General features: G+C 48.3%; 2 protein-coding genes across 3 annotated transcripts in view; both read left to right on the forward strand.

Annotated features, from left to right (window-relative positions):
• The first annotated feature begins 4,428 nt into the window (after positions 1–4,428).
• On the forward strand, positions 4,429–48,129 carry myg1 (myg1 exonuclease). Of its 2 annotated transcripts, none has more exons than XM_046311648.1 (7): positions 4,429–4,731; positions 5,159–5,271; positions 14,493–14,652; positions 14,765–14,914; positions 28,749–28,856; positions 29,465–29,646; positions 47,741–48,129. In XM_046311648.1, exons 1-7 carry the CDS (start codon positions 4,495–4,497, stop codon positions 47,934–47,936), a joined length of 1,146 nt encoding a protein of 381 aa, XP_046167604.1. In that variant the 5' UTR covers positions 4,429–4,494; the 3' UTR covers positions 47,937–48,129. The 2 variants fall into 2 exon arrangements, with proteins under 2 accessions (XP_046167604.1, XP_046167603.1); XM_046311647.1 differs by having other exon boundaries at positions 4,432–4,731; positions 28,734–28,856.
• A 15,507-nt stretch (positions 48,130–63,636) lies between these two features.
• Positions 63,637–72,089, forward strand: part of LOC124004091 (leucine-rich repeat-containing protein 3-like) — a 26,118-nt gene continuing 17,665 nt past the window's right edge. Inside the window, exon 1 of the mRNA XM_046312871.1 lies at positions 63,637–63,848. The gene's annotated coding sequence lies outside the window, so the exon portion shown is untranslated. The remainder of the gene's footprint in view (positions 63,849–72,089) is intronic.

Raw genomic sequence — 72,089 nt, forward strand, 5'->3', positions numbered from 1 at the left:
GCCAATCCGCTGTACTCACGCTGATAATCTTTAATGTTGATTGTATAAATGTTGTTCTCTAGTCTGTGATAGTATAATCTCTCACTGCAGTAGAATTTGAATCTGACTTTTCGGCATAATTCCCCAATACCATTGTTTTACACCTCAAACATGCAGTGCAGTAAAGTTTTGCCAATGACCAGTGTACTATAACAAAACATTCTCTATCCATGGCCTTGAAACGTAAGATACAACGTTGAAGCTTCCAAAAAATGTTTTACATTTGGCCCAAATCAGTTAACTCAATAAATTGGATGAACATTTCCAATAAATTACAAATCAAAATCATTTCTTATCACTTTCATGTTCATAAAAATGGATAATTGTTTACAGTGCTTCAGGCAGCTAGTACAACAATACCGATCCCTTGTTGTAAAGGGCAAAGTGATTCAATATGCTACTTGCATTAAAAGAAAAATACTACCAAAAGCCAGGATGTCAAATTGATTACCATAAAACACGCTGATGGCAGCCAGGCAGGGTGTCTGTCCGCGGAGGGTTTTAAGGATTTGAAGGGCTAACGAGTGAAACTCTATAGTTTATAGCACTCAAGAAAATGGAACTCCCAATCAATAAATATCGAGTTCATTATCCTGAGAGGTGGAGAACCTTGTCTTGGCTTGCCAACATAACAGGTCCATCCCAAATGGCAGCTTTTCCTATATAGTGCATTACTTTTTGGCCATGACCTCTGGTTAAAAGTAATGCATTACATAGAGGATAGGGTGCCATTTGGGGGGAAAAATCATAACGTGGATGATATACGGCCGATGCAGTAGGGTTGGCTACATTGGCTATAGTGACGCTAGAACGCCCCCTAACCGTATAATGTGATACTGCAGAACAAAATGATCAGACTCGGCTCCTATCATGGGGATTAATGGTCAGAGAGATAGCCATCTCAGTGCATTGTCCTTTGTCCAGAATAAAAGTGGCAGGCAGAGAGTATTGAATTTCAACAATCCGCGTGTAGGCTACAAAAGGCACTAGGCTAGATACTGTGTTGTATGCTGTGACTGACTGACTCTAGTTTCAACCGTTGACAATTGGCATGTGAATACCTACTGCCACCCCAAACTGTCATGGTAAAATTACATTTAAAAAAAGCTTAGAATATAAACATTTCATTTTTAGTCAGATATGATTATTTTTTAAAGTGCCATTTCCATGTAAGGCACTGGCACAGGAGGGTGATCACGAGGGTCTTAGAACGATGCTAAATTGGATCGACCCGTGTCGCTGCAATTCATGGTCCACTGAAATATCTAAATCAATAGTCTACAGAGTTCTGAGTGTGACACACAAACACAATAAACAACAACATACTGACAACCATCAGTAAATATCCTTCGCCTAAAATCACCCATGCAATAATAAACATATGGATCAAATAACTGTCATGAGGGCAAAGGTAGCACACAAGGAACAGACAGGTACATGGCACTTGACAGCGCCCTGATCATTTCCTGTGCAATCGTATAACGGATAAGGAAACCTACCGTCTGTCTGTGTTCTACGGCCCGGTAGCGAACTGCTTGGAGTGTTTATTACGAGTTCGTCAATGAAAGGACAGGGCAGGTCCTAAATCCTATTCTCCGTTTGAGACGCGTTTAAAGACGGGAGCATTGAGTGTAGCGTACCCACCCCCCCTCTTGGTGCGTTTTGGTTCTATCTCAGTCTCTGTGTACGAGCGAGGGGTCCCATCTGGCTAATTATGTTATCGCTGTAAACCTGAGAGCTCGTGAAAGAGAGCTGGGAGAGAGTGGGGGAGGGAGCTGTCCCCTCTTCCTGGTGCTGAAATAGGATACACATGCACACCAGATTGAGTGGTCTCTCCTGTATGTTCTCTCTCATTCATGTTTGTTTCCAACATCAACGTTGCTCGAATTAGGGATTTTTAAAAAATGTGTTGATATTCATTAATTAATTCCCCCAAAGACATGTATTTTGTATAGAGGTAGTTGTTTTTATTTTGACCTCACGTGAGCGAATCCGTAACTGCATCCTAAACCAATAGCACGACAGAACGCATTTCTGTGAATTGAAGTGACGCGATGACGTGCACGCTCCACTAGGTGTCGACATTTCACTAGTTTTACATACCTGTCAAACGATGACAAGAACATGCCAAATCATTGTTCATGATGAATTACAAACGTTCACAAATTCCCGCCTCTATAGTCCGAAACAACTGATGCTCATACGTTTTTTCTTTCTCCCTCTATCTTTCTCAAACAGTCCAAATGCTTTTATTTCCATAACTTCAATGACTCAGAGGGGATGAACCACCAATATCAGTTTTAATATTGCATCTTGGCTTGGGACTGCTCGTCCCCTAGATAGTAGCATAATACTGAGGCTGACACAGTGGTTGTGTCTGACCTGGTACCCTGTTCACCTAGATAGTGTACCACCTTTGACCTTTGACCAGGGCAGTGGTACATGGACACTTTTCTACCCTACACTGTAATCTCAGTCTCTGCATCCACAGCAACATGTTGCCATACAACTCATATAGACTGATGGTTATAAACATGTTGACATACAACTCATATAGGCTAATGATGGTTATAAACATGTTGACATACAACTCATATAGACTGATGGTTATAAACATGTTGACATACAACTCATATAGACTGATGGTTATAAACATGTTGACATACAACTCATATAGACTGATGGTTATAAACATGTTGACATACAACTCATATAGGCTATTGATGGTTATAAACATGTTGACATACAACTCATATAGACTGATGGTTATAAACATGTTGACATACAACTCATATAGACTGATGGTTATAAACATGTTGACATACAACTCATATAGGCTATTGATGGTTATAAACATGTTGACATACAACTCATATAGGCTAGTGATGGTTATAAACATGTTGACATACAACTCATATAGACTGATGGTTATAAACATGTTGACATACAACTCATATAGACTGATGGTTATAAACATGTTGACATACAACTCATATAGACTGATGGTTATAAACATGTTGACATACAACTCATATAGGCTATTGATGGTTATAAACATGTTGACATACAACTCATATAGACTGATGGTTATAAACATGTTGACATACAACTCATATAGGCTATTGATGGTTATAAACATGTTGACATACAACTCATATAGACTGATGGTTATAAACATGTTGACATACAACTCATATAGGCTATTGATGGTTATAAACATGTTGACATACAACTCATATAGGCTATTGATGGTTATAAACATGTTGACATACAACTCATATAGACTGATGGTTATTATCTGTACCAAAGGGAAGTCATCAGAGTAGCCAACGATAGATAAGAGGAAACATCCCATTCTGCCTTTTCCGAGCGCAGATGGAACAGCTCTGTCAAAGCTGAATGACTCCAGTTGGCTGAATAAAGTCCACAATAGACAACATAATAATTTCAGTGAATTTAATGCAACTTAAAAAAATATATATAATGTCAACATACTGTATGTATAAACTGTGATGTATGTCAGAAACAGGACAAAATCCACACTGGATGCTTAGATATATGATGTATGAAAGAAATGGGGGTAGCGTTGAGTGTGGAGGCGGAGCGATTGAAGGTGAATATTCCTGGCGTTTGTGACGCCCACCGTTCAGACACGGTGGTGAGCGTGGTGAAACAGAGGAGACACTGTCAGTCCTTTTTGTATTTTGAGTCAGAGACTCAACCAGACGAAGTCATGTTAGTATATCAGTTTTCCTGCTAAAGCTTTTGTGCAGAATCAACCGTGCTGTTTCAGGTGCAACGTTGATGGTCATGTTGCAGTCGTGTGTAAGAGGGAGATTCCAAGATGTGGGGAGTGTGCAGGAGGGCATGGGACAGAGGATTGTGTAGTTTTGGTGGATACAGTTGTGTCTGTCTACTGTAGGGGTGCCCATGTTGCTGGGGATCAGAAATGTCCGGTGAGAGAGGGGCAGGTTCAGGTGTCTAGATTCAGAGTAGTGCAGAAGGTGTCGTATGCTGAGGCAGGGAAGATAGCAGAGGAGGATGGGTCAAGGATCCTGACAGGAGAACATCTGTGCCAGCACAGAGATATAGACCAACGAGTGATATATGCTTCAGTAAGGTTGGCTTCTTTAGCGTTCATAGCAATGGTTATCAACTGTACCACAGAAAAGGAATGTAAATGACAGCAAATAGATATTGTGGTGGCAGCTGCAGAGAAGTATTTGGGTATTTGGGTATACGATATTTGACTCTTTTGAATTCCCCTTTTGCATCACAAAGTACAATGGATTTATATTATAGTCCAGTTGGGGCCGATAGTGCAACATATTGGATGCCAACCGCCTTTAAACTCCAAAGAAGAAGAAGCTATACGCCATATCCGGCATATCGTGAGTCCGTCTGAAATTACAGTCCGCCTCATTATCTTCAGCAGCGTGTGTAGCAGCTAACTTCATGTTAGCACCGAACCTGTTGAAATTCACTTTCCGAACTTCAGTGTTTACTAGTGTTTATAGAAATATACCGGTCAGGGACAGTATACCAGTTGCAGAAAGAAGATACATGTCACACCAACCCAAGCGACTCTGCACAGAAAACATGTCTGGTAAAAGAATCGGAACCCATAACGGGACATTTCATTGTGATGAAGTGCTAGCCTGTTTCTTCCTTCACCAGCTCCCGGAGTACAAGGTGCATAACATGTATTTGTTCCTATTTTGCAGGAAACTATATGGTTAATATTAATGCACGATTCAACGTTTCTTCCACCCCGGCAAAGACAAGAGTTCGCCAGCTAGTTAACGTTAGTATATTCTAAAGCCAGCTAGCTACTGTACTTCTGGCATAAGCTCAGCCAGGTCAGCATTGCATAACTCCCCAAATGCATAACGTTGAAACAGATTGAATTTCATTAAAACACATGGTCCGCCCTCGCCACGATAAGACGCTGAATATTCGTGGGTGCATTCTTTTTAGCTCTCCGGTTCGGGGGATTTTTTCCCCAACTCCACCCAGCCGGTGCACCGTGCACGCTCAGATAGAACGATTGCACAGCACCTAATGTATTGGACATGAATAATATTTTAGAAATTTCTGCTGAATTTCATATTTTTTTCAGGATGCTGAGATCGTCAGAACTCGGGACCCTGCAGAGCTCGCCAAGTGTGACATCGTGGTGGATGTGGGAGGAGAGTTTGACCCCAAGAAGCATCTCTATGACCATCATCAGAGGTACAGTGGAACTAGCCCTTGGTCATGACTCTGTTCCCATTGCGTTACACACAAATCATTGGACGAAGGCGTCTTCTTTACAGGGGAGTTTAATTAAATGAATGTTTTATTTAATTAGACAAGTCAGTTAAGGACAAATTCTTATTTACAATGACGGCTTACCGGGGAACAGTGGGTTAACTGCCTTGTTCAGGGGCAGAACGACAGACTTTTACCTTGTCATCTCGGGAATTCAATCCAGCAACCTTTCGGTTACTGGCCCAACACTAACCACAAGGCTACCTGCCCCACTCCCGGCTACCTGCCCCAGCCCCGGCTACCCGCCCCAGCCCCGGCTACCCGCCCCGGCTACCCGCCCCGGCTACCCGCCCCAGGCTACCCGCCCCAGCCCCGGCTACCTGCCCCAGCCCCGGCTACCTTCCCCGGCTACCTGCCCCATCCCCGGCTACCTGCCCCAGTCCCGGCTACCAGCCCTGGCTACCTGCCCTGGCTACCAGCCCTGGCTACCTGCCCCAGCCCCGGCTACCTTCCCCGGCTACCTGCCCTAGTCCCGGCTACCTGCTCCAGTCCCAGCTACCTGCCCCAGTCCTGGCTACCTGCCCCAGCTACCTGCCCCAGTCCCGGCTACCTGCCCCAGCTACCTGCCCCAGTCCTGGCTACCTGCCCCAGCTACCTGCCCCAGTCCTGGCTACCTGCCCCAGCTACCTGCCCCAGCTACCTGCCCCAGTCCTGGCTACCTGCCCCAGCTACCTGCCCCAGCCCCGGCTACCTGCCCCGGCTACCTGCCCCAGCCCCGGCTACCTGCCCCAGCCCCGGCTACCTGCCCCAGCCCCGGCTACCCGCCCCAGCCCCGGCTACCTGCCCTAGTCCCGGCTACCTGCCCCAGCCCCGGCTACCTGCCCCAGTCCCGGCTACCAGCCCCGGCTACCTGCCCCAGCCCCGGCTACCAGCCCCGGCTACCTTCCCCAGCCCCGGCTACCTTCCCCGGTTACCTGCCCTAGTCCCGGCTACCTGCTCCAGTCCCAGCTACCTGCCCCAGTCCTGGCTACCTGCCCCAGCTACCTGCCCCAGCTACCTGCCCCAGTCCCGGCTACCTGCCCTAGTCCCGGCTACCTGCCCCAGCCCCGGCTACCTGCCCCAGTCCCAGCTACCTGCCCCAGCCCCGGCTACCTGCCCCAGTCCCGGCTACCAGCCCCGGCTACCTGCCCCAGCCCCGGCTACCAGCCCCGGCTACCCGCCCCAGCCCCGGCTACCTGCCCCAGCCCCGGCTACCTTCCCCGGCTACCTGCCCTAGTCCCGGCTACCTGCTCCAGTCCCAGCTACCTGCCCCAGTCCTGGCTACCTGCCCCAGCTACCTGCCCCAGTCCCGGCTACCTGCCCCAGCCCCGGCTACCTGCCCCAGTCCCGGCTACCAGCCCCGGCTACCTGCCCCAGCCCCGGCTACCAGCCCCGGCTACCCGCCCCAGCCCCGGCTACCTGCTACCTGCCCTAGTCCCGGCTACCTGCTCCAGTCCCAGCTACCTGCCCCAGTCCCGGCTACCTGCCCCAGCTACCTGCTCCAGTCCCGGCTACCTGCCCTAGTCCCGGCTACCTGCTCCAGTCCCAGCTACCTGCCCCAGTCCTGGCTACCTGCCCCAGCTACCTGCCCCAGTCCCGGCTACCTGCCCCAGCTACCTGCCCTAGTCCCGGCTACCTGCCCCAGCTACCTGCCCCAGCTACCTGCCCCAGTCCTGGCTACCTGCCCCAGTCCTGGCTACCTGCCCCAGTCCTGGCTACCTGCCCCAGCTACCTGCCCCAGTCCTGGCTACCTGCTCCAGCTACCTGCCCCAGCCCCGGCTACCTGCCCTGGCGCTTGTTTATGTCAGAAGAAGGCCACACCTTGTTTATGTCAGAAGAAGGCCACACCTTGTTTATGTCAGAAGAAGGCCACACCTTGTTTATGTCAGAAGAAGGCCACACCTTGTTTATGTCAGAAGAAGGTCACACCTTGTTTATGTCAGAAGAAGGCCACACCTTGTTTATGTCAGAAGAAGGCCACACCTTGTTTATGTCAGGAGAAGGCCACACCTTGTTTATGTCAGAAGAAGGCCACACCTTGTTTATGTCAGAAGAAGGCCACACCTTGTTTATGTCAGAAGAAGGCCACACCTTGTTTATGTCAGGAGAAGACCACACCTTGTTTATGTCAGGAGAAGGCCACACCTTGTTTATGTCAGGAGAAGGCCACACCTTGTTTATGTCAGGAGAAGGCCACACCTTGTTTATGTCAGGAGAAGGCCACACCTTGTTTATGTCAGGAGAAGGCCACACCTTGTTTATGTCAGGAGAAGGCCACACCTTGTTTATGTCAGGAGAAGGCCACACCTTGTTTATGTCAGGAGAAGGCCACACCTTGTTTATGTCAGGAGAAGGCCACACCTTGTTTATGTCAGGAGAAGGCCACACCTTGTTTATGTCAGGAGAAGGCCACACCTTGTTTATGTCAGGAGAAGGCCACACCTTGTTTATGTCAGGAGAAGGCCACACCTTGTTTATGTCAGGAGAAGGCCACACCTTGTTTATGTCAGGAGAAGGCCACACCTTGTTTATGTCAGGAGAAGGCCACACCTTGTTTAGGAGAAGGCCACACCTTGTTTATGTCAGGAGAAGGCCACACCTTGTTTATGTCAGGAGAAGGCCACACCTTGTTTATGTCAGGAGAAGGCCACACCTTGTTTATGTCAGGAGAAGGCCACACCTTGTTTATGTCAGGAGAAGGCCACACCTTGTTTATGTCAGGAGAAGGCCACACCTTGTTTATGTCAGGAGAAGGCCACACCTTGTTTATGTCAGGAGAAGGCCACACCTTGTTTATGTCAGGAGAAGGCCACACCTTGTTTATGTCAGGAGAAGGCCACACCTTGTTTATGTCAGGAGAAGGCCACACCTTGTTTATGTCAGGAGAAGGCCACACCTTGTTTATGTCAGGAGAAGGCCACACCTTGTTTATGTCAGGAGAAGGCCACCTTGTTTATGTCAGGAGAAGGCCACACCTTGTTTATGTCAGGAGAAGGCCACACCTTGTTTATGTCAGGAGAAGGCCACACCTTGTTTATGTCAGGAGAAGGCCACACCTTGTTTATGTCAGGAGAAGGCCACACCTTGTTTATGTCAGGAGAAGGCCACACCTTGTTTATGTCAGGAGAAGGCCACACCTTGTTTATGTCAGGAGAAGGCCACACCTTGTTTATGTCAGAAGAAGGCCACACCTTGTTTATGTCAGAAGAAGGCCACACCTTGTTTATGTCAGAAGAAGGCCACACCTTGTTTATGTCAGAAGAAGGCCACACCTTGTTTATGTCAGAAGAAGGCCACACCTTGTTTATCAGAAGAAGGCCACACCTTGTTTATGTCAGGAGAAGGCCACACCTTGTTTATGTCAGAAGAAGGCCACACCTTGTTTATGTCAGAAGAAGGCCACACCTTGTTTATGTCAGAAGAAGGCCACACCTTGTTTATGTCAGAAGAAGGCCACACCTTGTTTATGTCAGAAGAAGGCCACACCTTGTTTATGTCAGAAGAAGGCCACACCTTGTTTATGTCAGAAGAAGGCCACACCTTGTTTATGTCAGAAGAAGGCCACACCTTGTTTATGTCAGAAGAAGGCCACACCTTGTTTATGTCAGAAGAAGGCCACACCTTGTTTATGTCAGAAGAAGGCCACACCTTGTTTATGTCAGAAGAAGGCCACACCTTGTTTATGTCAGGAGAAGGCCACACCTTGTTTATGTCAGGAGAAGGCCACACCTTGTTTATGTCAGAAGAAGGCCACCTGTGTGTAACGGAAAACCGCCGTCAGAAAAGGATTGTCAGTGAAAAAATACTGTCGACTGCAACTGAGATAAAACCGGTTAAAACTGTACGTTTCTATTTTACGTTTGAAATGATTTTGATATGAAAGTAAAGAGCTTTTTGTTTCTAGAACCGTATCGCAATGGATTCACGTGTAGATGGAGTATTTGGATGTTTTGTCTGCCAGTGCCAGTCTACCTCTGAAAAGAACATCGTGTCCTTGGCCTTTGAGGAGTAACGGAAGGCTCCATACCGACATACCGACGGATACCAACCACAAGCTGTAGTTTTAGAGCAACATGATTGCAGAGATGTGGATTTATAGAAGGCACACTGACATCGCATATAAGAGAGAAATCATGTATTTTTTATGTGGCTAAATCTTGTCATCACATTAATGATTTATCAGTCAATTACCTGTCTGTCTACTGATTGGTGTGGAAATGCCAGAGGTTTCTCCCCCCAGCAGGTAGGAGAGAGAACTAAGCTTCTCCATCATTCTCCCTCCCCCTCCCTCCCTTCCCCCCCTCCCCCTCCCTCCCTCCCTTCCCTTCCATCCCTCCCCTGCCTCCCCCTCCCTCCCTCCCTTCCCCTTCCCTCCCTCCCCGCCTACTTCCCTCCCTCCCTTCCCTTCCCTGCCTCCCCTTCCCTGCCTCCCCCTCCTTCCCTTCCCTCCCTCCCCCTCCCCCCCTTCCCTCCCTCCCTTCCCTGCCTCCCCCCTCCCTCCTTCCCTCCTGATATTATCTCTAGCTGCTATCTCAGGTGGCGGTAGCTAACGTTGACTACCTAGCAAAAACAACTAGCTTTTAAAACAAAATAATTGATACATGGAGTCATATAATCAATATAATATCGTCAATAATATGGCGATACTCTACTGTATCGATTCTGCCCCATCCCGCATAGCAATACCCAGGCCCTCTGGCACCAAAAACATCTAAGTAAGCCTGTTTTAGGCAGAGGGCATAAGGAAAAGGGGTGGGGATGGGTTTATGGGAACAACATGGCAACAGCATAGCAACGGGTAACAACATGGCAACAACATAGCAACGGGTAACATCATGGCGACAACATAGCAACGGGTAACAACATGGCGACAACATAGCAACGGGTAACAACATGGCAACAACATAGCAACGGGTATCAACATGGCAACGGGTAACAACATGGCAACAACATGGCGACAACATAGCAACGGGTAACAACATGGCGACAACATAGCAACGGGTAACAACATGGCGACAACATAGCAACGGGTAACAACATGGCGACAACATAGCAACGGGTAACAACATGGCGACAACATAGCAACGGGTAACAACATGGCGACAACATAGCAACGGGTAACAACATGGCGACAACATAGCAACGGGTAACAACATGGCAACAACATAGCAACGGGTAACATCATGGAGACAACATAGCAACGGGTAACATCATGGAGACAACATAGCAACGGGTAACAACATGGCGACAACATAGCAACGGGTAACAACATGGCGACAACATAGCAACGGGTAACAACATGGCGACAACATAGCAACGGGTAACATCATGGCGACAACATAGCAACGGGTAACAACATGGCGACAACATAGCAACGGGTAACAACATGGCGACAACATAGCAACGGGTAACAACATGGCGACAACATAGCAACGGGTAACATCATGGCGACAACATAGCAACGGGTAACAACATGGCGACAACATAGCAACGGGTAACATCATGGCGACAACATAGCAACGGGTAACATCATGGCGACAACATAGCAACGGGTAACATCATGGCGACAACATAGCAACGGGTAACAACATGGCGACAACATAGCAACGGGTAACATCATGGCGACAACATAGCAACGGGTAACAACATGGCAACAACATAGCAACGGGTAACATCATGGCGACAACATAGCAACGGGTAACAACATGGCGACAACATAGCAACGGGTAACATCATGGCGACAACATAGCAACGGGTAACATCATGGCGACAACATAGCAACGGGTAACAACATGGCAACAACATAGCAACGGGTAACATCATGGCGACAACATAGCAACGGGTAACAACATGGCGACAACATAGCAACGGGTAACAACATGGCAACAACATAGCAACGGGTATCAACATAGCAACGGGTAACAACATAGCAACGGGTAACAACATGGCAACAACATAGCAACGGGTAACATCATGGAGACAACATAGCAACGGGTAACAACATGGCGACAACATAGCAACGGGTAACAACATGGCAACAACATAGCAACGGGTATCAACATGGCAACGGGTAACAACATGGCAACAACATGGCGACAACATAGCAACGGGTAACAACATGGCGACAACATAGCAACGGGTAACAACATGGCGACAACATAGCAACGGGTAACAACATGGCGACAACATAGCAATGGGTAACAACATGGCGACAACATAGCAACGGGTAACAACATGGCGACAACATAGCAACGGGTAACAACATGGCAACCGGTTTTAAAAACGTGGCGACAACATAGCAACGGGTAACAACATGGCGACAACATAGCAACGGGTAACATGGCAGCAACAGAACACCAAGCTTCATACAACTCTGTTACGTTCAGTAGGTCACATGATTATGTAACTTTTGGACAGAAATATATTTGTGTCAGACTGACAGACAGGCGGGTGATTGATGGCTCCACTGTGTCCTTCTCTTTTTGTCCGTATTTAACTGCCATCTCTGTATAATTGATGCAGGGATTCCGTTGCTAGTTATCGACCGTGTGCCACACAGCATGCCACTCCAGTATCTGACGCTTGGTGCTCAGCGGGCAGCGGGGCTAGAAGTGGCACTAATGGCACCCTATTCCCTATATAGTGCACTACTTTAGACCAGAGCCCTATTCCCTATATAGTGCACTACTTTAGACCAGAGCCCTATTCCCTATATAGTGCACTACTTTAGACCAGAGCCCTATTCCCTATATAGTACACTACTTTAGACCAGAGCCCTATTCCCTATATAGTACACTACTTTAGACCAGAGCCCTATTCCCTATATAGTGCACTACTTTAGACCAGAGCCCATAGTGCTAAGGGCCCATAGTGCACTGTAGGGAATAGGGTACCATTTGTCACGTTATCGTTGTCTCAATTAAGCCAGAATTAAATGACCACTGCAGGCCCCCCTGTTGTGAGGCTCTCATCTCCTCACGCGCTCAGTAGACACCTCCCTGGGTAGAGTTGATTGACATTATCAACTGAATGACATTATCAACTGATTAGCATTATCAACTGGCCTACTAGAAAATGAAAGGCAACACTTGTGTAGAGACACATCACTGAAAGCCAATGAGTGTTCATTTATTTTGGTGTTTTGAATTTTGACAAATGTTTTTTTTTTTCATTTACACTGAGCCTTAGCTGAAAGCACTGTCTTCCTCTAGGTAGCCACCTTAGCTGAAAGCACTGTCTTGCTCTAGGTAGCCAGCTTAGCTGAAAGCACTGTCTTCCTCTAGGTAGCCACCTTAGCTGAAAGCACTGTCTTGCTCTAGGTAGCCAGCTTAGCTGAAAGCACTGTCTTGCTCTAGGTAGCCAGCTTAGCTGAAAGCACTGTCTTGCTCTAGGTAGCCAGCTTAGCTGAAAGCACTGTCTTCCTCTAGGTAGCCAGCTTTGCTGAAAGCACTGTCTTGCTCTTGGTAGCCAGCTTAGCTGAAAGCACTGTCTTGCTCTTGGTAGCCAGCTTAGCTGAAAGCACTGTCTTGCTCTTGGTAGCCAGCTTAGCTGAAAGCACTGTCTTGCTCTTGGTAGCCAGCTTAGCTGAAAGCACTGTCTTGCTCTAGGTAGCCAGCTTAGCTGAAATCACTGTCTTGCTCTAGGTAGCCAGCTTAGCTGAAAGCACCGTCTTCCTCTAGGTAGCCAGCTTTGCTGAAAGCACTGTCTTGCTCTTGGTAGCCAGCTTAGCTGAAAGCACTGTCTTGCTCTTGGTAGCCAGCTTAGCTGAAAGCACTGTCTTGCTCTAGGTAGCCAGCTTAGCTGAAAGCACTGTCTTGCTCTTGGTAGCCAGCTTAGCTGAAAGCACTGTCTTGCTCTTGGTAGCCAGCTTAGCTGAAAGCACTGTCTTGCTCTAGGTAGCCAGTTTAGCTGAAAGCACTGTCTTGCTCTTGGTAGCCAGCTTAGCTGAAAGCACTGTCTTGCTCTTGGTAGCCAGCTTAGCTGAAAGCACTGTCTTGCTCTTGGTAGCCAGCTTAGCTGAAAGCACTGTCTTGCTCTAGGTAGCCAGCTTAGCTGAAAGCACTGTCTTGCTCTTGGTAGCCACCTTAGCTGAAAGCACAGTCTTGCTCTAGGTAGCCAGCTTAGCTGAAAGCACAGTCTTGCTCTAGGTAGCCAGCTTAGCTGAAAGCACGGTCTTGCTCTAGGTAGCCAGCTTAGCTGAAAGCACGGTCTTGCTCTTGGTAGCCAGCTTAGCTGAAAGCACGGTCTTGCTCTTGGTAGCCAGCTTAGCTGAAAGCACTGTCTTGCTCTTGGTAGCCAGCTTAGCTGAAAGCACTGTCTTGCTCTTGGTAGCCAGCTTAGCTGAAAGCACTGTCTTGCTCTAGGTAGCCAGCTTAGCTGAAAGCACTGTCTTGCTCTTGGTAGCCAGCTTAGCTGAAAGCACTGTCTTGCTCTTGGTAGCCAGCTTAGCTGAAAGCACTGTCTTGCTCTTGGTAGCCAGCTTAGCTGAAAGCACTGTCTTGCTCTTGGTAGCCAGCTTAGCCGAAAGCACTGTCTTGCTCTTGGTAGCCAGCTTAGCTGAGGTCACATCCTGCCGTTCACCACCTGATACTGTTTTCAATGAGCACTCAGCTAGTCTTTAAAGATAGACATCACACCCTGCTGTTATTCTGCTGAAACCAAGAATGGTTGTGTTAGAGGAGACTCGCCTCAAGCCAAATAAACACTTGTCTGTCTTATATAAAGTTGATGGACAATAAAGCTTTAGAGTTTAGATAAGTCTTTGTATATGATGGGCGATCTGCTTTAGAATAGAATAAAGCTTTAGAATTTGAACGAGACAGAGTGAGTGATAGGTGGGTGTGCTGCTCTCTGTTCAGGATGTTTAGGGGCACATTCAGCAGCCTGTGTTCAGGATGTTTAGGGGCACATTCAGCAGCCTGTGTTCAGGATGTTTAGGGGCACATTCAGCAGCCTGTGTTCAGGATGTTTAGGGGCACATTCAGCAGCCTGTGTTCAGGATGTTTAGGGGCACATTCAGCAGCCTGTGTTCAGTATCTGATGGTCCATTAACATGGGATTAGTATAATCCTAGAGGTGGTAGATTATGCAAGGAAAGGGGAGGTGGATATTTCTACAAGATGGAGACATAACATATTCATGTGTGCTGCCCTCTGCTTATCCAGGACCTTCTCTGAGACGTTCCACAGCCTGTGTCCAGAGAAGCCCTGGGTGACCAAGTTGAGCTCGGCCGGTTTGGTCTACCTTCACTTTGGCCGGAGGGTCCTGTCTCAGCTCACCTCCCTGAAGGAAGGAGACAGACAGCTGGAGGTGCTCTATGATAAGGTGAGACTGAGGGGGGGGGGCTCCATCCCTATTGATAACCTCTCTGCCATGTTCTGTTCTCTGTAGCTGAATGAGAACTGGGTGGATGTAACGTTCTCTGTTCTCTCTGTAGCTGTATGAGAACTTGGTGGAGGAGGTGGATGCTGTGGACAACGGGATCTCCCAGTATGATGGAGAGGCTCGCTACGCTGTCTCTACCACTCTCAGCGCCCGCGTTGGACACCTTAACCCACGCTGGAACAGCAAGAGCCAGGACACAGAGGTCAGGCAATGTGCGGCGTACCGTGTGTGTGGAAATATAACCTATTAAAAGGGCTGAAAGACCAGCCTTCAGTCAGTACAGCTGTGTGTGTGTGTGTGTGTGTGTGTGTGTGTGTGTGTGTGTGTGTGTGTGTGTGTGTTAATATATTAATATAGTCCCCTGTTAACACTTTGTTGTGGCGCCCAACCGGCGCCAGACAAGCTCAGAGAGGTCAAGATTTGAGCTCTGCCAGTGTTTCTGAATAACTGTAAGGCCGTACCAGGCTGTCTGGTTGAATGAATCTCTTCTTCCTGAGTCGATACTTCTGAATCTGACAGGGGGAAATGTACCTTCTCGGTATACCACCACCACCGCCACCACCACCCAGCTTCTCATTTAGAAACAGCCTATGTGGTATTAATAAAACTCAGAAGTATTTATTATACCGTCTAAATCGACTACAGAGGGAAAAGAGGATCATTTTGGTCAATGTCAGTCTCGTCCAAAACTGAGTCTTGTGAGATTTGTGGTCGTGACTGAATCACAATGTAAATGACGGTTGGGTTTGTTTTGTTAGGTTCTAATAAACTCCACGGACATTATGAAAGCTTAACCAAGTTAATTCTCCCAGAGGATCAATACATTCAGACAAAACATGTTTCCACCAACACAGTATATTTACTCCAGTTTAGATGCTCTCCTCCTTCTCTCCAACACTTTAGATCTGTTATGGTTCGACAGGAAGAGGAAGTGATAGGGTTAAACCATTCCTCCTCCCTTAAGGTGACCTGACCTGACCTCAACCCCCTTGATGCCTAATCCAAAGCTCTCTCCCCTTATCAATGCCTGCCACGTGTGATCCCTTCCCTGCACTCAATATTTCTATAGGATACCTGACATATTGTAACGGTTATACATTACCCTCTCTCCCTCAGTTACATTACCCTCTCTCCCTCAGTTACATTACCCTCTCTCCCTCAGTGACATATCCTGACATATTGTAACGGTTATACATTACCCTCTCTCCCTCAGTGACATATCCTGACATATTGTAACGGTTATACATTACCCTCTCTCCCTCAGTGACATATCCTGACATATTGTAACGGTTATACATTACCTCTCTCCCTCAGTTACATTACCCTCTCTCCCTCAGTGACATATCCTGACATAATGTAACGGTTATACATTACCCTCTCTCCCTCAGTGACATATCCTGACATATTGTAACGGTTATACATTACCCTCTCTCCCTCAGTGACATATCCTGACATATTGTAACGGTTATACATTACCCTCTCTCCCTCAGTGACATATCCTGACATATTGTAACGGTTATACATTACCCTCTCTCCCTCAGTGACATATCCTGACATATTGTAACGGTTATACATTACCCTCTCTCCCTCAGTGACATATCCTGACATATTGTAACGGTTATACATTACCCTCTCTCCCTCAGTGACATATCCTGACATATTGTAACGGTTATACATTACCCTCTCTCCCTCAGTGACATATCCTGACATATTGTAACGGTTATACATTACCCTCTCTCCCTCAGTGACATATCCTGACATATTGTAACGGTTATACATTACCCTCTCTCCCTCAGTTACATTACCCTCTCTCCCTCAGTGACATATCCTGACATAATGTAACGGTTATACATTACCCTCTCTCCCTCAGTGACATATCCTGACATAATGTAACGGTTATACATTACCCTCTCTCCCTCAGTTACATTACCCTCTCTCCCTCAGTGACATATCCTGACATAATGTAACGGTTATACATTACCCTCTCTCCCTCAGTGACATATCCTGACATAATGTAACGGTTATACATTACCCTCTCTCCCTCAGTTACATTACCCTCTCTCCCTCAGTGACATATCCTGACATAATGTAACGGTTATACATTACCCTCTCTCCCTCAGTGACATATCCTGACATATTGTAACGGTTATACATTACCCTCTCTCCCTCAGTTACATTACCCTCTCTCCCTCAGTGACATATCCTGACATAATGTAACGGTTATACATTACCCTCTCTCCCTCAGTGACATATCCTGACATAATGTAACGGTTATACATTACCCTCTCTCCCTCAGTTACATTACCCTCTCTCCCTCAGTGACATATCCTGACATAATGTAACGGTTATACATTACCCTCTCTCCCTCAGTGACATATCCTGACATAATGTAAAGGTTATACATTACCCTCTCTCCCTCAGTTACATATCCTGACATAATGTAAAGGTTATACATTACCCTCTCTCCCTCAGTTACATTACCCTCTCTCCCTCAGTGACATATCCTGACATAATGTAACGTTATACATTACCCTCTCTCCCTCAGTGACATATCCTGACATAATGTAAAGGTTATACATTACCCTCTCTCCCTCAGTTACATATCCTGACATAATGTAAAGGTTATACATTACCCTCTCTCCCTCAGTTACATTACCCTCTCTCCCTCAGTGACATATCCTGACATAATGTAACGGTTATACATTACCCTCTCTCCCTCAGTTACATTACCCTCTCTCCCTCAGTGACATATCCTGACATAATGTAACGGTTATACATTACCCTCTCTCCCTCAGTGACATATCCTGACATAATGTAACGGTTATACATTACCCTCTCTCCCTCAGTGACATATCCTGGCATAATGTAAAGGTTATACATTACCCTCTCTCCCTCAGTGACATATCCTGACATAATGTAACGGTTATACATTACCCTCTCTCCCTCAGTGACATATCCTGACATAATGTAAAGGTTATACATTACCCATCAGGAAGTGCAGTCGCCTTTTAAAAAGTGGGTCAAACACCTGTGATTTATCGTCTGTCTCAGCTGGGGAATGGGGAGGGCAGAGGGGGAATAAACTCTTATCGTCTGTCTCAGATGGGGAATGGGGAGGGCAGAGGGGGAATAATCTCTTATCGTCTTTCTCAGCTGGGGAATGGGGAGGGCAGAGGGGGAATAAACTCTTATCGTCTGTCTCAGCTGGGGAATGGGGAGGGCAGAGGGGGAATAAACTCTTATAGTCTGTCTCAGATGGGGAATGGGGAGGGCAGAGGGGGAATAAACTATTATAGTCTGTCTCAGATGGGGAATGGGGAGGGCAGAGGGGGAATAAACTCTTATAGTCTGTCTCAGCTGGGGAATGGGGAGGGCAGAGGGGGAATAAACTCTTATCGTCTGTCTCAGATGGGGAATGGGTAGGGCAGAGGGGGAATAAACTCTTATCGTCTGTCTCAGATGGGGAATGGGGAGGGCAGAGGGGGAATAAACTCCTATCGTCTGTCTCAGCTGGGGAATGGGGAGGGCAGAAGGGGGAATAAACTCTTATCGTCTGTCTCAGCTGGGGAATGGGGAGGGCAGAGGGGGAATAAACTCTTATCGTCTGTCTCAGCTGGGGAATGGGAAGGGCAGAGGGGGAATAAACTCTTATCGTCTGTCTCAGCTGGGGAATGGGGAGGGCAGAGGGGGAATAAACTCTTATAGTCTGTCTCAGATGGGGAATGGGGAGGGCAGAGGGGGAATAAACTCTTATCGTCTGTCTCAGATGGGGAATGGGGAGGGCAGAGGGGGAATAAACTCTTATCGTCTGTCTCAGATGGGGAATGGGGAGGGCAGAGGGGGAATAAACTCTTATCGTCTGTCTCAGATGGGGAATGGGGAGGGCAGAGGGGGAATAAACTCTTATCGTCTGTCTCTGCCCTCCCCATTCCCCAGCTGAGGGGGAATAAACTCTTATCGTCTGTCTCAGCTGGGGAATGGGGAGGGCAGAGGGGGAATAAACTCTTATCGTCTGTCTCAGCTGGGGAATGGGGAGGGCAGAAGGGGGAATAAACTCTTATCGTCTGTCTCAGCTGGGGAATGGGGAGGGCAGAAGGGGGAATAAACTCTTATCGTCTGTCTCAGCTGGGGAATGGGGAGGGCAGAGGGGGAATAAACTCTTATCGTCTGTCTCGAATGGGGAGGGCAGGAGGGGAATAAACTCTTATCGTCTGTCTCGAATGGGGAGGGCAGGAGGGGGAATAAACTCTTATCGTCTTTCTCAGCTGGGAAGGGCAGAGGGGGAATAAACTCTTATCGTCTGTCTCAGATGGGGAATGGGAGGGCAGAGGGGGAATAAACTCTTATCGTCTGTCTCAGATGGGGAATGGGGAGGGCAGAGGGGGAATAAACTATTATAGTCTGTCTCAGCTGGGGAATGGGGAGGGCAGAGGGGGAATAAACTCTTATCGTCTGTCTCAGCTGGGGAATGGGAAGGGCAGAGGGGGAATAAACTCTTATCGTCTGTCTCAGATGGGGAATGGGGAGGGCAGAGGGGGAATAAACTATTATAGTCTGTCTCAGATGGGGAATGGGGAGGGCAGAGGGGGAATAAACTCTTATCGTCTGTCTCAGCTGAGGAATGGGGAGGGCAGAGGGGGAATAAACTCTTATCGTCTGTCTCAGATGGGGAATGGGGAGGGCAGAGGGGGAATAAACTCTTATCGTCTGTCTCTGCCCTCCCCCATTCCCCAGCTGAGGGGGAATAAACTCTTATCGTCTGTCTCAGCTGGGGAATGGGGAGGGCAGAAGGGGGAATAAACTCTTATCGCCTGTCTCAGATGGGGAATGGGGAGGGCAGAGGGGGAATAAACTCTTATCGTCTGTCTCTGATGGGGAATGGGGAGGGCAGAGGGGGAATAAACTCTTATCGTCTGTCTCTGCCCTCCCCATTCCCCAGCTGAGGGGGAATAAACTCTTATCGTCTGTCTCAGCTGGGGAATGGGGAGGGCAGAAGGGGGAATAAACTCTTATCGTCTGTCTCAGCTGGGGAATGGGGAGGGCAGAGGGGGAATAAACTCTTATCGTCTGTCTCGAATGGGGAGGGCAGGAGGGGGAATAAACTCTTATCGTCTGTCTCGAATGGGGAGGGCAGGAGGGGGAATAAACTCTTATCGTCTTTCTCAGCTGGGAAGGGCAGAGGGGGAATAAACTCTTATCGTCTGTCTCAGATGGGGAATGGGTAGGGCAGAGGGGGAATAAACTCTTATCGTCTGTCTCAGATGGGGAATGGGGAGGGCAGAGGGGGAATAAACTCGTATCGTCTGTCTCAGCTGGGGAATGGGGAGGGCAGAGGGGGAATAAACTCTTATAGTCTGTCTCAGATGGGGAATGGGGAGGGCAGAGGGGGAATAAACTATTATAGTCTGTCTCAGATGGGGAATGGGGAGGGCAGAGGGGGAATAAACTCTTATAGTCTGTCTCAGCTGGGGAATGGGGAGGGCAGAGGGGGAATAAACTCTTATCGTCTGTCTCAGATGGGGAATGGGTAGGGCAGAGGGGGAATAAACTCTTATCGTCTGTCTCAGATGGGGAATGGGTAGGGCAGAGGGGGAATAAACTCTTATCGTCTGTCTCAGCTGGGGAATGGGGAGGGCAGAGGGGGAATAAACTCTTATCGTCTGTCTCAGCTGGGGAATGGGGAGGGCAGAAGGGGGAATAAACTCTTATCGTCTGTCTCAGCTGGGGAATGGGAAGGGCAGAGGGGGAATAAACTCTTATCGTCTGTCTCAGCTGGGGAATGGGGAGGGCAGAGGGGGAATAAACTCTTATAGTCTGTCTCAGATGGGGAATGGGGAGGGCAGAGGGGGAATAAACTCTTATCGTCTGTCTCAGCTGAGGAATGGGGAGGGCAGAGGGGGAATAAACTCTTATCGTCTGTCTCAGATGGGGAATGGGGAGGGCAGAGGGGGAATAAACTCTTATCGTCTGTCTCTGCCCTCCCCATTCCCCAGCTGAGGGGGAATAAACTCTTATCGTCTGTCTCAGCTGGGGAATGGGGAGGGCAGAAGGGGGAATAAACTCTTATCGCCTGTCTCAGATGGGGAATGGGGAGGGCAGAGGGGGAATAAACTCTTATCGTCTGTCTCTGATGGGGAATGGGGAGGGCAGAGGGGGAATAAACTCTTATCGTCTGTCTCAGCTGGGGAATGGGGAGGGCAGAGGGGGAATAAACTCTTATCGTCTGTCTCAGCTGGGGAATGGGGAGGCCAGAGGGGGAATAAACTCTTATCGTCTGTCTCAGATGGGGAATGGGGAGGGCAGAGGGGGAATAAACTCTTATCGTCTGTCTCAGCTGGGGAATGGGGAGGGCAGAGGGGGAATAAACTCTTATAGTCTGTCTCAGATGGGGAATGGGGAGGGCAGAGGGGGAATAAACTCTTATCGTCTGTCTCAGATGGGGAATGGGGAGGGCAGAGGGGGAATAAACTCTTATCGTCTGTCTCAGCTGGGGAATGGGGAGGGCAGAGGGGGAATAAACTCTTATCGTCTGTCTCGAATGGGGAGGGCAGGAGGGGGAATAAACTCTTATCGTCTTTCTCAGCTGGGAAGGGCAGAGGGGGAATAAACTCTTATCGTCTGTCTCAGCCTGGGAATGGGGAGGGCAGAAGGGGGAATAAACTCTTATCGTCTGTCTCAGATGGGGAATGGGGAGGGCAGAGGGGGAATAAACTCTTATCGTCTGTCTCAGCTGGGGAATGGGGAGGGCAGAAGGGGGAATAAACTCTTATCGTCTGTCTCAGCTGGGGAATGGGGAGGGCAGAAGGGGGAATAAACTCTTATCGTCTGTCTCAGCTGGGGAATGGGGAGGGCAGAGGGGGAATAAACTCTTATCGTCTGTCTCGAATGGGGAGGGCAGGAGGGGGAATAAACTCTTATCGTCTGTCTCGAATGGGGAGGGCAGGAGGGGGAATAAACTCTTATCGTCTTTCTCAGCTGGGAAGGGCAGAGGGGGAATAAACTCTTATCGTCTGTCTCAGATGGGGAATGGGTAGGGCAGAGGGGGAATAAACTCTTATCGTCTGTCTCAGATGGGGAATGGGGAGGGCAGAGGGGGAATAAACTCGTATCGTCTGTCTCAGCTGGGGAATGGGGAGGGCAGAAGGGGGAATAAACTCTTATCGTCTGTCTCAGCTGGGGAATGGGGAGGGCAGAGGGGGAATAAACTCTTATCGTCTGTCTCAGCTGGGGAATGGGGAGGGCAGAAGGGGGAATAAACTCTTATCGTCTGTCTCAGCTGGGGAATGGGGAGGGCAGAGGGGGAATAAACTCTTATAGTCTGTCTCAGCTGGGGAATGGGGAGGGCAGAGGGGGAATAAACTCTTATTGTCTTTCTCAGCTGGGGAGGGCAGAGGGGGAATAAACTCTTATCGTCTGTCTCAGCTGGGGAATGGGGAGGGCAGAAGGGGGAATAAACTCTTATCGTCTGTCTCGAATGGGGAGGGCAGGAGGGGGAATAAACTCTTATCGTCTTTCTCAGCTGGGAAGGGCAGAGGGGGAATAAACTCTTATCGTCTGTCTCAGCCTGGGAATGGGGAGGGCAGAAGGGGGAATAAACTCTTATCGTCTGTCTCAGATGGGGAATGGGTAGGGCAGAGGGGGAATAAACTCTTATCATCTGTCTCAGATGGGGAATGGGGAGGGCAGAGGGGGAATAAACTCGTATCGTCTGTCTCAGCTGGGGAATGGGGAGGGCAGAGGGGGAATAAACTCTTATCGTCTGTCTCAGCTGGGGAATGGGGAGGGCAGAGGGGGAATAAACTCTTATAGTCTGTCTCAGATGGGGAATGGGGAGGGCAGAGGGGGAATAAACTCTTATCGTCTGTCTCAGCTGGGAATGGGGAAGGCAGAAGGGGGAATAAACTCTTATCGTCTGTCTCAGCTGGGGAATGGGGAGGGCAGAGGGGGAATAAACTCTTATCGTCTGTCTCAGCTGGGGAATGGGGAGGGCAGAGGGGGAATAAACTCTTATCGTCTTTCTCAGCTGGGGAGGGCAGAGGGGGAATAAACTCTTATCGTCTTTCTCAGATGGGGAATGGGGAGGGCAGAGGGGGAATAAACTCTTATTGTCTGTCTCAGCTGGGGAATGGGGAGGGCAGAGGGGGAATAAACTCTTATCGTCTGTCTCAGCTGGGGAATGGGGAGGGCAGAGGGGGAATAAACTCTTATCGTCTGTCTCGAATGGGGAGGGCAGGAGGGGGAATAAACTCTTATCGTCTTTCTCAGCTGGGAAGGGCAGAGGGGGAATAAACTCTTATCGTCTGTCTCAGCCTGGGAATGGGGAGGCAGAGGGGGAATAACTCTTATTGTCTTTCTCAGCTGGGGAGGGCAGAGGGGGAATAAACTCTTATCGTCTGTCTCAGATGGGGAATGGGTAGGGCAGAGGGGGAATAAACTCTTATCATCTGTCTCAGATGGGGAATGGGGAGGGCAGAGGGGGAATAAACTCGTATCGTCTGTCTCAGCTGGGGAATGGGGAGGGCAGAAGGGGGAATAAACTCTTATCGTCTGTCTCAGCTGGGGAATGGGGAGGGCAGAGGGGGAATAAACTCTTATAGTCTGTCTCAGATGGGGAATGGGGAGGGCAGAGGGGGAATAAACTCTTATCGTCTGTCTCAGCTGGGGAATGGGGAGGGCAGAGGGGGAATAAACTCTTATCGTCTGTCTCAGCTGGGGAATGGGGAGGGCAGAGGGGGAATAAACTCTTATCGTCTGTCTCGAATGGGGAGGGCAGGAGGGGGAATAAACTCTTATCGTCTTTCTCAGCTGGGAAGGGCAGAGGGGGAATAAACTCTTATCGTCTGTCTCAGCCTGGGAATGGGGAGGGCAGAAGGGGGAATAAACTCTTATCGTCTGTCTCAGATGGGGAATGGGTAGGGCAGAGGGGGAATAAACTCTTATCATCTGTCTCAGATGGGGAATGGGGAGGGCAGAGGGGGAATAAACTCTTATCGTCTGTCTCAGCTGGGGAATGGGGAGGGCAGAAGGGGGAATAAACTCTTATCGTCTGTCTCAGCTGGGGAATGGGGAGGGCAGAGGGGGAATAAACTCTTATAGTCTGTCTCAGATGGGGAATGGGGAGGGCAGGAGGGGGAATAAACTCTTATCGTCTGTCTCAGCTGGGGAATGGGGAGGGCAGAGGGGGAATAAACTCTTATCGTCTGGAATGGGGAGGGCAGAGGGGGAATAAACTCTTATCGTCTTTCTCAGCTGTCTCAGTCTCAGCCTGGGAATGGGGAGGGCAGAGGGGAATAAACTCTTATAGTCTGTCTCAGATGGGGAATGGGGAGGGCAGAGGGGGAATAAACTCTTATCGTCTGTCTCAGCTGGGGAATGGGGAAGGCAGAAGGGGGAATAAACTCTTATCGTCTGTCTCAGCTGGGGAATGGGGAGGGCAGAGGGGGAATAAACTCTTATCGTCTGTCTCAGCTGGGGAATGGGGAGGGGCAGAGGGGGAATAAACTCTTATCGTCTTTCTCAGCTGGGGAGGGCAGAGGGGGAATAAACTCTTATCGTCTTTCTCAGATGGGGAATGGGGAGGGCAGAAGGGGGAATAAACTCTTATCGTCTGTCTCAGCTGGGGAATGGGGAGGGCAGAGGGGGAATAAACTCTTATCGTCTGTCTCAGATGGGGAATGGGGAGGGCAGGAGGGGGAATAAACTCTTATCGTCTGTCTCAGCTGGGGAATGGGGAGGGCAGAGGGGGAATAAACTTATTGTCTGTCTCGAATGGGGAGGGCAGGAGGGGGAATAAACTCTTATCGTCTTTCTCAGCTGGGAAGGGCAGAGGGGGAATAAACTCTTATCGTCTGTCTCAGCCTGGGAATGGGGAGGGCAGAGGGGGAATAAACTCTTATCGTCTGTCTCAGATGGGGAATGGGTAGGGCAGAGGGGGAATAAACTCTTATCATCTGTCTCAGATGGGGAATGGGTAGGGCAGAGGGGGAATAAACTCTTATCATCTGTCTCAGATGGGGAATGGGGAGGGCAGAGGGGGAATAAACTCTTATCGTCTGTCTCAGCTGGGGAATGGGGAGGGCAGAAGGGGGAATAAACTCTTATCGTCTGTCTCAGCTGGGGAATGGGGAGGGCAGAGGGGGAATAAACTCTTATCGTCTGTCTCAGCTGGGGAATGGGGAGGGCAGAGGGGGAATAAACTCTTATCGTCTTTCTCAGCTGGGGAGGGCAGAGGGGGAATAAACTCTTATCGTCTTTCTCAGATGGGGAATGGGGAGGGCAGAAGGGGGAATAAACTCTTATCGTCTGTCTCAGCTGGGGAATGGGGAGGGCAGAGGGGGAATAAACTCTTATCGTCTGTCTCAGATGGGGAATGGGGAGGGCAGGAGGGGGAATAAAATCGTCTTTCTCAGCTGGGGAGGGCAGAGGGGGAATAAACTCTTATCGTCTGTCTCAGCCTGGGAATGGGGAGGGCAGAAGGGGGAATAAACTCTTATCGTCTGTCTCAGATGGGGAATGGGGAGGGCAGAGGGGGAATAAACTCTTATCATCTGTCTCAGATGGGGAATGGGGAGGGCAGAGGGGGAATAAACTCTTATCGTCTGTCTCAGATGGGGAGGGCAGAGGGGGAATAAACTCTTATCGTCTGTCTCAGCTGGGGAATGGGGAGGGCAGAGGGGGAATAAACTCTTATCGTCTGTCTCAGCTGGGGAATGGGGAGGGCAGAGGGGGAATAAACTCTTATCGTCTGTCTCAGCTGGGGAATGGGGAGGGCAGAGGGGGAATAAACTCTTATCGTCTGTCTCAGCTGGGGAATGGGGAGGGCAGAGGGGGAATAAACTCTTATCGTCTTTCTCAGCTGGGGAGGGCAGAGGGGGAATAAACTCTTATCGTCTGTCTCAGATGGGGAGGGCAGAGGGGGAATAAACTCTTATCGTCTTTCTCAGCTGGGGAATGGGGAGGGCAGAGGGGACTAAACTCTTATCGTCTGGCCTTAGATGGGGAATGGGGAGGGCAGAGGGGGGAATAAACTCTTATCGTCTGGCCTTAGATGGGGAATGGGGAGGGCAGAGGGGGAATAAACTCTTATCGTCTTTCTCAGCTGGGGAATGGGGAGGGCAGAGGGGGAATAAACTCTTATCGTCTGTCTCAGATGGGGAGGGCAGAGGGGGAATAAACTCTTATCGTCTTTCTCAGATGGGGAATGGGGAGGGCAGACGGGGAATAAACTCTTATCGTCTGGCCTTAGATGGGGAATGGGGAGGGCAGAGGGGGGAATAAACTCTTGGTCCATCCATTTTCCTCCATTTCCCACACCTTTCTCAGACCTGGAGCACTGACTTATTACTCTGTGAGAGGCTGGTCGTCGGCTGGTCGTCGACTCTATTCATTCGTCATACCCTGGAAAGGCACTGTGGATTGTGACAGGCTGCACTACCCAACGGCCCTGTGATTTCTTGATCCAATCAATTGTCACCTTGTCACTTTTTGATTGAAAAAAAAAAAAGTAATATATTTTTCCTCCTGCCCTTCTCGTCCTGTCTCACACACATACCACACGCTCAGCCAGATGCTACGACATTACGGTGGTGATGTTAGTGGTGTGTGCGTCAGTGACGTCATTGCACGTGCTTTATTATGTTTGCGCTAGCGTGTGTGTGTGTGTGCGCGTGTGTGTGTATGCACATCAGTGCCGTAAGTGGCAGCAGGAGTGTGTGAGAACAGTCTGTGAGGGGGAGACTGACTGAGTCAGTCAGTGAGGGGGAGGTTGACTGAGTCAGTCAGTGAGGGGGAGGTTGACTGAGTCAGTCAGTGAGGGAGTGGCTGACTGAGTCAGTCAGTGAGGGAGAGGCTGACTGAGACTGACAAGGGAGTGAGTCAGTCAGTGAGGGAGAGGCTGACTGAGTCAGTCAGTGAGGGAGAGGCTGACTGAGTCAGTCAGTGAGGGAGAGGCTGACTGAGTCAGTCAGTGAGGGAGAGACTGACTGAGTCAGTCAGTGAGGGAGAGACTGACTGAGTCAGTCAGTGAGGGAGAGGCTGACTGAGTCAGTCAGTGAGGGGGAGGTTGACTGAGTCAGTCAGTGAGGGGGAGATTGACTGAGTCAGTCAGTGAGGGGGAGGTTGTCTGAGTCAGTCAGTGAGGGGGAGGTTGACTGAGTCAGTCAGTGAGGGGGAGGTTGACTGAGTCAGTCAGTGAGGGGGAGGTTGACTGAGTCAGTCAGTGAGGGGGAGGTTGACTGAGTCAGTCAGTGAGGGAGAGGCTGACTGAGTCAGTCAGTGGGGGAGAGGCTGACTGAGTCAGTCAGTGAGGGAGAGGCTGACTGAGACTGACAAAGGGAGTGAGTCAGTCAGTGAGGGAGAGACTGACTGAGACTGACAAAGGGAGTGAGTCAGTCAGTGAGGGAGAGACTGACTGAGTCAGTCAGTGAGGGAGAGACTGACTGAGTCAGTCAGTGAGGGAGAGACTGACTGAGTCAGTCAGTGAGGGAGAGACTGACTGAGTCAGTCAGTGAGGGAGAGACTGACTGAGTCAGTCAGTGAGGGAGAGACTGACTGAGTCAGTCAGTGAGGGAGAGACTGACTGAGTCAGTCAGTGAGGGGGGGTTGACTGAGTCAGTCAGTGAGGGGGAGGTTGACTGAGTCAGTCAGTGAGGGAGAGGCTGACTGAGTCAGTCAGTGAGGGAGAGGCTGACTGAGTCAGTCAGTGAGGAAGAGACTGACTGAGACTGACAAAGGGAGTGAGTCAGTCAGTGAGGGAGAGACTGACTGAGTCAGTCAGTGAGGGGGAGGTTGACTGAGTCAGTCAGTGAGGGAGAGGCTGACTGAGTCAGTCAGTGAGGGAGAGGCTGACTGAGTCAGTCAGTGAGGGAGAGGCTGACTGAGTCAGTCAGTGAGGGAGAGGCTGACTGAGTCAGTCAGTGAGGGAGAGGCTGACTGAGACTGACAAAGGGAGTGAGTCAGTCAGTGAGGGAGAGACTGACTGAGTCAGTCAGTGAGGGAGAGACTGACTGAGACTGACAAAGGGAGTGAGTCAGTCAGTGAGGGAGAGACTGACTGAGTCAGTCAGTGAGGGGGAGGTTGACTGAGTCAGTCAGTGAGGGAGAGGCTGACTGAGTCAGTCAGTGAGGGAGAGGCTGACTGAGTCAGTCAGTGAGGGAGAGGCTGACTGAGTCAGTCAGTGAGGGAGAGGCTGACTGAGTCAGTCAGTGAGGGAGAGGCTGACTGAGACTGACAAAGGGAGTGAGTGAGTCAGTGAGGGAGAGACTGACTGAGTCAGTCAGTGAGGGAGAGACTGACTGAGTCAGTCAGTGAGGGAGAGACTGACTGAGTCAGTCAGTGAGGGAGAGACTGACTGAGACTGACAAAGGGACTGAGTCAGTCAGTGAGGGGGAGGCTGACTGAGTCAGTCAGTGAGGGGGAGGCTGACTGAGTCAGTCAGTGAGGGGGAGGCTGACTGAGTCAGTCAGTGAGGGGGAGGCTGACTGAGTCAGTCAGTGAGGGGGAGGCTGACTATGTCAGTCAGTGAGGGAGAGGCTGACTGAGTCAGTCAGTGAGGGAGAGGCTGACTGAGTCAGTCAGTGAGGGACCTTTAGTTTTCCTTGTAGAAAACTGTTTATCCTGTATTTACTTTAGCAGCTGTTGTGCTGTCCTTCATGTGCTGCAAGACTGCTGATATCTCCTGGTGTAGCCTTATGTTTCTCCTGTCGTCTCCTCCTGTCGTCTCCTCATGTCGTCTCCTCCTCATGTCGTCTCCTCCTCCTGTCGTCTCCTCCTCCTGTCGTCTCCTCCTCCTGTCGTCTCCTCCTCCTGTCGTCTCCTCCTCCTGTCGTCTCCTCCTCCTGTCGTCTCCTCGTGTCGTCTCCTCCTCGTGTCGTCTCCTCTTCGTGTCTCCTCCTCCTGTCGTCTCCTCCTCCTGTCGTCTCCTCCTCCTGTCGTCTCCTCCTCCTGTCGTCTCCTCCTCCTGTCGTCTCCTCCTCCTGTCGTCTCCTCCTCCTGTCGTCATCTCCTCGTGTTGTGTATTTTAGGAGGGCTTCCATAAGGCTCTGGGCATGGTAGGAGCAGAGTTCCTGGACCGGGTTGACTTCTACCAGAACTCCTGGCTTCCTGCCCGTGTGGTGGTGGAGGGAGCTGTACAGACGAGGAAGCAGGTACCTACCGTAGACATACAGATATTCACTTTCACTAGGTAGCGGACAGGGTGGCGCTGTTCTGATGACATCCCCTGTCATGTTGCTTCTCTCCAGAACTACTTTGTCTGTTAAAACAAATGACATGTATGATACACGTGTAGTTACGGTGTAAATGCGCGCGTGGTTACGGTGTAAATGCGCGCGCGCGTGGTTACGGTGTAAATGCGCGCGGTTACGGTGTAAATGCGCGCGCGCGCGGTTACGGTGTAAATGCGCGCGCGCGGTTACGGTGTAAATGCGCGCGCGGTTACGGTGTAAATGCGCGCGCGCGGTGTAAATGCGCGTAAATGCGGTTACGGTGTAAATGCGTGCGCGCGGTTACGGTGTAAATGCGCGCGCGCGGTTACGGTGTAAATGCGCGGTTACGGCGTAAACGAGCGCGTAGGTTTAAGTGTAGTAACAATACACATAGTGATGCAAAGTGTTAGCGTGAGACGTTATGAAATTGTAGGTATTGATGCAGTGTGTGCGTCACAATAGGTATCAATCCCGTGTCTTAAGTTTGCAAAGCGCTTTGTGACCAGTGAATTCCTGAGTAAATGTGATTGGTTTGTGTCCGTCCCCAGGTTGACCCCAGTGGCGAGATAGTGGTGTTTTCTCAGGGTGGTTGTCCCTGGAAGGAGCACCTGTTTTCCCTGGAGAAGGAGCTGAGCGTGGACACCTCCATTAAGTTTGTCCTCTACCCTGACCAGAACGGACAGTGGAGAGTCCAGTGTGTCCCAGCCGGTCTGCACACCTTCAATAACAGGTAGTGTACACTACCCAGATCGCCTTCGATAGCAGGTAGTGTACACTACCCAGATCGCCTACGATAGCAGGTAGTGTACACTACCCAGATCGCCTACGATAGCAGGTAGTGTACACTACCCAGATCGCCTACGATAGCAGGTAGTGTACACTAACCAGATCGCCTACGATAGCAGGTAGTGTACACTACCCAGATCGCGTACGATAGCAGGTAGTGTACACTACCCAGATCGCCTTCTATAGCAGGTAGTGTACACTACCCAGATCGCCTTCTATAGCAGGTAGTGTACACTACCCAGATCGCCTACTATAGCAGGTAGTGTACACTACCCAGATCGCCTTCTATAGCAGGTAGTGTACACTACCCAGATCGCCTACGATAGCAGGTAGTGTACACTACCCAGATCGCCTACGATAGCAGGTAGTGTACACTACCCAGATCGCCTACGATAGCAGGTAGTGTACACTACCCAGATCGCCTACGATAGCAGGTAGTGTACACTACTTTAGTACACTACTTAGACTGTCCTTGTAGGAGAACCCTTTTTAGTTCGATTTAGAGCCTTCTGGTATGGAAAGAGTTCTATGTGGAACCCAAAAGGGGTTCTCCTATGGGGATGTCTGAAGAACCCTTATGTTCAAGATAGAAACGTATTTTTTCTAAGACCGTGCTTTAGAGTTGACTATAGGTGTAGTGAACTAGTGGGAGGGTCCAGTGTTTTCCTGTCCGACTACACACCTACCAATACATTTGGCGGCAGGGTAGCCTAGTGGTTAGTGTTGGACTAGTAACCGGAAGGTTGCAAGTTCAAACCCCCGAGCTGACAAGGTACAAATCTGTCGTTCTGCCCCTGAACAGGCAGTTAACCCACTGTTCCTAGGCCGTCATTGTAAATAAGAATTTATTCTTAACTGACTTGCCTGGTTAAATAAAGGTAAAAAAGAAAAGTCAAATGGCTCCCTACATAGTGTGCACCTTTAATAGTCTACTCTACATCTAGCTACGGGGAGGAACAGCTTCCTGAGTTGTAGCTACGGGGAGGAAACAGCTTCCTGAGTTGTAGCTACGGGGAGGAAACAGCTTCCTGAGTTGTAGCTACGGGGAGGAACAGCTTCCTGAGTTGTAGGTTTGTAGCTACGGGGAGGAACAGCTTCCTGGGTTGTAGCGACGGGGAGGAACAGCTTCCTGAGTTGTAGCTACGGGGAGGAACAGCTTCCTGAGTTGTAGCTACGGGGAGGAACAGCTTCCTGAGTTGTAGCTGCGGGGAGGAACAGCTTCCTGAGTTGTAGCTAGGGGGAGGAACAGCTTCCTGAGTTGTAGCTACGGGGAGGAACAGCTTCCTGAGTTGTAGCTACGGGGAGGAACAGCTTCCTGAGTTGTAGCTACGGGGAGGAACAGCTTCCTGAGTTGGAGCTACGGGGAGGAACAGCTTCCTGAGTTGGAGCTACGGGGAGGAACAGCTTCCCGAGTTGGAGCTACGGGGAGGAACAGCTTCCCGAGTTGGAGCTACGGGGAGGAACAGCTTCCTGAGTTGGAGCTACGGGGAGGAACAGCTTCCTGAGTTGTAGCTACGGGGAGGAACAGCTTCCTGAGTTGTCGGTTTGTAGCTACGGGGAGGAACAGCTTCCTGAGTTGTAGCTACGGGGAGGAACAGCTTCCTGAGTTGTAGGTTTGTAGCTAGGGGGAGGAACAGCTTCCTGAGTTGTAGGTTTGTCGCTACGGGGAGGAACAGCTTCCTGAGTTGTAGGTTTGTAGCTAGGGGGAGGAACAGCTTCCTGAGTTGTAGGTTTGTAGCTACGGGGAGGAACAGCTTCCTGGGTTGTAGCTACGGGGAGGAACAGCTTCCTGAGTTGTAGCTACGGGGAGGAACAGCTTCCTGAGTTGTAGCTACGGGGAGGAACAGCTTCCTGAGTTGTAGCTAGGGGGAGGAACAGCTTCCTGAGTTGTAGCTACGGGGAGGAACAGCTTCCTGAGTTGTAGCTACGGGGAGGAACAGCTTCCTGAGTTGTAGCTACGGGGAGGAACAGCTTCCTGGGTTGTAGGTTTGAAGCTAGGGGGAGGAACAGCTTCCTGGGTTGTAGGTTTGTAGCTACGGGGAGGAACAGCTTCCTGAGTTGTAGGTTTGTAGCTACGGGGAGGAACAGATTCCTGAGTTGTCGGTTTGTAGCTAGGGGGAGGAACAGCTTCCTGAGTTGTAGGTTTGTAGCTACGGGGAGGAACAGCTTCCTGAGTTGTAGGTTTGTAGCTACGGGGAGGAACAGATTCCTGAGTTGTCGGTTTGTAGCTAGGGGGAGGAACAGCTTCCTGAGTTGTAGGTTTGTAGCTACGGGGAGGAACAGCTTCCTGAGTTGTAGCTACGGGGAGGAACAGCTTCCTGAGTTGTAGGTTTGTAGCTAGGGGGAGGAACAGCTTCCTGGTTTGTAGCTACGGGGAGGAACAGCTTCCTGAGTTGTAGGTTTGTAGCTACGGGGAGGAACAGCTTCCTGAGTTGTAGGTTTGTAGCTAGGGGGAGGAACAGCTTCCTGAGTTGTAGCTACGGGGAGGAACAGCTTCCTGAGTTATAGGTTTGTAGGTAGGGGGAGGAACAGCTTCCTGAGTTGTAGCTACAGGGAGGAACAGCTTCCTGAGTTGTAGGTTTGTAGCTAGGGGGAGGAACAGCTTCCTGAGTTGTAGGTTTGTAGCTACGGGGAGGAACAGCTACCTGAGTTGTAGCTATGGGGAGGAACAGCTTCCTGCGTTGTAGCTACGGGGAGGAACAGCTTCCTGGGTTGTAGGTTTGTAGCTACGGGGAGGAACAGCTTCCTGAGTTGTAGGTTTGTATTTACGGGGAGGAACAGCTTCCTGAGTTGTCGGTTTGTAGCTACGGGGAGGAACAGCTTCCTGAGTTGTCGGTTTGTAGCTAGGGGGAGGAACAGCTTCCTGAGTTGTAGGTTTGTAGCTACGGGGAGGAACAGCTTCCTGAGTTGTAGGTTTGTAGCTAGGGGGAGGAACAGCTTCCTGAGTTATAGGTTTGTAGGTAGGGGGAGGAACAGCTTCCTGAGTTGTAGGTTTGTAGCTACGGGGAGGAACAGCTTCCTGAGTTGTAGCTACGGGGAGGAACAGCTTCCTGAGTTGTAGGTTTGTAGCTAGGGGGAGGAACAGCTTCCTGAGTTGTAGGGTTGTAGCTATGGGGAGGAACAGCTACCTGAGTTGTAGCTACGGGGAGGAACAGCTTCCTGAGTTGTAGCTACGGGGAGGAACAGCTTCCTGAGTTGTAGCTACGGGGAGGAACAGCTTCCTGAGTTGTAGCTGCGGGGAGGAACAGCTTCCTGAGTTGTAGCTAGGGGGAGGAACAGCTTCCTGAGTTGTAGCTACGGGGAGGAACAGCTTCCTGAGTTGTAGCTACGGGGAGGAACAGCTTCCTGAGTTGTAGCTACGGGGAGGAACAGCTTCCTGAGTTGGAGCTACGGGGAGGAACAGCTTCCTGAGTTGGAGCTACGGGGAGGAACAGCTTCCCGAGTTGGAGCTACGGGGAGGAACAGCTTCCTGAGTTGGAGCTACGGGGAGGAACAGCTTCCTGAGTTGTAGCTACGGGGAGGAACAGCTTCCTGAGTTGTCGGTTTGTAGCTACGGGGAGGAACAGCTTCCTGAGTTGTAGCTACGGGGAGGAACAGCTTCCTGAGTTGTAGGTTTGTAGCTAGGGGGAGGAACAGCTTCCTGAGTTGTAGGTTTGTCGCTACGGGGAGGAACAGCTTCCTGAGTTGTAGGTTTGTAGCTAGGGGGAGGAACAGCTTCCTGAGTTGTAGGTTTGTAGCTACGGGGAGGAACAGCTTCCTGGGTTGTAGCTACGGGGAGGAACAGCTTCCTGAGTTGTAGCTACGGGGAGGAACAGCTTCCTGAGTTGTAGCTACGGGGAGGAACAGCTTCCTGAGTTGTAGCTAGGGGGAGGAACAGCTTCCTGAGTTGTAGCTACGGGGAGGAACAGCTTCCTGAGTTGTAGCTACGGGGAGGAACAGCTTCCTGAGTTGTAGCTACGGGGAGGAACAGCTTCCTGGGTTGTAGGTTTGAAGCTAGGGGGAGGAACAGCTTCCTGGGTTGTAGGTTTGTAGCTACGGGGAGGAACAGCTTCCTGAGTTGTAGGTTTGTAGCTACGGGGAGGAACAGATTCCTGAGTTGTCGGTTTGTAGCTAGGGGGAGGAACAGCTTCCTGAGTTGTAGGTTTGTAGCTACGGGGAGGAACAGCTTCCTGAGTTGTAGGTTTGTAGCTACGGGGAGGAACAGATTCCTGAGTTGTCGGTTTGTAGCTAGGGGGAGGAACAGCTTCCTGAGTTGTAGGTTTGTAGCTACGGGGAGGAACAGCTTCCTGAGTTGTAGCTACGGGGAGGAACAGCTTCCTGAGTTGTAGGTTTGTAGCTAGGGGGAGGAACAGCTTCCTGGTTTGTAGCTACGGGGAGGAACAGCTTCCTGAGTTGTAGGTTTGTAGCTACAGGGAGGAACAGCTTCCTGAGTTGTAGGTTTGTAGCTAGGGGGAGGAACAGCTTCCTGAGTTGTAGCTACGGGGAGGAACAGCTTCCTGAGTTATAGGTTTGTAGGTAGGGGGAGGAACAGCTTCCTGAGTTGTAGCTACAGGGAGGAACAGCTTCCTGAGTTGTAGGTTTGTAGCTAGGGGGAGGAACAGCTTCCTGAGTTGTAGGTTTGTAGCTACGGGGAGGAACAGCTACCTGAGTTGTAGCTATGGGGAGGAACAGCTTCCTGCGTTGTAGCTACGGGGAGGAACAGCTTCCTGGGTTGTAGGTTTGTAGCTACGGGGAGGAACAGCTTCCTGAGTTGTAGGTTTGTATTTACGGGGAGGAACAGCTTCCTGAGTTGTCGGTTTGTAGCTACGGGGAGGAACAGCTTCCTGAGTTGTCGGTTTGTAGCTAGGGGGAGGAACAGCTTCCTGAGTTGTAGGTTTGTAGCTACGGGGAGGAACAGCTTCCTGAGTTGTAGGTTTGTAGCTAGGGGGAGGAACAGCTTCCTGAGTTATAGGTTTGTAGGTAGGGGGAGGAACAGCTTCCTGAGTTGTAGGTTTGTAGCTACGGGGAGGAACAGCTTCCTGAGTTGTAGCTACGGGGAGGAACAGCTTCCTGAGTTGTAGGTTTGTAGCTAGGGGGAGGAACAGCTTCCTGAGTTGTAGGGTTGTAGCTATGGGGAGGAACAGCTACCTGAGTTGTAGCTATGGGGAGGAACAGCTTCCTGAGTTGTAGCTACGGGGAGGAACAGCTTCCTGAGTTGTAGCTACGGGGAGGAACAGCTTCCGGAGTTGTAGCTACGGGGAGGAACAGCTTCCTGAGTTGTCGGTTTGTAGCTAGGGGGAGGAACAGCTTCCTGAGTTGTCGGTTTGTAGCTACGGGGAGGAACAGCTTCCTGAGTTGTAGCTATGGGGAGGAACAGCTTCCTGAGTTGTAGCTACTGGGAGGAACAGCTTCCTGAGTTGTAGCTACGGGGAGGAACAGCTTCCTGAGTTGTAGCTACGGGGAGGAACAGCTTCCTGAGTTGTAGCTACGTGGAGGAACAGCTTCCTGAGTTGTAGCTACGGGGAGGAACAGCTTCCTGAGTTGTAGCTACGGGGAGGAACAGCTTCCTGAGTTGTCGGTTTGTAGCTACGTGGAGGAACAGCTTCCTGAGTTGTAGCTACGGGGAGGAACAGCTTCCTGAGTTGTAGCTAGTGGGAGGAACAGCTTCCCGAGTTGTCGGTTTGTAGCTAGGGGGAGGAACAGCTTCCCGGGTTGTAGGTTTGCAGCTAGGGGGAGGAACAGCTTCCCGAGTTGTCGGTTTGTAGCTAGGGGGAGGAACAGCTTCCCGAGTTGTCGGGTTGTAGCTAGTGGGAGGAACAGCTTCCTGAGTTGTCGGTTTGTAGCTACGGGTAGGAACAGCTTCCTGAGTTGTCGGTTTGTAGCTCAGGGGAGGAACAGCTTCCTTAGTTGTAGGTTTGTAGCTAGGGGGAGGAACAGCTTCCTGAGTTGTAGGTTTGTAGCTACGGGGAGGAACAGCTTCCTGAGTTGTAGGTTTGTAGCTAGGGGGAGGAACAGCTTCCTGAGTTATAGGTTTGTAGGTAGGGGGAGGAACAGCTTCCTGAGTTGTAGGTTTGTAGCTACGGGAGGAACAGCTTCCTGACTTGTAGCTACGGGGAGGAACAGCTTCCTGAGTTGTAGGTTTGTAGCTAGGGGGAGGAACAGCTTCCTGAGTTGTAGGTTTGTAGCTACGGGGAGGAACAGCTACCTGAGTTGTAGCTATGGGGAGGAACAGCTTCCTGAGTTGTAGCTATGGGGAGGAACAGCTTCCTGAGTTGTAGCTACTGGGAGGAACAGCTTCCGGAGTTGTAGCTACGGGGAGGAACAGCTTCCTGAGTTGTCGGTTTGTAGCTAGGGGGAGGAACAGCTTCCTGAGTTGTCGGTTTGTAGCTACGGGGAGGAACAGCTTCCTGAGTTGTAGCTATGGGGAGGAACAGCTTCCTGAGTTGTAGCTACTGGGAGGTTCCTGAGTTGTAGCTACGGGAGGAACAGCTTCCTGAGTTGTAGCTACGGGGAGGAACAGCTTCCTGAGTTGTAGCTACGGGGAGGAACAGCTTCCTGAGTTGTAGGTACGGGGAGGAACAGCTTCCTGAGTTGTAGCTACGGGGAGGAACAGCTTCCTGAGTTGTCGGTTTGTAGCTATGGGGAGGAACAGCTTCCTGGGTTGTAGGTTTGTAGCTACGGGGAGGAACAGCTTCCGGGTTGTAGGTTTGTAGCTAGGGGGAGGAACAGCTTCCCGAGTTGTCGGTTTGTAGCTAGGGGGAGGAACAGCTTCCCGGGTTGTAGGTTTGCAGCTAGGGGGAGGAACAGCTTCCCGAGTTGTCGGTTTGTAGCTAGGGGGAGGAACAGCTTCCCGAGTTGTCGGGTTGTAGCTAGTGGGAGGAACAGCTTCCTGAGTTGTCGGTTTGTAGCTACGGGTAGGAACAGCTTCCTGAGTTGTCGGTTTGTAGCTCGGGGGAGGAACAGCTTCCTTAGTTGTAGGTTTGTAGCTAGGGGGAGGAACAGCTTCCTGAGTTGTCAGTTTGTAGCTAGGGGCAGGAACAGCTTCCTGAGTTGTAGGTTTGTAGCTAGGGGGAGGAACAGCTTACATTTACATTTACATTTAAGTCATTTAGCAGACGCTCTTATCCAGAGCGACTTACAAATTGGTTCCAGAGTTTTGTAGCTAGGGGGAGGAACAGCTTCCTGGGTTTTGTAGCTACGGGTAGGAACAGCTTCCTGAGTTTTGTAGCTTGTAGCTACGGGTAGGAACAGCTTCCTGAGTTTTGTAGCTTGTAGCTAGGGGGAGGAACAGCTTCCTGAGTTTTGTAGCTACGGGTAGGACCAGCTTCCTGAGTTTTGTAGCTTGTAGCTACGGGTAGGAACAGCTTCCTGAGTTTTGTAGCTTGTAGCTACGGGTAGGAACAGCTTCCTGAGTTTTGTAGCTTGTAGCTACGGGGAGGAACAGTTTCCTGGGTTTTGTAGCTTGTAGCTAGGGGGAGGAACAGTTTCCTGGGTTTTGTAGCTTGTAGCTAGGGGGAGGAACAGCTTCCTGAGTTTTGTAGCTTGTAGCTAGGGGGAGGAACAGTTTCCTGGGTTTTGTAGCTTGTAGCTAAGGTTCTGACGATGATGGAATTTTGAATGGTAGTTATTTTTTGCCGACACTTTCTTGGCATCTGCTGCCATTTTAATACAATGAATAGAAGGGGGGTCCCTATTCAAGAATGGTGTCATAATGGGTGGACTGGTATACTCTCCTAGGTGTCATTTAATGTCAGACCATCACGTTTGTGATTCACACAGACAGAAAATACAGACGGACAGACTCTCTCTCCCCTGCTGATTGGCTGGGGTCACTAGGTTAAAGAGCCCTCTGCTGATTGGCGGGGGTCACTAGGTTAAAGAGCCCTCTGCTGGTTGACTGGGTGTCACGAGGTAAAACAGCCCTCTGCTGATTGGCTGGGGTCACTAGGTTAAAGAGCCCTCTGCTGATTGGCTGGGGTCACTAGGTTAAAGAGCCCTCTGCTGATTGGTTGGGGTCACTAGTTTAAAGAGCCCTCTGCTGATTGGCTGGGGTCACTAGGTGAAAGAGCCCTCTGCTGATTGGCTGGGGTCACTAGGTAAAACTGCCCTCTGTTGATTGGCTGGGGTCACTAGGTATAACAGCCCTCTGCTGATTGGCTGGGGTCACTAGGTTAAAGAGCCCTCTGCTGATTGGCTGGGGTCATTGGTAAAACAAAGAGATGGAACAAATATCATCTCATGTTGTTGATAACCCATGAGGAAAATATCAACCTATGTTTTAATATGCAAATATATTCTCATACAGAGTGCTGAATGTTTAGTTATTTTATGCAGTTTGCTTTAGTTAATTATCATAGTTCTGGTTTGAAAGGTGTAATTGGAGTACACACACACACACACACACACACACACACACACACACACACACACACACACACACACACACACACACACACACACACACACACACACACACACACACACACACACACACACACACACACACACACACACACACACACACACACACACACACAACGTGTACATTTATAAACTGTGCACACATCTGGTGTTCTCCCCTCTAGCAGAAATCACACTTTCCAATCAGTTATTAAGTCAGTTATCAGTTATCAGTTATTATATAAGTAATTATTTTCAGGGGATTATTTTAGTAAGTAATTTACAATGCCATTCTGTAGTGGACTGCTTCTCCCGCAGGTCAAAAGGATAATGATAATGGATTCAAGTATGTAAAAGGCAAAATGATAATGGTAATGGATGAAATTATGTAGAAATTAAAAGGATAATGGTAATGGATGAAATTATGTAGAAATTTAAAGGATAATGGTAATGGATGAAATTATGCAGAAGCCAAAATGATAATGGTAATGGCTGAAATTATGTAGAAGTCAAAAGCGTAATGATAATGGTAATGGATGAAATTATGTAGAAATTTAAAGGATAATGGTAATGGATGAAATTATGTAGAAATTAAAAGGATAATGGTAATGGATGAAATTATGTAGAAATTTAAAGGATAATGTAATGGATGAAATTATGCAGAAGCCAAAATGATAATGGTAATGGCTGAAATTATGTAGAAGTCAAAAGGATAATGGCAATGGATGAAATTATGTAGAAGGCAAAATGACAATGGTAATGGATTCAATTATGTAGAAGGAAAAGGGATAATGGTAATGGATTCAATTATGTAGAAGTCAAAATGATAATGGTAATGGATTAAATTATGCAGGATTAAATTATGCAGAAGTCAAAATGATAATGGCAATGATGAAATTATGTAGAAGTCAAAAGGATAATGGCAATGATGAAATTATGTAGAAGTCAAAAGGATAATGGCAATGATGAAATTATGTAGAAGTCAAAAGGATAATGGTAATGGCTGAAATGATGTAGAAGTCAAAAGGATAACGGTAATGGATTCAATTATGCAGAAGGTAAAACGATAATGGTAATGGATTCAATTATGTAGAAGGAAAATGATAATGGTAATGGATTCAATTATGCAGAAGGCAAAATGATAATGGTAATGGGTTCAATTAGGTTGTCAAAATGATAATGGTAATGGATTAAATTATGTAGAAGTCAAAATGATATTGGTAATGGATGAAATTATGTAGAAGTTCTCACCTCTTGTCTGATCTCTACTTCTTGCAGTTGGGTCATAGTTAGTTATTTCACTGGTATGTTGTGACCGTTCGTCATGGGGGGTGACTGTTCATCATGGGGGTGACTGTTCATCATGGGGGTGACTGTTCATCTTGGGGGGGTGACTGTTCATCTTGGGGGGTGACTGTTCATCTTGGGGGGTGACTGTTCATCGTGGGGGGTGACTGTTCATCGTGGGGGTGACTGGGGGGGTGACTGTTCATCTTGGGGGTGACTGTTCATCTTGGGGGGTGACTGTTCATCGTGGGGGTGACTGTTCATCGTGGGGGTGACTGTTCATCGTGGGGGTGACTGTTCATCGTGGGGGTGACTGTTCATCGTGGGGGGTGACTGTTCATCGTGGGGGGTGACTGTTCATCGTGGGGGGTGACCGTTCATCGTGGGGGTGACCGTTCATCGTGGGGGGGTGACCGTTCATCGTGGGGGGTGACCGTTCATCGTGGGGGGTGACCGTTCATCGTGGGGGGGGGTGACCGTTCATCGTGGGGGGTGACCGTTCATCGTGGGGGGTGACCGTTCATCGTGGGGGGTGACTGTTCATCGTGGGGGGTGACTGTTCATCGTGGGGGGGTGACTGTTCATCGTGGGGGGTGACTGTACATCGTGGGGGGTGACTGTTCATCGTGGGGGGGGGGTGACTGTTCATCGTGGGGTGGGTGACTGTTCATCGTGGGGGGTGACTGTTCATCTTGGGGGTGACTGTTCATCGTGGGGGGTGACTGTTCATCGTGGGGGGTGACTGTTCATCGGGGGGGTGACCGTTCATCGTGGGGGGTGACTGTCCCTCTCTTTCTCTCACCCATCTCCTCCCTCTCTCTTTCTCTCACCCATCTCCTCCTCTCTTTCTCTCACCCATCTCCTCCTCTCTCTTTCTCTCACCCATCTCTTTCTCTCACCCATCTCCTCCCTCTCTCTTTTTCTCACCCATCTCCTCTCTCTCTCCACTCCCGTGAGGAATCTCATTAGAATTGGTTTTCCACCAGGATGAGCCGACATCTGACAGTGGGAAGAATAGGAGATTGTATGAGATGCTGCTAAGCTTCCCATTTAGTTCAATGTTATGCGCAGGTGTAGGTGCTGACAATGCCTAACAACCAGACCTGTATTTAAATACTATTTCAAATTATTTATATATTTTGTTTACCTGGGCGTGGCTGCGTTTTTGCCTGGCGAATTGGAACCAATAGAAAAATCGCAAAACTGCAACCCCCACCCATATGACACTTTCGACAGGCTAGAGTAAATGCTGAAAGATTTGGAATAAGAGCATGAACCCTGGCCCGCTGACACCGTGCCTCCCCAGATGGCTGTGTCTGAGGGAGGAGGCATGAGGGTCGGGAACATGTTGGTGGATTGAAACGCAGCCTGTGGATCCAGATGGCAGCGCTTGAGGGAAGCATGATTCTCCCAGCAAGTAGCTGCTGCCGGTTCCGCTCCTGCAGGATAACAGGAAGAGTGTTGTTATCACCTGTGTCTCGAGTACGTAAACACCACCTGCGTAGAATAGACTATTTTTATCACCGCTCATCACACCAGGAAATGTGAGCAGAGCTGGTTCTTCCGTTCTCGTGCATGTTGGAGAGAGAGGGAAGATGAAGTAGTCATTTTGCAGGATTGGGGTACATTTTTGTTTAATCAGCAATCAAGGAATTTATTTTCAGTATTTTTAGTTGACATTCTGAAGTGTGAAATGCAATTTATGAATTTCAAGTCATTTCTATGCTATGTCCTATAATGTCATACAATTTGATTTGGCTATTTTACATTTTTACCTATACAATTAATGATGATTCACCTGTGCTCTTTCTGTAGAGATACTATAAAAACAACAGTATTGTCAGTTATCCAGAGAGGACTGGGTTTAGTTTGTTTGATATCTCACTGGTTCTCTTTCACCACTTTACACAGTGTGTGTAAAGGGACAGTGATGGGGACATTGCCCTGCCCTGGGTGCTGTCTTTCAGATGACACGTTAAACCGATGTCCTGACTCTCTATGGTGATAAAAATTCCCATGGAGCCTGCCATAAGAGTAGGGGTAGTAACCTCAGTGTTCTGGCTAAATTCCATCATGGCCACCAATTTACCCCCACCCCTCCTCCGATTCCCAATTGGTGTATATGTATATCGCTCCTCACCTCTCCACCTGATAGCTGCTGTGTGGTAAGTGTTCTGGCACAAAATGGCTGCCATGGCATCACCCAAGTGGGTGCTACACATTGAGGGTAGATGCGGTGAGTTTCTCCCCCTATTATGTAAAGCGCTTTGAGCATCTACTGTATGTGATAAAGCGTTATGTAAATGCAGTCTGTTGGTAATAGTCCATAGCCTATCTAGTGCAGACGGAGGGTGTCGTTGACTCACGAACTCAACCAGTGACATATTTCAATATAACACCTCGTCTGTCATGTTTAAACGCCACTTGTCTAAAATTGCAACAGAATAAGATGAAGAAGTGCATGATGGTTGCTAGAAATAAGAGCTTTCTTCCCAACCTTATTCTCTCTACAGGGCACTCCCTTTCACCAGAGCCCAATGGGTAGCCTAGTGGTTAGAGCGTTGGACTAGTAACCAGCAGGTAGCCTAGTGGTTAGAGGCAGGTAGCCTAGTGGTTAGAGGCAGGTAGCCTAGTGGTTAGAGGCAGGTAGCCTAGTGGTTAGAGGCAGGTAGCCTAGTGGTTAAGAGGCAGGTAGCCTAGTGGTTAAGAGGCAGGTAGCCTAGTGGTTAGAGGCAGGTAGCCCAGTGGTTAGAGCGTTGGACTAGTAACCAGCAGGTAGCCTAGTGGTTAGAGCGTTGGACTAGTAACCAGCAGGTAGCCTAGTGGGTAGAGCGTTGGACTAGTAACCAGCAGGTAGCCTAGTGGTTAGAGCGTTGGACTAGTAACCAGCAGGTAGCCTAGTGGTTAGAGCGTTGGACTAGTAACCAGCAGGTAGCCTAGTGGTTAGAGCGTTGGACTAGTAACCAGCAGGTAGCCTAGTGGTTAGAGCGTTGGACTAGTAACTAGAAAGGTTGCCGGATCGAGTCCACGAGCTGACAAGGTAAAAAAATCTGTCGTTCTGCCCCCTGAGCCGTTAAACCCACTGTTTCCCCGGTCGCCGAAGACGTGGATGTCGATTTTTAAGGCAGCCCCCCCCTCGCACCTCTCTGATTCAGAGGGGTTACATGCCCCCCTCGCACCTCTGACTCAGAGGGGTTACATGCCCCCCTCGCACCTCTCTGATTCAGAGGGGTTACATGCCCCCCCCTCGCACCTCTCTGATTCAGAGGGGTTACATGCCCCCCACCTCGCACCTCTCTGATTCAGAGGGGTTAAATGCCTTAGACACATTTCAGTTGAAGGCATTCTGTTGTACAACTGACTAGGTATCCCCCCCTTTCCTGGTCAAAAGTAGTGCACGGAATAGGGTGCCATTTGGGACAAATTCATGATGGTTGATTTTAGAAAATGAGCAAAAAACAGGTGGTATCCAGTATCCAGGGGATCTGCTGCTTTGATCCATTTGGCAGACTAATATTTGTGCAGCTGATTTGTTAATGGGTCTTCAGAATCAGTCTCGCTCTTTCATTCAGAAACGTTTGGGTGCCAATTGCCCCTCCTCCTACTTATTATTATTGTTCCAGTCTACTTTTCCTTTGCTGTGTCTGTCCTGAGAATACGACCCAGTTATTCCGTGGAATTATTCAAGGTTATAAGGATTCGCTGCTCAAAGCCGACTAGATTATCTTTGTGAATTATTATTATTCAGAAGTAAAATGGTGTCAAAATTCATGAAATCAAGCAGGTGCCCTAGTTACCATTTTTCCTGAATGAATTCAAATCCTTCTTCATCCTTAGCGACCTCCATCCTCCACTCTAACCACTAGGCTAACCTGCCGCCCCTACACTCTAACCACTAGGCTAACCTGCCGCCCCTCCACTCTAACCACTAGGCTACCCTGCCACCTCTACACTCTAACCACTAGGCTACCCTGCCGCCCCTCCACTCTAACCACTAGGCTACCCTGCCGCCCCTCCACTCTAACCACTAGGCTAACCTTACCCCCCTACACTCTAACCACTAGGCTAACCTGCCGCCCCTCCACTCTAACCACTAGGCTACCCTGCCGCCCCTCCACTCTAACCACTAGGCTACCCTGCCACCTCTACACTCTAACCACTAGGCTACCCTGCCGCCCCTCCACTCTAACCACTAGGCTACCCTGCCGCCCCTCCACTCTAACCACTAGGCTACCCTGCCACCTCTACACTCTAACCACTAGGCTAACCTGCCGCCCCTCCACTCTAACCACTAGGCTACCCTGCCACCTCTACACTCTAACCACTAGGCTACCCTGCCGCCCCTCCACTCTAACCACTAGGCTACCCTGCCGCCCCTCCACTCTAACCACTAGGCTACCCTGCCGCCCCTCCACTCTAACCACTAGGCTACCCTGCCACCTCTACACTCTAACCACTAGGCTACCCCGCCGCCCCTCCACTCTAACCACTAGGCTACCCTTCCGCCCCTCCACTCTAACCACTAGGCTACCCTGCCGCCCCTCCACTCTAACCACTAGGCTACCCTGCCGCCCCTCCACTCTAACCACTAGGCTACCCTGCCGCCTCTCCACTCTAACCACTAGGCTACCCTGCCGCCCCTCCACTCTAACCACTAGGCTACCCTGCCGCCCCTCCACTCTAACCACTAGGCTACCCTGCCGCCCCTCCACTCTAACCACTAGGCTACCCTGCCGCCCTCCACTCTAACCACTAGGCTAACCCTGCCGCCCCTCCACTCTAACCACTAGGCTACCCTGCCGCCTCTACCCCTAACCACCACTCTAACCACTAGGCTACCCTGCCGCCCCTCCACTCTAACCACTAGGCTACCCTGCCGCCCCTCCACTCTAACCACTAGGCTACCCTGCCGCCTCTACACTCTAACCACTAGGCTACCCTGCCGCCTCTACACTCTAACCACTAGGCTACCCTGCCGCCTCCACCCTCTAACCACTAGGCTACCCTGCCGCCTCTACACTCTAACCACTAGGCTACCCTGCCGCCCCTCCACTCTAACCACTAGGCTACCCTGCCGCCCCTCCACTCTAACCACTAGGCTACCCTGCCGCCTCTCCACTCTAACCACTAGGCTACCCTGCCGCCTCTACACTCTAACCACTAGGCTACCCTGCCGCCCCTCCACTCTAACCACTAGGCTACCCTGCCACCTCTACACTCTAACCACTAGGCTACCCTGCCGCCCCTCCACTCTAACCACTAGGCTACCCTGCCACCTCTCCACTCTAACCACTAGGCTACCCTGCCGCCCCTCCACTCTAACCACTAGGCTACCCTGCCGCCCCTCCACTCTAACCACTAGGCTACCCTGCCGCCCCTCCACTCTAACCACTAGGCTACCCTGCCGCCCCTCCCCTCCACTCTAACCACTAAGGCTACCCTGCCGCCCTCCACTCTAACCACTAGGCTACCCTGCCGCCCCTCCACTCTAACCACTAGGCTACCCTGCCGCCCCTCCACTCTAACCACTAGGCTACCCTGCCGCCCCTCCACTCTAACCACTAGGCTACCCTGCCGCCTCTACACTCTAACCACTAGGCTACCCTGCCGCCTCTACACTCTAACCACTAGGCTACCCTGCCGCCCCTCCTCTCTAACCACTAGGCTACCCTGCCGCCCCTCCTCTCTAACCACTAGGCTACCCTGCCGCCTCTACACTCTAACCACTAGGCTACCCTGCCGCCTCTACACTCTAACCACTAGGCTACCCTGCCGCCCCTCCACTCTAACCACTAGGCTACCCTGCCGCCTCTACACTCTAACCACTAGGGCTAGGCTACCCTGCCGCCTCTACACTCTAACCACTAGGCTACCCTGCACTAGGCTACCCCCTCCACTCTAACCACTAGGCTACCCTGCCGCCCCTCCACTCTAACCACTAGGCTACCCTGCCGCCTCTACACTCTAACCACTAGGCTACCCTGCCGCCTCTACACTCTAACCACTAGGCTACCCTGCCGCCCCGCCACTCTAACCACTAGGCTACCCTGCCGCCTCTACACTCTAACCACTAGGCTACCCTGCCGCCTCTACACTCTAACCACTAGGCTACCCTGCCACCTCTACACTCTAACCACTAGGCTAACCACCTACCCTGCCACCTCTACACTCTAACCACTAGGCTACCCTGCCGCCCCGCCACTCTAACCACTAGGCTACCCTGCCGCCTCTCCACTCTAACCACTAGGCTACCCTGCCGCCCCTCCACTCTAACCACTAGGCTACCCTGCCGCCCCATTCACACTTGCCTTGTTTCTGCTTGTCCAGCCCGTCTTTCCTCCCTATATGAGATTGGATATTGACTGAGAGAGCACCGTGTCACATTCCCTTCCACCCAATTTCCATCTGTCCTCTTCCTCCTTATTAGTCCCTTTTCACACCTCAACAGATTCTCAAGAGGTTTCCAGAGAATATCCTCGGCTATATATTTTTCTTAATAATGTGAACTACTGCTACTGAAGGTAGTAATGCATGACACTGGCCTGACAGCTACCCCTAATGTTATATATATGCGTGTGTGTATGTGTGTGTGTGTATACACACACACAGACACACACACACATACAGACTAGATCAGGGATTCCCAAACTCAGTCCCGGGGCACATTTTGCCATAGCACTAGACAGCCGATTCAAATAACCAACTCCTAATTTTAGGCAGGTCAGTTAAGATTTGATTATTTTTAATCCACTGTTCAACAGCTGAGTACTGTTACAGAATGGGGATTAGATGTTAGAGCTGTGTACTGTTACAGAATGGGGATTAGATGTTAGAGCTGTGTACTGTTACAGAATGGGGATTAGATGTTAGAGCTGTGTACTGTTACAGAATGGGGATTAGATGTTAGAGCTGTGTACTGTTACAGAATGGGGATTAGATGTTAGAGCTGTGTACTGTTACATAATGGAGATTAGATGTTAGAGCTGTGTACTGTTACAGAATGGGGATTAGATGTTAGAGCTGTGTACTGTTACAGAATGGGGATTAGATGTTAGAGCTGAGTACTGTTACAGAATGGGGATTAGATGTTAGAGCTGAGTACTGTTACAGAATGGGGATTAGATGTTAGAGCTGTGTACTGTTACAGAATGGGGATTAGATGTTAGAGCTGAGTACTGTTACAGGATGGAGATTAGGTTTTAGTTCATAGAGCTGAGTACTGTTACAGAATGGAGATTAGGTTTTAGTTCATAGAGCTGAGTACTGTTACAGAATGGAGATTAGATGTTAGAGTTCATATTAGTACAGAACCTAGAATGAAGCAATGCATTTGTGTTGTATTCTACATACTATGTTTGGACTGGCTGTGACTGTTACATAGGCTGCCAGTCTTGAGTTTCCTTCTGTGTTTCTCACCGCATGCACACATTCTGTGTCTCGCCAGCCACAGCCTATGACAGGGCCTGACCCTCGCCAGCCACAGCCTATGACAGGGCCTGACCCTCGCCAGCCACAGCCTGACAGGGCCTGACCCTCGCCAGCAACAGTCTATGACAGGGCCTGACCCTCGCCAGCCACAGCCTATGACAGGGCCTGACCCTCGTCAGCCACAGCCTATGATAGGGCCTGACCCTCGCCAGCCACAGCCTATGACAGGGCCTGACCCTCGCCAGCCACAGCCTATGACAGGGCCTGACCCTCGCCAGCCACAGCCTATGACAGGGCCTGACCCTCGCCAGCCACAGCCTATGACAGGGCCTGACCCTCGCCAGCCACAGCCTATGACAGGGCCTGACCCTCGCCAGCCACAGCCTATGACAGGGCCTGACCCTCGCCAGCCACAGCCTATGACAGGGCCTGACCCTCGCCAGCCACAGCCTATGACAGGGCCTGACCCTCGCCAGCCACAGCCTATGACAGGGCCTGACCCTCGCCAGCCACAGCCTATGACAGGGCCTGGAGTTCACTTGAAAAACAGACAGAACCCTTGGCTTGTGTTACTGTGTTTCCCTTTCCCGGGCAGTCGCTCTCTGTGTGTCCATCCTGCCTGACCTCAGTGTCCTCACAGTATCCCTCTGTCTTAGCCTGGTCCCAGATCTGTCTTGTGCTGTCTTGCCAACTCCTGCAGTTATTGGCAACGTGAACACTGTACAACCCACTCTGACTCCATGCTACCTCTGCTCTCCTCTGTGTCCCCTTCCTGCCCCGAGCCTGGAGGGCCACGTAGTCTTGAAAAAAAAGTGCTTTTCTGGAGTCAGCCTTAGCCGTTAGGGGGCGACTTGGACTGTGTTCAGGTACTCTGTGTGCTCAAGCATATCCCTCTGTGTCCAACCTGCCTGTATTGACAATGTCCCTCCGCGTGTCTGTCCCAGGTTGTCTCTGTTGGAGGAGTGGCGTGGGGTACGTGACGATGCCCTGTCAGAGCTCAGTAGGATCCCCGACTGTGTCTTCGTCCACGCCGGAGGTTTCATCGGTGGGAACAAGACCAAGGAAGGGGCCTTGGAGATGGCCCGCAGGACCCTGCAGGCTACAGCCAAGTCCCCATCCAGACACATCAACTGCACCTGATTTTAGCCAGTCCCGGAGGATGATTAACCAGGGAAAGCTCAGTATCGCTTGGTTTACCTCCCGTTTAGTAGTGTGAACGTAGTTCTACCACACACACACACACTCTCAATCAGGTCACTGTTCGGTTAAATGAATTGTACTGTATGTGTGTTGTACTTGTTTTGCTATAAAAAAATACTAAATTTGATTTTGACCAAATGGATATCTTGTGGTGTTTGAGGAGTTGGGATTAGGAATTTGTGATTTGTATCTCATGAATGTCAGCCAAGCAGGTACTGGGAGAAAGAGATCCAAGAGAAGCCAACCAATGTCAGCCAAGAAGGTACTGGGAGAAAGAGATCCAGGAGAAGCCAACCAATGTCAGCCAAGAAGGTACTGGGAGAAAGAGATCCACTGGGAGAGATCCAAGAGAAGCCAACCAATGTCAGCCAAGAAGGTACTGGCAGAAAGAGATCCAGGAGAAGCCAACCAATGTCAGCCAAGAAGGTACTGGCAGAAAGAGATCCAGGAGAAGCCAACCAATGTCAGCCAAGAAGGTACTGGCAGAAAGAGATCCAGGAGAAGCCAACCAATGTCAGCCAAGAAGGTACTGGGAGAAAGAGATCCAGGAGAAGCCAACCAATGTCAGCCAAGCAGGTACTGGGAGAAAGAGATCCAGGAGAAGCCAACCAATGTCAGCCAAGCAGGTACTGGGAGAAAGAGATCCAGGAGAAGCCAGTGAGAAAGAACCAGGTGTAAACGACCCATAAAACAATGTCCTTTTCTGGACTGGTCATCATGACACAATGGTAGTCTATCGATCCTTTCCTTTCACCCTCCATACTGCTGGTATTAACACTGGGACCATAGAGAGTCACGTACTGCTGGTATTAACACTGGGACCATAGAGAGTCACGTACTGCTGGTATTAACACTGGGACCATAGAGAGTCACGTACTGCTGGTATTAACACTGGGACCATAGTAACCTTCCCTCCATACTGCTGGTATTAACAATGGGACCATAGAGAGTCACATACTGTTGGTATTAACACTGGGACCATAGTCACCCTCACTCCATACTGCTGGTATTAACACTGAGACCATAGAGAGTCACGTACTGCTGGTATTAACACTGGGACCATAGTCACCCTCTCTCCATACTGCTGGTATTAACACTGGGACCATAGTCACCCTCCCTCCGTACTGCTGTTATTAACACTGGGACCATAGTCACCCTCCCTCCGTACTGCTGTTATTAACACTGGGACCATAGTCACCCTCCCTCCATACTGCTGGCATTAACACTGGGACCATAGTCACCCTCCCTCCATACTGTTGGTATTAACACTGGGACCATAGTCACCCTCTCTCCATACTGCTGGTATTAACACTGGGACCATAGTCACCCTCACTCCGTTCTGCTGGTATTAACACTGGGACCATAGTCACCCTCACTCCGTTCTGCTGGTATTAACACTGGGACCATAGTCACCCTCACTCCGTTCTGCTGGTATTAACACTGGGACCATAGTCACCCTCCCTCCATACTGCTGGTATTAACACTGGGACCATAGTCACCCTCCCTCCATACTGCTGGTATTAACACTGGGACCATAGTCACCCTCTCTCCATACTGCTGGTATTAACACTGGGACCATAGTCACCCTCACTCCGTACTGCTGGTATTAACACTGGGACCATAGAGAGTCACATACTGCTGGTATTAACACTGGGACCATAGTCACCCTCTCTCCATACTGCTGGTATTAACACTGGGACCATAGTCACCCTCACTCCGTACTGCTGGTATTAACACTGGGACCATAGTCACCCTCTCTCCATACTGCTGGTATTAACACTGGGACCACATCCATAATCAGCCATGATAGATTCATTCTCAGAAATTAATTTCCCAATGACCCCGAGAGGTTCTTCTCATAACATAATGCCTTGGCAACGGGAGCAGCTCTCTCTCTTTCTCTCTCTCGCTCTGAATATAGTTTAAATTAAATGTATGGCCTTTATTGGCATCGGAAATATACAGTTGAAGTCGGAAGTTTACATACACTTAGGTTGGAGTCATTAAAACCCGTTTTTCAACCACTCCACAAATTTCTTGTTAACAAACTATAGTTTTGGTGACTTGGTTATGACATCTACTTTGCATGACACAAGTCATTTTTCCAACAATTGTTTACAGACAGATTATTTCGCTTATAATTCACTGTATCACAATTCCAGTGGGTCAGAAGTTTACATACACTAAGTTGACTGTGCCTTTAAACAGCTTGGAAAATTCCAGAAAATGATGTCGCGCTTTAGAAGCATCTGATTGACAACATTTGAGTCAATTTCGAGGTGTAGCTGTGGAAGTATTTCAAGGAGCCACAGGGCTCATGGGAAAATCTAAGGAAATCAGCCAAGACCTCCACAAGTCTGGTTCATCCTTGGGAGCAATTTCCAAATGCCTGAAGTTACCATGTTCATCTGTACAAACAATAGTCCGCAAGTATAAACACCATGGGACCACGCAGCCGTCATACCGCTCAGGAAGGAGACGCGTTCTGTCTCCTAGAGATGAACGTACTTTGGTGTGAAAAGTGCAAATCAATCCCAGAACAACAGCAAAGGACCTTGTGAAGATGATGGAGGAAACAGGTACAAAAGTATCTATATCCACAGTAAAACGAGTCCTATATCGACATAACCTGAAAGGCCGCTCAGCAAGGAAGAAGTCACTGCTCCAAAACTGCCACAAAAAAAGCCAGACTACGGTTTGCACCTGCACATGGGGACAAAGATCGTAATTTTTTGAGAAATGTCCTCTGGTCTGATGAAACAAAAATGGCCATAATGACCATCATTATGTTTGGAGGAAAAAGGGGGAGGCTTGCAAGTCAAAGAACACCATCTCAACCGTGAAGCACAGGGGTGGCAGCATCATGTTGTGGGGCAGCTTTGCTGCAGGAGGGACTGATGGCCTCATGAGGAATGAAAATGATGTGGATATTAAAGCAACATCTCAAGACATCAGTCAGGAAGTTAAAGCTTGATCTCAAATGGGTCTTCCAAATGGACAATGACCCCAAGCAGACTTCCAAAGTTGTGGTAAAATGGCTTAAGGACAACAAAGCCAAGGTATTGGAGTGGCCAACACAAAGCCCTGACCTCAATCCTATAGAACATTTGTGGGCGAGCAAGGAGGCCTACAAACCTGACTCAGTTCCACCAGCTCTGTCAGGAATAATGGGCCAAACCCAATTTATTGTGGGAAGCTTGTGAAAGGCTACCTGAAACATTTGGCCCAAGTTAAACGATTTAAAAACTATGCTACCAAATACTAATTGAGTGTATGTAAACTTCTGACCCACTGGGAATGTGTTGAAAGAAATAAAAGCTGAAATAAATCATTCTCTCTACTATTATTCTGACATTTCACATTCTTAAAATGAAGTGGTGATTCTAACTGACCTAAAACAGGTACTTTTTACTGGGATTAAATGTCAGGAATTGTGAAAAACTTGGTTTAAAGGTATTTGGCTAAGGTGTATGTAAACTTCCGACTTCAACTGTATGTTTACATTGCCAAAGCAAGTGAAGTAGATAATAAACAAAAGCGAAATAAACGATACAAATCAACAGTTAACATTACACTAACAGAAGTTCCAAATGAATAAAGACATTTCAAATGTCATATTATGTCTCTATACAGTGTTGTAACGATATGCAAACAGTTAAAGTACACAAGGGAAAATAAATAAACATAAATATGGGTTGTATTCATAATGGTGTTTGTTCTTCACTGGTTTCCCTTTTCTCGTGGCAACAGGTCACAAATCTTGCTGCTGTGATGGCACACTGTGGTATTTCACCCAGTAGATATGGGAGTTTATTCAAATTGGGTTTGTTTTCAAATTCTTTGTGATCTGAGGGAAATATGTGCCTCTAATGTGGTCATACATTTGGCAGCAGTTTAGGAAGTGCGGCTCAGTTTCCATTTCATTTTGTGGGCAGTGAGAACATAGCCTGTCTTCTCGAGAGCCAGGTCTGCCTTCGGCGACCTTTCTCAATAGCAAGGCTATGCTCACTGAGTCTGTATATACTACATCTCTCTCCCACTCTCCCCTTCCCTCTTTCTCTCTCGCTCTCTCAGGTCTCTCTCTTTCTGTCTTTCTCTCGCTCTCTCGGGTCTCTCTCTTTCTGTCTTTCTCCCTCTCTCTCGCTCTCTCGGGTCTCTCTCTGTCTTTCTCCCTCTCTCGCTCTCTCGGGTCTCTCTCTGTCTTTCTCCTTCTCTCTCGCTCTCTCGGGTCTCTCTCTGTCTTTCTCCTTCTCTCTCGCTCTCTCAGGTCTCTCTCTTTCTGTCTTTCTCCTTCTCTCTCGCTCTCTCGGGTCTCTCTCTGTCTTTCTCCTTCTCTCTCGCTCTCTCAGGTCTCTCTCTTTCTGTCTTTCTCTCGCTCTCTCGGGTCTCTCTCTTTCTGTCTTTCTCCCTCTCTCTCGCTCTCTCGGGTCTCTCTCTGTCTTTCTCCCTCTCTCGCTCTCTCGGGTCTCTCTCTGTCTTTCTCCTTCTCTCTCGCTCTCTCAGGTCTCTCTCTTTCTGTCTTTCTCTCGCTCTCTCGGGTCTCTCTCTTTCTGTCTTTCTCCCCTCTCTCTCGTACTCACCTGCTCTCGGGTACTCACCTCTCTCTGTCTTTCTCCCTCTCTCTGTACTCACCTGCTCTCGGGTCTCTCTCTGTCTTTCTCCTTCTCTCTCGCTCTCTCAGGTCTCTCTCTTTCTGTCTTTCTCCCTCTCTCTCGCTCTCTCGGGTCTCTCTCTTTCTGTCTTTCTCCCTCTCTCTCGCTCTCTCGGGTCTCTCTCTTTCTGTCTCTCTCTCTCTTTCCTCTGCTGTTACTTTCATCTACATTTAGACACTCCATCTGTCTTCTTCTCGCCTTCATTACTCCTCTTTTCCTCTGTTCTCTCCATCCCTGGGATGGTTTCTGATGTCACTGTCGTAACAAAATTTGCTCATTTGTTCTTAATTCTGTCTGTCAATGTTCTTCAGTGTGATGTAGTTAGCTCATTTAATTCTCCTTCACACTGCTCATTCATTCATGTACCTGCTCGTCAGTCTATTGTTTTGCTGTCTGTCTCAAGGCTCACCTGCCTCTAGGTCCCTCTCACCTCTCTGTCTCTCCATCTCTCCCTGCTCCTCCCACCTGCTCTGTCTAGGTCTACCTGTACTCACCTGCTCTGTCTAGGTCTACCTGTACTCACCTGCTCTGTCTAGGTCTACCTGTACTCACCTGCTCTGTCTAGGTCTACCTGTACTCACCTGCTCTGTCTAGGTCTACCTGTTCTCACCTGCTCTGTCTAGGTCTACCTGTACTCACCTGCTCTGTCTAGGTCTACCTGTACTCACCTGCTCTGTCTAGGTCTACCTGTACTCACCTGCTCTGTCTAGGTCTACCTGTACTCACCTGCTCTGTCTAGGTCTACCTGTACTCACCTGCTCTGTCTAGGTCTACCTGTACTCACCTGCTCTGTCTAGGTCTACCTGTACTCACCTGCTCTGTCTAGGTCTACCTGTACTCACCTGCTCTGTCTAGGTCTACCTGTACTCACCTGCTCTGTCTAGGTCTACCTGTACTCACCTGCTCTGTCTAGATCTACCTGTACTCACCTGCTCTGTCTAGGTCTACCTGTACTCACCTGCTCTGTCTAGGCCTACCTGTTCTCACCTGCTCTGTCTAGGTCTACCTGTACTCACCTGCTCTGTCTAGGTCTACCTGTACTCACCTGCTCTGTCTAGATCTACCTGTACTCACCTGCTCTGTCTAGGTCTACCTGTACTCACCTGCTCTGTCTAGGTCTACCTGTTCTCACCCGCTCTGTCTAGGTCTACCTGTACTCACCTGCTCTGTCTAGGTCTACCTGTTCTCACCCGCTCTGTCTAGGTCTACCTGTACTCACCTGCTCTGTCTAGGTCTACCTGTTCTCACCTGCTCTGTCTAGGTGGATGTCATAAGGTGAATGCACCAATTTGTAAGTCGCTTTGGATAAGAGCGTCTGCTAAATGACTTAAATGTTAAATGTAGGTCTTCCTGTACTCACCTGCTCTGTCTAGGTCTACCTGTTCTCACCTGCTCTGTCTAGGTCTACCTGTACTCACCTGCTCTGTCTAGATCTACCTGTACTTACCTGCTCTGTCTAGGTCTACCTGTACTCACCTGCTCTGTCTAGGTCTACCTGTTCTCACCTGCTCTGTCTAGGTCTACCTGTACTCACCTGCTCTGTCTAGGTCTACCTGTTCTCACCTGCTCTGTCTAGATCTACCTGTACTCACCTGCTCTGTCTAGATCTACCTGTACTCACCTGCTCTGTCTAGGTATACCTGTTCTCACCTGCTCTGTCTAGGTCTACCTGTACTCACCTGCTCTGTCTAGGTATACCTGTTCTCACCTGCTCTGTCTAGGTCTACCTGTTCTCACCTGCTCTGTCTAGGTCTACCTGTTCTCACCTGCTCTGTCTAGGTATACCTGTACTCACCTGCTCTGTCTAGGTATACCTGTTCTCACCTGCTCTGTCTAGGTCTACCTGTACTGTACTCACCTGCTCACCTGCTCTGTCTAGGTCTACCTGTTCTCACCTGCTCTGTCTAGGTCTACCTGTTCTCACCTGCTCTGTCTAGGTCTACCTGTTCTCACCTGCTCTGTCTAGGTCTACCTGTTCTCACCTGCTCTGTCTAGGTCTACCTGTTCTCACCTGCTCTGTCTAGGTCTACCTGTACTCACCTGCTCTGTCTAGGTCTACCTGTTCTCACCTGCTCTGTCTACCTGCTCTGTCTATACCTGTTCTCACCTGCTCTGTCTAGGTCTACCTGTACTCACCTGCTCTGTCTAGGTCTACCTGTTCTCACGTGCTCTGTCTAGGTCTACCTGTTCTCACCTGCTCTGTCTAGGTCTACCTGTTCTCACCTGCTCTGTCTAGGTCTACCTGTACTCACCTGCTCTGTCTAGATCTACCTGTACTCACCTGCTCTGTCTAGATCTACCTGTACTCACCTGCTCTGTCTAGGTATACCTGTTCTCACCTGCTCTGTCTAGGTCTACCTGTACTCACCTGCTCTGTCTAGGTCTACCTGTACTCACCTGCTCTGTCTAGGTCTACCTGTACTCACCTGCTCTGTCTAGGTCTACCTGTACTCACCTGCTCTGTCTAGGTCTACCTGTACTCACCTGCTCTGTCTAGGTCTACCTGTACTCACCTGCTCTGTCTAGGTCTAGGTCAACAGTTTGACTCTAGATTACACCTTTCTATACATACTTTACATTGTTTGAGAGATTATAATCCAAGCGTTCTGGAAGTTTCTTTCATTTCAGCGCATCTCATTTCTAAACATTCCAACTCTATGAAATTATAACTTTTATTTTTTATTTTTAAGATTCCACCAAAAATCAACAGAAAGTTCTCTCACATTCTTCTCTTCCTTGTGATTTAAGCGTTGAGACGATGCATAAAATTAAGCTGTAAACTTCTTATAGATGCAACAAAATACAATGTATTGAGTCTCCATTCAGCCATTACCAGAGTGTGATTGACAGGTCATTTTAAAACATTTCCTCAGTCGTAACATGACCTGGAAAAGCGACACAAGCGAATATACGGAAGTTCAGAGAAGACATAAATAAATACAAAAAACAGTCCCTTGTCTTGTCGATCACAACATCTTTTTCTTTTTCTTCTTAAACAGAAGTGGTTTTGTTGTTGTTGTGGAGATCGCCAGATAAACTCTATAAAGAGGGGTTTGGTGAAGATAGATTGACAGTATGGCTGAGGCGGCCGAGCCCACGGAGCATCAGCTCATCCATTTTTTATTTGGGTCAGGGTCTGGGATTAACCCAGATAGAAATTGCATTATGTCTGTCTGTTATAGAGGGCTTCCTGTTTTGGCTCCAATCCAATTTGCTATTCTACTTTTAAAACGGGTTGAATGTGGAATGGTCAGTGCAATAAAATATTACATTGAGTACCTGTGGCTGCACACTACCAATGAAAGTTGACCAAAGTTTACCAGACTACCATTAAAAGTATATTTTAAATCTCTGTAATAGTGTTAATAAGGAGGTTCTGTCAATTAGAAGCAAAAACACATTCACAAACAACAGTTAACTAGTAGTACATCAAAATAAAAACTAGTAAAACAGGAGAAATGTTATGGTTTATAAATACTCCCAACCATTCATGAAGACTACAGTTTATTTGTTATTTCAGCCACAAATGGTGGGCAAAATGTGAGGCTGCTGAGGGGAGGACGGCTCATAATAATGTCTGGAACAGAGTGAATGGAATGGCATCAAACACATAGAAATAATGAGTTCCCCTTCCACCCATTCCGCTCCAGACATTACCACGAGCTCATCCTCCCTAATTAAGGTACCACCAACCTCCTGTGATTAGCTACTATGACAGATGGGCTCTAGTTAAAGGCGTTAGATATCTGAAGAGTTCTAGCGTCTCTGGTTCATTATGAACACTGCCGTTCACCTATCATCAATACCACAGGAGGCTCTTGAGGGGAGGACGGCTCGTAACAATGGCCAGAACGGAGCTACATGGAAGCCATGTGGAAGCCATGTGTTTGATGTATTTGAGTTAAAGTCATAATAAATACAAAAAACAGTTCCCTTGTCTTGTGAACACTGCTCCCCCTTCCACCCATTCCGCTCCAGTCATTACCACGAGCTCGTCCTCCCGTAATTCAGTTGCCACCAACCTCCTGTGATCAATACGTCCACTTCTATCAATAGAGTTTATCTTGTGATCTCGACAAAAGGAGGGAATCCTTTTTAAATAATACATATGTCCTAAGAGTATGAAAGAGTCGCAGGACTAAAAGGAAAGAGTCGCAGGACTAGAATGAAAGAGTCGCAGGACTAGAATGAAAGAGTCGCAGGACTAGAATGAAAGAGTCGCAGGACTAGAATGAAAGAGTCGTGGGACTAGAATGAAAGAGTCGCAGGACTAGAATGAAAGAGTCGCAAGACTAGAATGAAAGAGTCGCAAGACTAAAAGGAAAGTTACAAGACTAAAATGAAAGAGTCGCAGGACTAGAATGAAAGAGTCGCAGGACTAGAATGAAAGAGTCGCAGGACTAGAATGAAAGAGTCGCAGGACTAAAATGAAAGAGTCGCAGGACTAGAATGAAAGAGTCGACTAAAATGAAAGAGGACTAGAATGAAAGAGTCGAGTCATGTGGACTAGAATGAAAGAGTCAGGACTAGAATGAAAGAAGGACTAAAATGAAAGAGGACTAGAATGAAAGAAAGTCGCAGGACTAAAATGAAAGAGTCGCGGGACTAGAATGAAAGAGGACTAGAATGAAAGAGTCGCAGGACTAAAATGAAAGAGTCGGGACTAGAATGAAAGAGACTAAAAGGAAAGAGTCGGGACTAGAATGAAAGAGTCGACGGGACTAGAATGAAAGAGTCGCGGGACTAGAATGAAAGAGTCGCTAAAAGGAAAGGACTAGAATGAAAGAGTCGCGGGACTAGAATGAAAGAGTCGCGGGACTAGAATGAAAGAGTCGCGGGACTAGAATGAAAGAGTCGCGGGACTAGAATGAAAGAGTCGCAGGACTAGAATGAAAGAGTCGCAGGACTAGAATGAAAGAGTCGCAGGACTAGAATGAAAGAGTCGCAGGACTAGAATCAAAGAGTCGCAAGACTAAAAGGAAAGAGTCGCAAGACTAAAAGGAAAGAGTCGCAGGACTAGAATGAAAGAGTCGCGGGACTAGAATGAAAGAGTCGCGGGACTAGAATGAAAGAGTCGCGGGACTAAAATGAAAGAGTCGCGGGACTAGAATGAAAGAGTCGCGGGACTAAAAGGAAAGAGTCGCGGGACTAAAATGAAAGAGATCAATCCAGTGAGATTTAAGTGACAAGTGGGTGTTACACCAAACGCTGGAGGAAAAAGTATCAGTTGTCATACTTGAGTAAAGATACCTTAATAGAAAATGACTCAAGTAAAAGTGAAAGTCACCCAGTAAAATACTACTTGAGTAAAAGTGTAAAAGTATTTGTTTTTTAACGTACTTAAGTATCAAAAAGTAAAAGTATAAATGATTTCAACTTCCTTATGTAATGCATCCTCAGGTGGGCGGGGCAAGCCCGTTTCGACTTAATGAGAAAGCAATAATAAAGCCACATGATTCGTAGAGCCAGTGTTCCAATTATACATTACACTCTTGGGGGAACCCAACGTCTATCAAGAGCTATGTGACAGTCATTTAATGTGCTGACTCTTTTAGTGAAAGTGTAAAAGGGTTCACTCAAGCTTTGCCCACACAGAAAACATTTTAGTGGTGTTGTTACTCATGTGTGAGGCTCTCATTTATTCTGGGCCAAAGCCAAGTTCTCAATCCAATCAAGGAAAGGAATGGAGGTTTACATATCCAGAAAAGTTGAAGTACTGCCCACAAACATGGTTACAAAACAGGGATACAGTGGCGGACATTCCCTTTATTTTCATTGGCTCAGCTCAATTAATTGACAGTCCTTCCTTCCTATCAAACGGTTGACCTTTTAATCTCTCTTTCTTTCTCCCCGAATCCATCTAACGATCTCGTTTTAAGAGAGTGACTGGGTGACTGAGAGCCAGTGGCGGTCAGTGCCGTTTAAGATAAGGGAGGACATTTTTTTCCCCCATGAGTATGGCCTTATTTATATTACAGCATATTGGATGACTGTCATTAATATACCATTCACCCAGTTCAATGTCGATACGTTTAGGCTACAATGTGATACTGTAATTTTCCCTATACCCATCATGAAGTTGCTACAATCTAGCCTATGAATGAAAGTTTACAACATAGGTGCACACAGGTTGAGAGATGCACACTGTCCTGCATCTAGCTAATCTAGGGTGTAGTCATGAGTCCAACAGTTGCAAACGAGAGTTTCTATTGGACAAATTCAGGTCTGTTCCGTTTGCGTCTGTACTAAGATGTGTTTTTCAACAGAATCGGCGGAATGAATACACCCCTGATCACGCATAAACACAGGGTAAACACAGAGTAAACACAGGGTAAACACAGTTCACTTTCATAGCAGCCACGTTGTATTCCTTCTCATATCATGCTCTCTCCTCCTCTCACCTCTTCCCTTTGCTTGTGGACTTCAATGCACAACACATCAGCTTTGACCAGGAAAAAATAGTAATAAAGTAACTTCAGGCCTGAACTACAGAGAGAGAGAGAGAGACAGAGAGAGACAGACAGACAGACAGACAGACAGACAGACAGACAGACAGACAGACAGACAGACAGACAGACAGACAGACAGACAGACAGACAGACAGACAGAGAGAGAGAGAGAGAGAGAGAGAGAGAGAGAGAGAGAGAGAGAGAGAGAGAGGGAGAGAGAGACAGAGATAATAATAATAAATATATGCCATTTAGCAGACGCTTTTATCCAAAGCGACTTACAGTCATGTGTGCATACATTCTACGTATGGGTGGTCCCAGGGATCGAACCCACTACCCTGGCGTTACAAGCGCCATGCTCTACCAACTGAGCTACAGAAGGACCACAGAGAGAGAGACAGAGAGAGAGAGCGAGAGAGAGAGAGAGAGAGAGAGAGGGTTGTTATTGTTTCAGAGAGTGAACTACTCAGATTTCCCACTGAGTTGTACTGAATGTTTCATCACCACCTGTTTCTCACTGTGACCAGTCCACACCTGCCACATCACAAACAACACTACACCTTTATCAGTTGCACTGTAGGTGGGAAAGCAGGACCTTGATAATCCTGGAGATGCACTTCACTTTAAATTATTTGTTTGTTTTGCGCAGTGCCATTTTCAACTGTGGGTTTTCCCAACGTAGTTTACATATATAAAAAAAAACTTGTATTAAATTAAATCATTACAACATCTCATAGAATAGCTTGACAGGAGGCTAAGACCAATTACGGGAAGAACAAACCAGAGATGTTTGGCAACAGCAACCCTAGACGTACATGTTTCATACATTATTGCTGGAACCTAGTAGGAAGAGGACAGGTTGTATGTTTGAGTCTCTCCTGACAGATTTGGGTCTGGATTCTGAGATGATGCATTTTCTGTGACATCCTATTGAATATTAAGGTTTGCATGGGAAGAGGAGAAAAAAAAACCAAGGATATCACATATATTATATATGAAAAATAGAATCGTTTTAAATCTGTTGATGGCTGTTGGACAGGTAGGATAGGGAGGATGCCAGGTAGGAGGGGAGGATGCCAGGTAGGAGAAGGAGGATGTAAATTAGGAGAAGGAGGATGCCAGGTAGGAGAAGGAGGATGCCAGGTAGAAGAAGGAGGATGCCAGGTAGGAGAAGGAGGATGCCAGGTAGGAGAGGGAGGATGCCAGGTAGGAGAAGGAGGATGCCAGGTAGGAGAGGGAGGATGCCAGGTAGGAGAGGGAGGATGCCAGGTAGGAGAGGGAGGATGCCAGGTAGAAGAAGGAGGATGCCAGGTAGGAGAGGGAGGATGCCAGGTAGGAGAGGGAGGATGCCAGGTAGGAGAGGGAGGATGCCAGGTAGGAGAGGGAGGATGCCAGGTAGGAGGGGGAGGATGTAAGTTAGGAAAGGGAGGATGCCAGGTAGGAGGAGAATGAAATATGTGTCACTGTAGTTGTCAGCCATTCGAGGTCTTTCCCCTGGGGAGACCCCTGTGGTGAGTGTTTCCTGTTTGTACAGTATACTCTGCATAATCTCAGCACCCAGAACTAAATCTCACGCTGGCCAGCTGCTCTACTGTTACATCTGTCACAAAATACTCTGAACTGAAGGCTACTTCAACCATAACCTCCGCCAGGCTATTGTGCATTAGGAGGAGGTGTTTGGGAATGAGATTACCGTCCTAAACCATGGGGTGCAGATGGATACTGTGGGGTGCAGATGGATGCTGTGGGGTGCAGATGGATACTGTGGGGTGCAGATGGATGCTGTGGGGTGCAGATGGATGCTGTGGGGTGCAGATGGATGCTGTGGGGGTGCAGATGGATGCTGTGGGTCGCAGATGGATGCTGTGGGGTGCAGATGGATGCTGTGGGGCGCAGATGGATGCTGTGGGGCGCAGATGGATGCTGTGGGGCGCAGATGGATGCTGTGGGGCGCAGATGGATGCTGTGGGGCGCAGATGGATGCTGTGGGGTGCAGATGGATATATTTCTGACAAATAAATTACATTTCCCACAAAACAAATGTAGCATACAATATACCAGAAACAAGTGTAGTGGAAATTTCCTGTATTTACAAATCAAATTACATAGTAGCCCCTCAAAACAAATAGTAGCCCCTCATACAATAGTAACCCTCCAGAAACAAGTGTAGTGGAAATTTCCTGTATTTACAAAATCATGAGAGCAAACCACACACAAGTCAGAGTTATCATAAAGTCCATCTTTAATTATTATGAGCTCCATCACAACCCTGTGACTCTCAGATCAATTCAGTGTCTATCAATGAATTCTCTGAGAGTGTCCTTACAAAACAGTTCTTAGTATCATTTATAGCCAAGACACACCCATCTCAACTCGTAAGTCGCTCTGGATAAGAGCGTCTGCTAAATGACTTAAATGTAATGTAAATGTAACTCGAATAACAGATCTTAGGAACATTACAAAGGAAGACTTTACTTGAGAGGAGTATCTCATAGCCAGACAGCATTGGCTATAAATTATCGTTCGGTTTGCTCTCCTAAAATGAGGTTCTACTTCTCGTTCTTGGTACAACATAGTACCAAGACATTAGGATATATATCAATTGTCATTTTAGACACTCCCATTCTGGACAAGCTCACGGAGACACAGTGACTGGCACACAGACATTGTGGAGCCAAGAGATCATTGGTTCCCCCTCAATCATCCCTTCACATGGTTTAAAAGATATGTTTACATATGAAGACAAGCTTGACCTCTCCCCTCTCTGCGGCAGAGAACAGATAACTGCAACCGGCCACCAAGTAACTGACCCCAGGACAGAGAACAGATAACTGCAACCGGCCACCACTATAGTACAACAAGACATTCTATATGAGAAATAACTGACCCCAGGACAGAGAACAGATAACTGCAACCGGCCACCACTATAGTACAACAAGACATTCTATATGAGAAATAACTGACCCCAGGACAGAGAACAGATAACTGCAACCGGCCACCACTATAGTACAACAAGACATTCTATATGAGAAATAACTGACAAGCATATAATGAAAATAAAACATCTTATCTTATCTTGTCTGAAATTCCTCATCGATTCGAGTGATGGGATGGACGGAGTGTGATAAAGGACGGCGAAGAGAGGTGACATCTCCTCTCCTTTAATGTTCTCCTGCCTGCCTGTGAGTCTGCCCATCCATCGATCTGTGTTTCTCACAGTCACTCACAGTCACCCACAGTCACTCACCCACAGTCACTCAGTCACCCACAGTCACCCACATTCACTCACAGTCACTCACAGCCACCCACAGTCACCCACAGTCACTCAGAGTCACTCACAGTCACTCACAGTCACCCACAATCACTCACAGTCACCCACAGTCACCCACAGTCACTCACAGTCACCCACAGTCACTCAGCATTCACCCACAGTCACCCACAGTCACCCAGTCACCCACAGTCACTCACAGCCACCCACAGTCACCCACAGTCACTCAGAGTCACACAGTCACTCACAGTCACCCACAATCACCCACAGTCACCCACAATCACTCACAGTCACTCACAGTCACCCACAGTCACTCACAGTCACCCACAGTCACTCACAGTCACCCACAGCCACCCACAGTCACTCAGAGTCACTCAGAGTCACTCACAGTCACCCACAGTCACTCACAGTCACCCACAGTCACTCACAGTCACCCACAGTCACTCACATTCACTCACAGTCACACACAGTCACCCACAGTCACTCAGAGTCACCCACAGTCACTCGCAGTCACCCACAGTCACTCACAGTCACCCACAGTCACCAGAGTCAGTCACGGTCACAGTCACCCACAGTCACTCACAGTCACTCACAGTCACCCACAGTCACTCACAGTCACTCAGTCACCAACCGTCACTCATAGTCACTCACAGTCACCCACAGTCACTCACAGTCAGTCACTCACAGTCACCCACAGTCATTTAGAGTCACTCACAGTCACCCACAGTCACCCACAGTCACTCACAGTCACTCAGCACGACCTGTTTGTGTTTTAGCAGCAGCTTTCGATTTACTTGAAGACTCATTTTCAGGTCACGACGTGACTGGTGGACTGACCAGATAGATGGGTTTTACGATCAATAATCAATAGCCCAATCAATACTCTTGGATTATTTGATTTTAGCCTACTTTCAATTTTCCTCTCAAAGTTTATTTGGCGGAAACAAAAATGTGTAAACACCAAATCAGATTTTTGTATTTGACTTCATGGTGTTAAATGTATATAATTGTAACTACATTTTTAATGGGGGAGGTGATACACAGACTGCTGTATGTCTCATCTTTTCCACAAGGGAGGGACAACACATCACACAACGGCCCCTTTAAGAGGGAGGGACAACACATCACACAACGGCCCCTTTAAGAGGGAGGGACAACACATCACACAACGGCCCCTTTAAGAGGGAGGGACAACACATCACACAACGGCCCCTTTAAGAGGGAGGGACAACACATCACACAACGGCCCCTTTAAGAGAGAAAGAGGGAGAAATAGAAAGAGAGAGAGAGAGATGTGATAACAGTGACAGAATTGTTCTATGATGACAACCGGATTAATGTTTGACGCGCTGTCATATTAAAGAATAGCCACATTACAAATCCGTGTCGGACACATCAGAGTCAGACCGAACCTCGTAGTCAACATCTTCGCGTGTGGATTCCAACTTGAAGAAGAATTTGGGCGGTTAATTACGTGTCACAGGTAAGAAATTCAATTATCTTTTCTGTTTTCATAATTATTTATTGACATATTAGATGCAGGATAATTGTCTCTGGGTTGAATTCATCGCCTATTTCTGTATTATTACCAAACTATGGGTTAAAGTTATTTCTTATAGAAGTGTTTTTAAGTAACGTTTTCTGCAATGATTACTGCATGATTATCCCATTTAGCCTATGTCAACCTAACAACTACATGATTTTGAGATCGATTTAAAACATGGAATTATTTATTTTCCAGCTAAATTATTATATTACTTGTCTATTATATGACTTCTATACAGTAGACTAATACCACTTTACAGTAGACTATACACCAGTAGCTAAAGGGTATAGGGTTTAAAAGGAAAATAAATGACTGTTGAATGAATCCAATAACAACATGTAAATGGAGCCAGTAGCTTCTGCTAATAGAACATTCATTCATACAGACGGTGTAGCTGAGACTAAATGGTCAATTGCATGTTCCTCACTAGGAAGGTATCATTCACTGTTTGTGCCAGTCTCACTGTTTCTCCTACATTTCTCTCTCTCTCTCGCTCTCTCTCTCTCTCGCTCTCTTGCTCTCTCTCTCCTCCCTATGTCTCTCCTTATTTCTCTCTTCTTTCTCTCTCTCTCTCTTCTCCCTATTTCTCTCTCTCTCTCTTCTCCCTATTTCTCTCTCTCGCTCTCTCTCTCTTCTCCCTATTTCTCTCTCTCGCTCTCTCTCTCTTCTCCCCATTTCTCTCTCTCTCTCTTCTCCCTATTTCTCTCTCTCTCTCTCTCTCCATATTTCTCTCTCTCTCTTCTCCCTATTTCTCTCTCTCTCTTCTCCCTATTTCTCTCTCTCTCTTCTCCCTATTTCTCTCTCTCTCTCTCTCCCTATTTCTCTCTCTCTCTTCTCCCTATTTCTCTCTCTCTCTTCTCCCTATTTCTCTCTCTCTCTCTTCTCCCTATTTCTCTCTCTCTCTCTTCTCCCTATTTCTCTCTCTCTCTCTTCTCCCTATTTCTCTCTCTCGCTCTCTCTCTCTTCTCCCTATTTCTCTCTCTCTCTCTTCTCCCTATTTCTCTCTCTCTCTCTCTCTCTCTCTCTCCCTATTTCTCTCTCTCTCTTCTCCCTATTTCTCTCTCTCGTCCTCCCTATTTCTCTCTCTCTCTTCTCCCTATTTCTCTCTCTCGCTCTCTCTCTCTTCTCCCTATTTCTCTCTCTCTCTCTTCTCCCTATTTCTCTCTCTCTCTCCTCCCTATTTCTCTCTCTCTCTCTTCTCCCTATTTCTCTCTCTCGCTCTCTCTCTCTTCTCCCTATTTCTCTCTCTCTCTTCTCCCTATTTCTCTCTCTCTCTTCCTCCCTATTTTCTCTCTCTCTCTTCTCCCTATTTCTCTCTCTCTTCTCCCTATTTCTCTCTCTTCCCTATTTCCTATTTCTCTCTCTATTTCTCTCTCTCTTCTCCCCATTTCTCTCTCTCTCTCTTCTCCCTATTTCTCTCTCTCTTCTCCCTATTTCTCTCTCTCGCTCTCTCTCTCTTCTCCCTATTTCTCTCTCTCGCTCTCTCTCTCTTCTCCCCATTTCACTCTCTCTCTCTTCTCCCTATTTCTCTCTCTCTCTTCTCCCTATTTCTCTCTCTCTCTCTTCTCCCTATTTCTCTCTCTCTCTCTTCTCCCTATTTCTCTCTCTCTCTCTTCTCCCTATTTCTCTCTCTCTCTCTTCTCCCTATTTCTCTCTCTCTCCCTATTTCTCTCTCTCTTCTCCCTATTTCACTCTCTCTCTCTCTTCTCCCTATTTCACTCTCTCTCTCTCTTCTCCCTATTTCACTCTCTCTCTCTTCTCCCTATTTCACTCTCTCTCTTCTCCCTATTTCACTCTCTCTCTCTCTTCTCCCTATTTCTCTCTCTCTCTTCTCCCTATTTCTCTCTCTCCTCCCTATTTCTCTCTCTCTCTTCTCCCTATTTCTCTCTCTCGCTCTCTCTCTCTTCTCCCCATTTCTCTCTCTCTCCTCCCTATTTCTCTCTCTCTCTCTTCTCCCTATTTCTCTCTCTCTCTCTTCTCCCTATTTATCTCTCTCCTCCCTATTTCTCTTCTCCCTATTTCTCTCTCTCTCTCTCTCCCTCCCTATTTCTCTCTCTCTCTCTTCTCCCTATTTTCTCTCTCTCTCCTCCCTATTTCTCTCTCTCTCTCTTCTCCCTATTTCTCTCTCTCTCTCTTCTCCCTATTTCTCTCTCTCTTCTCCCCATTTATCTTAATCTCTCTCTCTCTTTCTCTCTCTCCTCATTAACTGTCCTGGGGAAATGGAAGTGATAACAGCATTGGCTGAGCCTGTCATTTCTCCTTTCTCGCGCTCGATTATATCCTTCTCGCTTTCTTTCTCTCCTATCTCTCTCTTTCACACTCACTCTCTCTAATTGTCATTCTTGTGGGTTCCGCAAAATGCACCGATTGATTGTATTCAATTGTGTTAATTGGTGTGGTAGCTTTCCCTGAATTGCTGCTGTCTTCTAACATAACTTTATAATGGGTTTATAACAGGTTTAGAACGGGTTTATAACAGGTTTATAATGGGTTTATAACAGATTTATAACGGACAGGCAGTATATAGCACTCACTCGGTGGACATTCTTATGGCCTCTGATAGTACGTGTGTGTGTGTGTGTGTGTGTGTGTGTGTGTGTGTGTGTGTGTGTGTGTGTGTGTGTGTGTGTGTGTGTGTGTGTGTGTGTGTGTGTGTGTGTGTGTGTGTGTGTGTGTGTGTGTGTGTGTGTGTGTGCATACGTACGTATGTGTGTGTGTGTGTGGGTGTGGCCACTGCTCAGATTGACAACTACAGTATATTTCATCTCCAATGTTTATTGAAAACATAAATACATTTTCACAATGAGCACTGATGTCTCTCAAACACATTGTCACATTAGTTGGTTCGCTAGCGAATGTGAGCCATATCGGCATTGACATGAAAATCAGTCAAAACACCTCAAAACCAGACATGAAACAAGATGAAACTAGCTGAAATCCGTCACTTACGATTCCCCACATGACAGTTTCTTGTCAGTGTTAGTAGCTATCTGGCCATCCTGAATCAAAACAACTCTCGGATTTCAGCCCCGTTGAAGAGTATGCGTCGTTCTCGTGACGTTACCAGCTATCCCACCTATGTCAAACCAGAATGTAGATCAATGTGGAGTGCGAAATGGAAAAAACGTCCCTTATATAGGATAGGATTTGTAATGATGAAGATGATTATGATTATATAAAGAATCATTTTAATAAAAGTGTCTACTTGAATCACTCAAATATCTAATTAAAAAATGCAATACAAGATCATATAAAACAAACTGATATTTCAGCCTGGATTCTACCCAGAACCAGAGGAGGATACCAATCACTACAATGGACAAATGTGTTGAAAAATGTAGGACGGGTCTATTTCCCAGGCTATGTCACATGTCGAGTTCTGTCCCTTCATTCGATAAACAGACCGAACAGATGTTATCTATTCTCCCGCAGTCATATTCCCATTTGAAGTTTGATTTTTCCTCGCTGATAAAACCCAAGCCCAGATTCTAACCAACTCGGATACGATCGTGGAATATATATTCTCCTGCAGTCTGACTGATACCGACTGAAGAGTATTTCTATCGTAGTTTGTTTTTACTGACTGAGCCAAGAGATGTGTAGTATCCAGTCTATTTTTACAGCACATGGTCTTACATCACATTCGGACTGAACTTTGTTTCTCCTCGCTGGTCCAGCACCAACTGAGGCCAGGTCTCGCACCACGGGATAAACAAACACGGAATATTCTCCTGCAGTTATAGATCAGACTCTAACACTGGAGTCTTGCTACCATAGTTTGCTCTTCCTTGCTGGGACAGGAGATAGATTACCTACAACACAGTAGATAGATTACATACAACACAGGAGATACTCTACACAGGAGATAGATAGATTACATACAACACAGGAGATAGATTACATACAACACAGGAGATACTCTACACAGGAGATAGATTACATACAACACAGGAGATAGATTACATACAACACAGGAGATAGATTACATACAACACAGGAGATAGATTACATACAACACAGGAGATAGATTACATACAACACAGGAGATAGATTACATACAACACAGGAGATAGATTACATACAACACAGGAGATAGATTACATACAACACAGGAGATAGATTACATACAACACAGGAGATAGATTACATACAACACAGGAGATACTCTACACAGGAGATAGATTACATACAACACAGGAGACAGATTACATACAACACAGGAGATACTCTACACAGGAGATAGATTACATACAACACAGGAGACAGATTACATACAACACAGGAGATAGATTACATACAACACAGGAGATAGATTACATACAACACAGGAGATACTCTACACAGGAGATAGATTACATACAACACAGGAGACAGATTACATACAACACAGGAGATAGATTACATACAACACAGGAGATAATATAATAATAATAATATATGCCATTTAGCAGACGCTTTTATCCAAAGCGACTTACAGTCATGTGTGCATACATTCTACACTCTACACAGGAGATAGATTACATACAACACAGGAGATAGATTACATACAACACAGGAGATACTCTACACAGGAGATAGATTACATACAACACAGGAGATAGATTACATACAACACAGGAGATAGATTACATACAACACAGGAGATAGATTACATTGGTCCCCTTGATAAAGATAAGCAAAAAATAATGCAAAGATGGAAATATATTGTATGCAACAAACAAAAAAATGTATAATATTTTATATGAATACAATTGCTTTCATTACTTCAGCACCCTCCCCTTGGGAGGATAACAACACTGAGGCTTTTTCTAGAATGTTTTAAGAGCTCGGAGAACACGTTGGGAGGCTGACATGGCCATTGCAAAATGGCCTAAAATGTCTTGGTACTGGGTAAAGTTCATGATGCCGTTGACCTTTTAACAAAAGGACCCCAGGACCAGTGGAAGCGAAACAGACTCATAACATCAAAGATCCACCACCATATTTTACAGTAGGTTTGCTTCTGTTTTTGAACACCAAACCCACCACTGGCCAAAGACCTCTATTTTCATGTCATCTGCCTATTGCACTGCTTGGAGTTCCAAGGGCCAACACCGTTTAGCCAACTCCAAGTGGTGCTATGGTCAGATAACATGAAAATAGAGGTCTTGGGCCACACACATTAATGGTGGGTTTTAAATAGTGTAACATCAACCCAACCCAGTCCCCAGCCCAAGCCGTGTCTCTTCCAGCTGTGTGATTATCCACACTAGATAGCTCCAACTAGGACAAACGCATGTCATATTCACCAGCACCACCCAGTCACAGCCCAGTCCACAACCCACAACCCAGTCACAACGCAGCCCACAGCCCACAACCCACAATCCAACCACAGCCCAGCCCACAACCCAGCCACAAATCAGCCCACAGCCCAACCCAGCCACAACCCAGCCCACAGCCCAGCCCAATACCCGGCCACAACCCAGCCCAACCCAGCCCACAACCCAGCCCAACCCAGCCACAACCCAGCCCAACCCAGCCCACAACCCAGACACAACCCAGCCCACAACCCAGCCACAACCCAGCCCAACCCAGCCCACAACCCAGACACAACCCAGCCCAATACCCAGCCACAACCCAGCCCACAACCCAGACACAACCCAGCCACAACCCAGCCACAACCCAGCCCACAACCCAGCCACAACCCAACCACAACCCAGCCACAGCCCAGTCCACAGCCCAGTCCACAACCCAGACACAGCCCAGCCCAGCCCACAGCCCAACCACAGCCCAGCCCAACCACAGGCCAGCCCACAGCCCAGCCCACAGCCCAACCACAGCCCAACCACAGCCCAGCCCACAGCCCAACCACAGCCCAGCCCACAGCCCAACCACAGCCCAGCCCACAGCCCAGCCCACAGCCCAGCCCACAGCCCAACCACAGCCCAACCACAACCAAGCCCACAGCCCAACCACAGCCCAGGATCTGTATCTCTTCTAGCTGTGTGCTTATGGACACTGTGAGGGAGGATTAATGTGCTGGTCTGGTATAGTGTATCAGCAGTGGTACGGGGGATAGATAGATAGAGGGTGTGTAGGGAGGGTGAGTGGGAGGGAGGGATGGATGGATAGATAGATAGATGGTGTGTAGGGAGGATGAGTGGGAGGGATGGATAGATAGATAGAGGGTGTGTAGGGAGGGTGAGTGGGAGGGTGGGGATGGATGGATAGATAGATAGATGGTGATAGGGAGATAGATAGATAGATGGGATAGATAGATAGATGGTGTGTAGGGAGGGTGGTAGATGGATAGGATAGATAGATAGATGGTGTGTAGGGAGGGTGAGTGGGGATGGAGATAGATAGATAGATAGATGGTGTGTAGGGAGGGTGAGTGGGAGTGGGAGATAGATAGATAGATAGATAGATAGATGGTGTGTAGGGAGGGTGAGTAGGGAGATAGATAGATGATGTGATAGGGGGATAGATAGGATAGGATGAGTGGGAGGGATGGATAGATAGATAGATAGATAGATGGTGTGTAGGGAGGGTGAGTGGGAGGGAGGGGGGATAGATAGATAGATAGATAGATGGTGTGTAGGGGAGGGTGAGTGGGAGGGATAGATAGGATAGATAGATAGATAGATAGATAGATAGATAGATAGATGGTGTGTAGGGAGGGTGAGTGGGAGGGAGGGGAGGGAGGGATAGATAGATAGATGGTGTGTAGGGAGATGGGGAGGGAGAGGGAGATAGATAGATAGATGGTGTGTAGGGAGGGTGAGTGGGAGGGAGGGATAGATAGATAGATAGATAGATAGATAGAGGGATGGATAGATAGATAGATAGATAGATGGTGTGTAGGGAGGGTGAGTGGGAGGGAGATGGTGAGATGGGAGGGAGGGATAGAGGGAGGGATAGATAGATAGATAGATGGTAGGGAGGGTGTGTAGGGAGGGTGAGTGGGAGGGAGGGAGGGAGGGATAGGGATAGATAGATAGATGGTGTGTAGGGAGGGTGAGGGAGGGAGGGATAGGGATAGATAGATAGATAGATGTGTAGGGAGGAGGGTGAGGGAGGGTGGAGATGGGAGGGATGGGAGGGATGGATAGATAGATAGATGGTGTGTAGGGAGGGTGGTGAGAGGGAGGGAGGGATAGATAGATAGATAGATGGTGTGTAGGGAGGGTGAGTGGGAGGGAGGATAGGGATAGATAGATAGATAGATAGATAGATGGTGTGTAGGGAGGGTGAGTGGGAGGGAGGGGGGGAGGGAGTGGAGGGTGAGTGGGAGATGGATAGATAGATAGATAGATAGATAGATAGATGGTGTGTAGGGAGGGTGAGTGGGAGGGAGGGAGATAGAGGGATAGATAGATAGATAGATGGTGTGTAGGGAGGGTGAGTGGGAGGGATAGGGATAGATAGATAGATAGGGAGATAGATAGATAGATAGATAGATAGATAGATGGTGTGAGGGAGGGGAGGGATGGTGGAGGGGAGGGAGGGATAGATAGATAGATGGTGAGTGGGAGGGAGGGATGATAGATAGATAGATAGGGATGGTGTGTAGGGAGGGAGGGTGAGTGGGAGGGGGATGGATAGATAGATAGATAGATAGATGGTGTGTAGGGAGGGTGGTGAGGGGAGGGAGGGATAGATAGATAGATAGATAGATAGATAGATAGTGTGTAGGGAGGGTGAGATAGGGAGATAGATAGATAGATAGATAGATAGATAGATAGATAGATGGTGTGTAGGGAGGGGGTGGGAGGGAGGGGGATAGATAGATAGATAGATAGATAGATAGATAGATAGATAGTGTAGGGAGGGTGAGGGGGAGGGAGGGATAGATAGGAGATGGTGTGTAGGGAGGGGAGTGGGGGAGGGAGGGGGATAGATAGATAGATAGATAGATGGTGTGTAGGGGGGTGGTGGGAGGGTGGGAGGGAGATAGGATGGATAGATAGATAGATAGATAGATGTGTAGGGAGGGTGTGGGAGGGAGGGATGATAGATAGATAGATAGATGGTGGAGGGAGGGTGAGTGGGAGGGAGGGGATAGATAGATAGATAGATAGATGGTGTGTAGGGAGGGGGTGGAGGGAGGGATGGGATAGATAGATAGATAGATAGATAGATAGATAGATAGATAGATAGATAGATAGATAGATAGATAGATAGATAGATAGATAGATA

The sequence above is a fragment of the Oncorhynchus gorbuscha genome, linkage group LG18 (genome assembly GCF_021184085.1).
Source record: "Oncorhynchus gorbuscha isolate QuinsamMale2020 ecotype Even-year linkage group LG18, OgorEven_v1.0, whole genome shotgun sequence".
In the NCBI taxonomy this organism is placed as follows: domain Eukaryota; kingdom Metazoa; phylum Chordata; class Actinopteri; order Salmoniformes; family Salmonidae; genus Oncorhynchus; species Oncorhynchus gorbuscha.

Coding starts and splice junctions, on each gene's coding strand:
- myg1 (XM_046311647.1), top strand. CDS start 4,495: ATGTTAGCACCGAACCTGTTGAAATTCACTTTCCGAACTTCAGTGTTT. Junction 14,915..28,733: donor GCAAGAGCCAGGACACAGAG/GTCAGGCAATGT, acceptor TGTGTATTTTAG/GAGGGCTTCCATAAGGCTCT. Junction 29,647..47,740: donor CTGCACACCTTCAATAACAG/GTAGTGTACACT, acceptor TGTCTGTCCCAG/GTTGTCTCTGTTGGAGGAGT.